Genomic DNA, 70,000 nt, shown 5'->3' on the forward strand with positions numbered 1-70,000 from the left:
GAGGTTTCGGTTCTGGTGGCATGCATTGAAACACTTGGCTTTCTCTAAGCTTTCTGTTGGTTTTCTGTTGGCTTTCTGTTGGCTTTCTGTTGGCTTTCTGTTGGCTTTCTGTTGGCTTTCTGTTGGTTTTCTGTTGGCTTTCTGTTGGCTTTCTGTTGGTTTTCTGTTGGCTTTCTGTTGGTTTTCTGTTGGCTTTCTGTTGGCTTTCTGTTAGCTTTCTGTTGGTTTTCTGTTGGCTTTCTGTTGGTTTTCTGTTGGCTTTCTGTTGGCTTTCTGTTGGCTTTCTGTTGGTTTTCTGTTGGCTTTCTGTTGGTTTTCTGTTGGCTTTCTGTTGGCTTTCTGTTGGCTTTCTGTTGGTTTTCTGTTGGCTTTCTGTTGGTTTTCTGTTGGCTTTCTGTTGGCTTTCTGTTGGTTTTCTGTTGGTTTTCTCTTGGCTTTCTGTTGGCTTTCTGTTGGCCTTCTGTTGGTTTTCTGTTGGCTTTCTGTTGGCTTTCTGTTGGCTTTCTGTTGGTTTTCTGTTGGCTTTCTGTTGGCTTTCTGTTGGCTTTCTGTTGGCTTTCTGTTAGCTTTCTGTTGGTTTTCTGTTGGCTTTCTGTTGGTTTTCTGTTGGCTTTCTGTTGGCTTTCTGTTGGTTTTCTGTTGGCTTTCTGTTGGCTTTCTGTTGGCTTTCTGTTGGTTTTCTGTTGACTTTCTGTTGGTTTTCTGTTGGTTTTCTGTTGGTTTTCTGTTGGCTTTCTGTTGGCTTTCTCTAAGCTTTCTCTTGCAAAATAACTTTGAATTAACTTATTTAAAAAATAATTGTCAACATATTAAATCACATTAAGCTGGGACGTTCACTATATTAAAAGGAACAATATCAGGTATATTTCACACCAGTAGCTGGGAGTGTCACGTCCTGACCAGTATTAGGGGTTATTTGTTATTTGAGTTTGGTCAGGACGTGGCAGGGGGTATTTGTTTTATATGGTTCGGGGTGGTTGTGTATGTAGAGGGGTGTTAGATTTATGTATTCCGGGGGTTTTTGGTTATTGTTCTATGTTAGTTTATTTCTATGTTCTGTCTAGTCGTTTGTATTTCTATGTTTTGCTAATTGGTGTTGGGGCCTTCAGTTGGAGGCAGCTGTCTATCGTTGCCTCTGATTGAAGGTCCTATAATTAGGAGTATGTTTGTTTTTGGGGTTTGTGGAAGATTGTTTCTTGTATTGTTGTGTGTTGCCTACAAGACTGTTTTGTTTATTGTTTTTTCGTGTTTGTTTTGGATTAATAAAAATGAGCATTCACGTACCCGCTGCGCCTTGGTCCAATACCTACAAAAGTCGTGGCACTCCCAGAATAGGTTATGTTGCGTTCAAGTTTAGCTAAAAGCAGCCAACTAAAGTAATGTAGTTAATGTAAGTACAATCACAAATGCTGGTCTGAGTTAATCTCCTCACAGTTTCATTCAGTAGTACAACACAATTCACATTGCATTTTACCATAGGCACAGTGGGAATTTATATCTGTGATGTTTAAATTGTTTGTTTTTTTACCACCCTTCGTTGTATTGGAGCTTCCTTTTTTCTGGTAAATGCAGGGCCGTTTTTCTTTCCCAATGGAAAATGGCAGCTGCCTGAGCATTTGCAATAATGCAATGAGTAAAGCAGTTAGATGTTTCCATTTAGCTAATTTTGCTGTTATACCAGGCCATTTAATTTCATGGCAGACCCAACCCTGCAACAGCAGCAGCCATACCAAGACCTCCTGTGCACACCCCAGAATGGTGCATTGGCAGCCACTCCTGTCCCCTGCAGCAGCTCCACTTTGCAAATCAATTTATAACATTTTTGACATTCGCTCCACTTTGTTTTGGCGGGAGCTTCATCCGGGTGGACTGAGCTCTGCCAACACCACTCTCCCAGTTCTCTCCGCAGTGTATCCAGCGACTTGAGGGAGGTCTGTCAAATGTTCAGTCTGTTCTCATATGGTGGTTCAGGGACCTTGGCAAAGTCTCAGTTCACTCAACAAACAACTGCAGATGATCTTATGCCTGTTAGCTCCCATGGGAATGATCTTAATACCCCCCCTCTGACTTTAAATCTCGTAAGGTGCTTGAGATAATGCATCTACATGTGCTCACATCCTGACATTCTGGTTCTCTCTGAAACATGGTTAAATTGTTCTGTCTCTGATAAAGACATTGAAGTAAATTATTATAACGTAATTAAAATGTGACAGATTACAGAAAGAGGAAGGAGTGGCCATAGACGTCAAATCTAATTTCATGGCGTACCAATCTTTAAATATTTCTGTTCCCATAAATTCGAGCTCCTGGTTGTAGATGTGTCCATATACACATTTATTTGTTGCTGGGATTTACCGCCCAGTAATTTTCTGACAGGAAATGTATTCAGCCTACTAGTCACGACTATCGACTGAAGAAAGAGGTTATTTTGAAAGTAAAATCAACCCTAACATCACAGATATAACCAGAAGGTCACTGCAGCATCACTTGAGCCAAAATACCAAATATTGAGAGGAAGTAGCCTAACAGAAAGAGCATTGGATTTTAAGGAAAAATAAAGAAATGTACATCTTAATATCAAAGACGGGAAGTCGAATTTTAGACACGTAGAACTTCATTGTGAAGAGATGGAGAGTCTCTTTGATCTGCTTCATCCCAGGAGAAGAAGAAAAGCAGTTCCTTTACTTCTAGAAAATTCTAGATTGAGATTTCAGAACAAAAGAAGGTGCAAGGTGGCAATCACCTCATCTTGGAAATAAAGAAGATAAAACGACCTGCTGATTAAAAAAAAAGGAGTCTGCCGAGGAGTCTGATTTCTCTGTCAAAATGCTTTGTAGTTGAGACTGGTTGTGGGCAGAAATTCAAAACAAATCCTTGCTATATAGCCTCAAAACATGGTTAAAACTACGATTTTGATATCATGGATGGTTAGTCGTTGCATCCATAGCTCTGTCTATGAATTTGAGAGTGTTTCTCCAGCTCCATCCTTCAGCTTTTTACAGAAACGGGCAGGGAAAATGCTTTGCTATTGTTTCATCTGCTGAGTGCAACTTTAAAGGCCCTGTGCGGTCAAAAACGTGTTTTTTCCTGTGTTTTATATATATATATATTTCCACACAGGCTGTATTGATCCTTTAACTCTGGACAGGATGTAGCCCAACTGAAAAAATTACTGAAACTGACTGATACACACATTAAAATGACAAATCAATGACCAGATTTGCAACAAGCTCCAGTTACTCTGCATCACTTTGCCTATTTGTGCTGGTTGGCCTCTCTCTCAGCTGTAGAGAGGACATTGTGTTTTAAAGTATTTTTCTGTATGGAAGTAGACCTATACCTGCTAATACACACAGACTTTCATATAGGTAAAGCAAAGTCATACTATGACATTACTCTACCTTCATATATTGGGCTGCCTTTATCACAATAGTGGGGAAGAGTCTTGGTGGTTCCAAACGTCTTCCATTTAAGAATGATGGAGGACACTGTGTTCTTGGGGACCTTTAATGCTGCAGAAATGTTTTGGTATCCTTCCCCTCGACACAATCCTGTCTCGGCGCTCTACGGACAATTCCTTTGACCTCATGGCTTGTTTTTTGCTCTGACATGCACTGTCAACTGTGGGAACTTATATAGACAGGTGTGTGCCTTTCCAAATCAAATCAAACTTTATTTGTCACACGCACCAAATACAACAAGTGTAGAGCTTACCGTGACTTAACTATCGTAACTGGCAACAGCTCGGCCTCCGACCTCAATGCACTACAGAGGGAAGTGCGTACGGCCCAGTACCCCACTGGGGCCAAGCTTCCTGCTATCCAGGACCTCTATACCAGGCGGTGTCAGAGGAAGGCCCCAAAAATTGTCAAAAACTCCACTCACCCTAGTCATAGGCTGTTCTCTCTGCTACCGCACAGCAAGCAGTACCGGAGCGCCAAGTCTAGGTGCAAAAGGCTTAACAGCTTCCACCCCTAAGCCGTAAGACTCCTGAACAGCTAACCAAAGGGCTACGTAGACCCAGGGGCGAAAATCTGATATCAACTTTGGGGGGGACAATTACATGACATTTTCTCAAGAGCAATTCCTGAGGGGGACACCAAAAGTAGTGCTGTAACACATAGCCTACATTGTAATATGGTAAATGTATATTGAGGAACCAAAGAAATAAGGTGTTTGCCGTACTCCTAACTACCGGTACCCAAAACTACACAACTAATCACAACAGCAATACCATTGCCTTTAACAAATCTTAGTTCAGTCACCAGTTTAAGTTGAGAGTGGGGGTATCCATGGCATTTTCCAATTATGTTCCTATTTTACAAGTTAAAAAAAATGGAGAACCTTTCATAATGTTGCCAAACAAAGACTCAACAAACTTACCTGAGACTCCCTGTCTCTGCCAGTCTGTCCCTGCATATCTGTCCCCAACTCTGCTGTCTGTGTGCCATCTGTTGCCTGCTCTGCCTAATGACATCATTGTGAAACATTTCCATTAGAATATCATTTCTTTCTTATGAACATTTTATCAACTAGTCTTTGAGATATTAGGCTACTAGGGTTCTTACTTTGCGTTTTGGTGTACTGAAAAATACTCTGATGTCCGTCTTTTATTTTTCTGCCATTTTTCTACCTGGCTGGCTGGCTACACACACACACAGTGTGTAGGTTATTTACAGTAGGAGATGGGCTTCTATCATCTTATCTTTTATCATTCTATTTGGGCTTCGATCTAAAAGGTAGCTAGCAAATGTGAAACGGATTAAAATGACAAGAGTTGACAGCTGTATGAGTTCACCATTTACACAACATATGCTGCAACCTTTTGTAATTTTAATAGTTTGTTTCATATTGGCTGGCTTCCAACAATAGCTGAATTTGCAAAGCTAGCGAGCACCAATTCAGTTTCAGTGGTGTTTGCTATAATCTTTGCTACCTGGGTTAAATAAAATAAATAAATAAAAGTTCCCTTGCGACAATTTAGCTTTTGCAACGAGACCATTAAATATATTTAAGACAATGGTAGAAGAGAGTGTAGTTCTGTTCAGTTTGGACTTCAGTTTATCGCTAACCTTATCACAGGGACTTTGAAGCACTAACTTACATCATCTGCATGCTGATCTCGGAATAAATTGACGATAGCAAAGATTCCATCTTTGACGAGGCCACATAAATGGAATAGGTACTAGCTAGCTTAATAGTTAATATTTGCGCGCTAGCTCTGCATATTCAGCTAGTGTGTGTGCGCGCGATTGACTGGATTAACCTCACGTCAGTTACGTTCATTGAGTGCCTTTCAGACAGTAGACACGACCCCTCTGTTACCTTGCCAGTGGATCAAACCATTGTGAGGAAAAGGGTGGGGGGGTCGCAATCTTTTGAAACTTAAAAACGCGCTATTAAGTGTCTATAATCAGCACAGTTGCTTTCATTGCGTATTATTAATATTATTTAAATTACATAGTTATGTTTCAGTGATATATTGGGGGGGACAAATCATATTTTTCCCAGGATGGGGGGGTCCCCCCCCCCGCCCCCCCCCCCCCCGCGATTTCCGCCCCTGCGTAGACCCCCCTTTTATGCTGCTGCTACTCTCTGTTTATTATCTATGCATAGTCACTTTAACTCTACCTACATGTACATTTTACCTCAATTACCTCAACTAACCGGTGCCCCCGCACATTGACTCTGTACCGGTAGCCCCTGTATATAGCCTCCACATTGACTCTGTAACGGTACCCCCTGTATATAGCCTCCACATTGACTCTGTACCGGTACCCCTTGTATATAGCCTCCACATTGACTCTGTACCGGTACCCCCTGTATATAGCCTCCACATTGACTCTGTACCGGTACCCCCTGTATATAGCCTCCACATTGACTCTGTACCGGTACCCCCTGTATATAGCCTCCACATTGACTCTTTACCGGTACCCCCTGTATATAGCCTCCACATTGACTCTGTACCGGTACCCCCCTGTATATAGCCTCCACACTGACTCTGTACCGGTACCCCCTGTATATAGCCTCCACATTGGCTCTTTACCGGTACCCCCTGTATATAGCCTCCACATTGACTCTGTACCGGTACCCCCTGTATATAGCCTCCACATTGACTCTGTACCGGTACCCCCTGTATATAGTCTCGCTATTGTTATTTTACTGCTGCTGTTACTTTTATTTTCTATTTTTTTACTTATCTATTTTTTACTTAACACTTATTTTTCTTAAAACTTCTTAAAGCATTGTTGGTTAAGGGCTTGTAAGTAAGCATTTCACTGTAAGGTCTACACGTGTTGTATTCGGCGCATGCGATTTGATTTCCTGTCAGACTGGTCATTTTGAACTCTATTCCACGGGCTGACTGACCTATGTTGTGTCTTGTTTTTATTTATTCATTATTATAATTCATAATTTTTGTAATAATTTGTTCTGTAAAGTGTGTTGAGACATGGTGAAATACACTTGACATAAATTGTGATTTGATTTAAGTTATTAAGAGTTCAGGTAGTGGCCATCAGGATCATGCCCTGCGTGTCTGGTCGGTAACCAGCCCTGCTGCTATGTCAGGGGTCCCTAAACGTTTTCTGTAAATGACCCCAAATTGATACTAGAAAATGCAAGGGACCCCATTTGGAAAAAATGGTGTGAATCCCTTGTTAATGCAGGTAGTTTAGCGGTTCAGAGCGTTGGGCCAGTAACCGAATCCCCTGGCCTACTAGGTAAAACATCTGCAGATGTACATTTGAGCAAGGCACTTAACCCTAATTACTCCTGTAAATCGCTCTGGATAAGAGTGTCTGCAAAATGACTAAAAAGTAAATGTCAACGCTGTGAGTTCATATTATTATTATTATTATTAACTCAATTGTAGGTGCCGCAGCCTGTCCCAACACACACAATGACGTGAACGTGCATTCTAATAGTGTAAAAAGCCCTTACTTGACACTAAAAGGTTGTATTCTATACCAATTTGTTTGATAAAAATAAATATAAATATCAACTTCTATCCGCAGCTGTACCCCTTCTAGCCAAGACCAAATCGCATGACGACAGGATAACGAATTTGACATCACTTCCGTCTGTACTTCGTCGAGCAACAACCCTCTGACGTCGACTTCAAAACACTTCCGTAAATATTCCACTCCGTTTTTTGTGTACTAGCTAGCATACGAAGTGTTTGGAAATATTTATTTTTTGCAAAATTTATCTAAATAGAATGAAGGCCAAGGGATTTGCAGTAGCCCATCACCAGTAAAGGTAAAGCGTTAGTTAGCCTAGCAGGTAAACGGACAACTAACCTCTTTTTCTCAACCACTTCGATAGAGCTACGACCGGAAATGATTTTAATAGCAGGTTAGGAGGGCAGTTTTGCTAACCCTAATTCTTTTCATAACCTTATTAACAAAATTGTCCTAACCTGCTACGTTGATTCTCATAGCCCGTTGCGTAATAATTTGTCTTAATCTGCTACGAAAAAAAGTAACTTCCGGGTCGTAGCTGTATCGAAGTGGCGTGAAGAGTGTTTCTCATAGTTAGATAGCTACATGTAGGCATTTGCAGGCACTTGGCTAGCTCATTTATATAGGGGAAATTACATTATCTGTCTAGCTCATTTAGAGATTAATGTCATCGGGGGGGTTTTGATTAGTTTGTCTTTTGTAGAGATATTGGTGCAAAATGGATGTTGACGTTAAACTAGAGGAAGATGGGAGGGAGATATCCCAAACAATAATTTGGTCTGATTCGATTAATGCCTGGATAGATTACCCAAATTCAACATTGTCAGGAAACACAGAAACAGGTTACCATGTGGGTTTACTGAAAGATAATTCACATGTACATCCCATCAGTCCCCAAACAACAAGCCAAGGGCAGATTTTACGTATTTTTCCAGAAATGACCGGAGCAAGTGATGTGGAGAACAGGGCTGTCAAAGTGGTTTATTTCTGTAAAGATCAAGATACCATCGGCACATCTGAAGTTAATTCAATCAAAGAGCGATCGTGGCATTTAGCACCATCCAGTGATATTCTGACAGGACATGCATCCGCCTTCAGTGGTTATTTTGAAGCTGAAATCAACCCAACTTCACAGGTTTCTAGCCAAACACAGACCCAGATCAATAATGAATTGCCCTCTGACAATGTTAATATCCCAAGCCATAGTACTGCCATTCATTCTGTGCTAACCTCTCCTGCTACAGAAAGCGGCTGTAATTTAGCTGTATCTACTAGGTCTATTCTTCCAGAATATTGTGAGCCATTGAACTTTCCCTCTGATGAAGAGGAAAACTACAATGCCAATTTAAGACAAAGACTACAATGCCAGAAAACGTTAGAGGATAAATATATACGTCAGTGTCGTGGCAGTTACTCAAGACCAAACCTAAGAAAGTTTGGGAAATATTGGAAAGATCCATACGCCAAGTGCAAGGAGATAGGTGTAGATTTCAATGTTGGATCAGGAGCGAAACAGAAACTTGATTTGCATTTACTGACATTTGGTGTTATGCTTGAGGTGTCAGAATATGCTAGAAACATTAATAGATCTCGTCCTCATGTTATCTTTGATATTCTAGATTACAACTTTGGTCTTGGTGTACAAAATGAACAACAATATGACTTTTCAAACAAGATAGAAAAGAAATTAAAAGAAATGCTGAAGATGCATTCCAAGAGAACACCTGCGTGGTTAACAGAAGTGTTTGAACTTCCTGATCCAAAGACAGTTAAAGTTTTGGAATACTCCCTTAAATGGGCACAGTTCTATTTACAAAACAGCTGGTCAAATCCTACACCGTTTGACATTTGCATAAAGGAGGAGCCTGTTGTTGGCCTGATCTCTCCTCTGCATGTGACGACAGAGAGCTTATCTACCGAGACAGATGTAACACGATGTGCTGATGAGACTACAATCCTTGACCCTGAAAATGGGCGTAATGATATCTGCACAAGGTATGAGCCTGATATGGGCATCGTGTATCCTCAACATGTCCAGGCGGACACCTTCACATCTCAGACAGATATAACAATGCACCAATCCTTAATAATGCCCACTGTAGAAGAAGCATTGAGGGACCTCTACCCCATCTGTAAGGAAAAAGGACTTGACATTATTGTGAAATCAAAATATGGGAAAGCTGAGAAACTTGACTTGCATCTATTGACCAGAGATGTAATGTTTGAATTGGCTGATTTTGCCTCACAAGTGTGTGGAAATTGGAAGCAGATTGTGTGTGAGGTTCTCGAGCATAATTTTGATTTGGATTTAAAAAGTGGTAAAACTGAGCTGGCTGAAGATATTATGGGAAGGTTAAGAGCAGTTTTGCAGCGTAAGACGGGTAAAAACGGTACATGGAGATGGGAACTTGAAAATGAAGCTTTCTTCTTAAAGAAGTCACGCAAACGAAAGAATCCTGCAGATATGTCCAGTAACCAGAAGGTCACTACAGCATCACTTGAGCCGAAATACCAAATGAAAGAAGTATCAAAAAGGAGAAGATTGAATTTAATGAGGAAGAAGAAAGACATGGACATGTTAGTAACCGAGGAGACTGAGGGAGGACATTTCTTTGAAGTCATACAAATAGAACCTCATTGTGTCAAAATAGAGAGAATCTCTGATGAGACTGACCTTGCACTTTGTACTGATGAAACAAAGCAAATTGTTGTTACCAACGTAGACCAATCAAATGTGACGTCTCACACCAAAAAAATGGTGAAAGCCGACGCGTGCTACCCACTCTGTGAGGAAATAGGTCTGGACCTTGATGTTGCATCCAAACCTTCTAAAAAGAAACTGGAATTTCACTTACTGACAAACGGTGTAATATTTGAGGTGTATAAATATGCTAAGATAAAATCCTACCATAAAAAAGAAAAAAGATTTGGCTATATTCTCTTTGATATTCTAAAATACAATTTTGATCTTAGTTTGCAAAATCAGAGACGTAATCTATTTCAACTGCGTATTAACTGTAAAGTGAAAAGAATGGTTCAGAAACACAAACCTGAGCTCTTGGGAAAAGGAGAAATCTCTAAAGAAGTGTTCATACTACCGAGTGTGATTAAAAGCCAAGCAAAAAAAAAAACTGTGCTTTCAGATTATTTTCCTGAAAAAAATATAGAACAAGATGCAAGGCTGGTTTATCCTCATCATTGTAAAGACACTATCGCTGTGGAGACAGTTGAAACAATCTCCACTGATGAAGCAGCAATGCTTGGCCAGGATAATGAACCTGCTGACATCTGCATAAAGGAGGAGTCTGATCTTCACTCTGAGGTCAAACTGGTTTATTTCTGCAAAGACCAAGAAACTGTCAGAACATCTGAAGAGCATTTTTGATCAAAGATGGATCAACACCCAGTAATATTCTGACTGGAAATGTATTCAGCCTTCCACAGTCACCACTACCAGCTGCAGAAAGTGGTCCTTTCGGAAGTAAAATCAAGCCAACTTCACAGATATAACCAGAAGGTCCCTGCATCATCACTTGAGACAAAATACCATAGGCTCACAGAAGTAACAGGGGGAAAAAAGGGATTTAATGAGGATAAATAAATGTTTATAGCCAAGAAGGAAAAGAAAGTTGTCAGACAAGTAGAACCTCATTGAGATGAGATGGAGAGCATCTGCCAGGGAAAAGAAAAGCACTTCCTGACAGATCTCAGGGGGAAAAAAAGATGCAAGATGGAAAGAAAAGTCTGATCTGCTCGCTGTGAAAAGCCAGTTTCTTATTTGCCTGGGGGGGAAAAAGATTGATATTGTTAAATGTGATGAAGTGCAACACGAGGTGGATTCTTACTGAACTTTCAAAATGCTTTGTAGTTGAGACTGGTTCTGAGAAGAAATGCTAACAAATCCTTGCTGAATACAGATCAGACATCCTAGGATTTGGGGGCTATTGAAAATCTGCAAAAGGCTAAGTCAAATTCCGTCAGTTCAAGAAGACGACTCGCACTTGGGAATGGCTCCGGGCTAATAAAAAAAAAAACTGTCAGTGTTAAAATCACTGCAGAAAGACAACAAGAGTTTTGCCAAAAGGAAGAAGGGTTCTTGGATCACTTGTGTGGTAGAGAAACACCCAGAAACTGTCTGGACAGGACGGAGCTCCAGTCTGGACAGGACGGAGCTCCAGTCTGGACAGGATGGAGCCTAACTGTGGAAAAACAGAAACTGGCTGATGCACACATTAAAATGACAAATCAATGACCAGATTGGCAACAAGCTCCAGTTACTCTGCATCACTTTGCCTATTTGTGCTGGTTGGCCTCTCTCTCAGCTGTAGAGAGGACATTGTGTTTTAAAGTATTTTTCTGTACGGAAGTAGACCTACCTGCTAATACACACAGACTTTCATATAGGTAAAGCAAAGTCATACTATGACATACTCTACTTTCATATATTGGGCTACCTTTATCACAATAGTTTCACAGTTTTAAAAAAAGTGTGTTTTCAAATGACTGAATTCTATATTGGTCTTTGGATCATACTTGGAATGTGAAAGGTTCCTAATGTAAGACTAGTTTTAGGTCTCCCTGAAGTCCGTAGACTTCCATTCTATTACTCACCCTAGAACAGTCAACAAGCCTAACACCATGTGTATTCATTAGGCATACTGTAGCTAAATGTTTAATGGGGAGTCAACAAGCCTAACAGAGATGTGTATTCATTAGGCATACTGTAGCTAAATGTTTAATGGGGAGTCAACAAACCTAACAGAGATGTGTATTCATTAGGCATACTGTAGGTAAATGTTTAATGGGGAGTCAACAAGCCTAACAGAGATGTGTATTCATTAGGCATACTGTAGCTAAATGTTTAATGGGGAGTCAACAAGCCTAACAGAGATGTGTATTCATTAGGCATACTGTAGCTAAACGTTTAATGGGGAGTCAACAAGCCTAACACCATGTGTATTCATTAGGCATACCATAGCTAAATGTTTAATGGGGAGTCAACAAGCCTAACAGAGATGTGTATTCATTAGGCATACTGTAGCTAAATGTTTAATGGGGAGTCAACAAGCCTAACAGAGATGTGTATTCATTAGGCATACTGTAGCTAAACGTTTAATGGGGAGTCAACAAGCCTAACACCATGTGTATTCATTAGGCATACTGTAGCTAAATGTTTAATGGGGAGTCAACAAGCCTAACACCATGTGTATTCATTAGGCATACTGTAGCTAAATGTTTAATGGGGAGTCAACAAGCCTAACAGAGATGTGTATTCATTAGGCATACTGTAGCTAAATGTTTAATGGGGAGTCAACAAGCCTAACACCATGTGTATTCATTAGGCATACCATAGCTAAATGTTTAATGGGGAGTCAACAAGCCTAACAGAGATGTGTATTCATTAGGCATACTGTAGCTAAATGTTTAATGGGGAGTCAACAAGCCTAACAGAGATGTGTATTCATTAGGCATACTGTAGCTAAACGTTTAATGGGGAGTCAACAAGCCTAACACCATGTGTATTCATTAGGCATACTGTAGCTAAATGTTTAATGGGGAGTCAACAAGCCTAACACCATGTGTATTCATTAGGCATACTGTAGCTAAATGTTTAATGGGGAGTCAACAAGCCTAACAGAGATGTGTATTCATTAGGCATACTGTAGCTAAATGTTTAATGGGGAGTCAACAAGCCTAACACAGATGTGTATTCATTAGGCATACTGTAGCTAAATGTTTAATGGGGAGTCAACAAGCCTAACACAGATGTGTATTCATTAGGCATACTGTAGCTAAATGTTTAATGGGGAGTCAACAAGCCTAACAGAGATGTGTATTCATTAGGCATACTGTAGCTAAATGTTTAATGGGGAGGCTACACTAACGCTTCTTGGACCAATTCAGAAATTGGTACACAAGAAGGAGTAGCCTAGTCTTTTTAGGATTAAGTGAAAATAAGGAGACAATATATTTTAAATGTATCCGTATTAAGGGTTTAGTCTTTTGAATAGTGGATTTTTGCAGATTCCCTTGGCCTTCCTTCCTGTTTAACTGTTGATGTCTGGTCTTGCTGTAGAGACTGAATACAGCAGGATTATTGCGAGACTTATTTTTTTTCTCTTAACTATTTTACAACGTATTCATTGACGAGACAAACTCGACTACTTTTACAAGCCTCTATAGAAGAAAACTTCTGATCTTTTTTTTGTTAGAATTAAAAAGACAAACAAATATATTTTATTTTCTAAAAGTATGCATTAGTGAAATAACCTACTATGATGGATCATGTTTTTATCCTTTTTTTTTCATCAGTGGGCTATTTTTTTTTTTTTTTTTCCCTTTTTTTAGTGGAAAGGTTAAGAGACTGCATCAAGACCTGCCTTACTGTTACCCACATGTTTCTGTTTTGAACATGGAGCTATTCTACCGTAAACTAAGATCTATTTATTTAATTTTTTTTTTTTAAGGATACTTCCACTGACATTCTTAGAGGTGTCATTTTATTGTGAGGAACTGCAGTTCGATCAGAAGTGTTTTTCTGTTTTGTCCTCTGTTTTTTTGAGTGACCCACTCACTCAGTCACTCGTCTCAGTGCACAAGTCTCCCCTTTCTCCAGACATCGCGTATGAATCAGAATCCGTAGCTAGTTATGACACGTGAGCCTCTGGATGAAAAGGTATGTTAAATTATGTTAACATTTTAAGAATTCATAGAATCTGACTGGTGCTAATAGCATTCATGTCAACACTTAAATGAATGGGAATTAGCTGTAATTGCTTGGTCTGATAACTTTATACATGCGTTTGTGTTTCCAGCAGAGTATCCCTAAAGCAGCGTGCTCGTATCGTCCTTTCTCCATGTTGGACTAAACACTTTCAACGCTACACAAGTGAAAACCCCAAATCCCTAAAGGTGTGTTAAATCCCTAAATATTATTTTTAAGAATCTGATTTTTTTTTTACAATTTTGCTGCCTTTAGACAGGCAGCCCAATTCTGAATTTGTTTTCTTCACTAATTGGTCTTTTGACCAATCAGCTTTGAAAAAGATCTGATGTGATTGGTCAAAATGTAGATTAATGGAAAATGATCAGAATTGGGCTGCCTGTCTCAGACATTGTGGCTTAGAAGAAGAGCTTATTGGGGATGTCAATGTTAACCAATTATTATACTGTATGTGGAGTGGACACCACTTTGATTAACACTGGCACTAAACACTGTGATTAACACTGGCACTAAACACTGTGATTAACACTGGCACTAAACACTGTGATTAACACTGGCACTAAACACTGTGATTAACACTGGTACTAAACACTGTGATTAAAACTGGCACTAAACACTGTGATTAACACTGGCACTAAACACTGTGATTAACACTGGCACTAAGCACTGTGATTAACACTGGCACTAAACACTGTGATTAACACTGGCACTAAGCACTGTGATTTACACTGGCACTAAGCACTGTGATTAACACTGGTACTAAACACTGTGATTAACACTGGCACTAAACACTGTGATTAACACTGGCACTAAACACTGTGATTAACACTGGCACTAAACACTTTGATTAACACTGGCACTAAACACTGTGATTAACACTGGCACTAAACACTGTGATTAACACTGGCACTAAGCACTGTGATTAACACTGGCACTAAACACTGTGATTAACACTGGTACTAAACACTGTGATTAACACTGGCACTAAACACTGTGATTAACACTGGCACTAAACACTGTGATTAACACTGGCACTAAACACTGTGATTAACACTGGTACTAAACACTTTGATTAACACTGGCACTAAACACTGTGATTAACACTGGTACTAAACACTTTGATTAACACTGGCACTAAACACTGTGATTAACACTGGTACTAAACACTGTGATTAACACTGGCACTAAACACTGTGATTAACACTGGTACTAAACACTTTGATTAACACTGGCACTAAACACTGTGATTAACACTGGTACTAAACACTTTGATTAACACTGGTACTAAACACTGTGATTAACACTGGCACTAAACACTGTGATTAACACTGGCACTAAACACTTTGATTAACACTGGCACTAAACACTGTGATTAACACTGGTACTAAACACTTTGATTAACACTGGCACTAAGCACTGTGATTAACACTGGCACTAAACACTGTGATTAACACTGGCACTAAACACTGTGATTAACACTGGCACTAAACACTGTGATTAACACTGGTACTAAACACTGTGATTAACACTGGCACTAAACACTGTGATTAACACTGGTACTAAACACTGTGATTAACACTGGCACTAAACACTTTGATTAACACTGGTACTAAACACTGTGATTAACACTGGTACTAAACACTGTGATTAACACTGGCACTAAACACTGTGATTAACACTGGCACTAAACACTGTGATTAACACTGGCACTAAACACTGTGATTAACACTGGTACTAAACACTTTGATTAACACTGGCTCTAAACACTGTGATTTCTAGTGGTGGAGAAGGAGGCCACCTACAGAATGTTAGGAGCAGTGGCTTGTTCCCAGGAGACCAACACTTGAGGACGCAACTTCTGTCATGATGACGAGGTGGCATCTTCGCTGGTGAGTTCCAGACATTTTGTGGATGGGTGCATAAGGCCCCGCACAATTGTCCCAGCATCGCCCGGGTTTGGCCGGGGTAGGCCGTCATTGTAAATAATAATTTGTTTTTAACTGACTTGCCTAGTTACAGAAAGGTTACATTTTCATTTGGGGAAAAAATTGGCTATAGCCTGGGCAGTAGACTGATCCAGCATATATTTTAACCCAGATTTACCAGATATTCAGGCTAACTACCAAACCAGACACAGAACATATTTCATTGTCTCCCTTCTGTGTCCCAACATAGGATAACATACAATAGGGCAAAATGTTCTGTTGTCATTCAGGTGCCTACGGTACCTGAAGGTATTTACAATCCCCAAACACATCAGAACCCATCTCAGTAGACATGGAGCACTTCTCATCGAGGTGACGGCGTCGTCGGTAGAGGCGGCCGCGTCGTCGGTAGAGGCGGCCGCGTCGTCGGTAGAGGCGGCCGCGTCGTCGGTAGAGGCGGCGGCGTCGTCGGTAGAGGCGGCGTCGGTAGAGGCGGCGTCGGTAGAGGCGGCGGCGTCGGTAGAGGCGGCCGCGTCGTCGGCGGCGTCGGTAGGGGCGGCGGCGTCGTCGGTAGGGGCGGCGGCGTCGTCAGTAGGGGCGACGGCGTCATCAAGATTGGAGTCTTATTCCAATGAAACCCGGCCATGGTGTAGGTCCCTCAGGGTTGGGCTGAATTCGAATTGAAGGCAGTCAATTCAAGAAGTAATCACAAATTACTATTATGATATTAATTGGAAAAAAAGACTCCAATCTTGACGACGCGGTCATCTCTACGACGACGCGGTCATCTCTACGACGACGCGGTCAGCTCTACGACGACGCGGTCATCTCTACGACGACGCCGTCATCTCTACGAGAAGTTTTCACACGTTGTGGATTTGTACCAGAACAATTCATTCCATATATCCCTACTTCGGGTTTAACCACACCCAGAAACTTGACTGCCACTGTGAATGCATAATTTTTCTCTTCATTTTATTCACAGATCCTCTATTTGCTATACTAGAGGGACATGAAGTCTGACTCCATCCTCAACATGTGGACCTGCCCTGAGGATGTTGGACACCACTGTTACACCTTCAGCCATGTTGATTTCCTGTCAGACTGGTTGTTTTTTTGAACTCCGTTCCATGGACGGACTAACCTTTTACCAGAACAGGAATACAATGTTTATCAGACTCTCCTCACCAGTGGACTAACTACTCAGACTGGTCGTGAAGTCACAGGAAATAGACTGATCTGTTAGGAGGGATGCCGTATTCCAATCCTGGTTAGATTATGTTTATAAGGAGAGTTCAGGTAGTAACCAGTACATTGAGATAAATGTAGATGTCCACACTCTGGACAATATAAAAGGCTTTGGAGAGGGACCACGTTTTCAGGAGAAGGATAACAGGGCCTTGTCCAGAAACAACCCCCAGCTCTTACCTCCAAGGCACTTGTAACTTAACTGTATGCAAAATTCCCTGATTGTATTAAATAATGTATTACATTCCCTTTATTACATTTCCTGTACACATCACATTTTAGAAATTCAATGGTTATGAAAATGTTGTTGTTTTTTCCGCATTTACACTGTTTGGCCTTTTGTCGTGGAATTTTTTTGTGCATCTTAAGAGTGGAAACCCTGTGTATAGATCTGAAATGATTCGCTCTTTAAACATTTCATCTAGCCTATCAGTGGGTACGTTTTGTCACTTTTGCTTTGTTATACCACAATCTTTGAGTTTTACATTAATTCTAGTCTGGCAACAGGTTCTCCGGGTTTAAATAAAATGAGGTCTCCTAGGGCCATTGACTCAGATGTAGATAAATCATGTTCAATGGAGATTCACCGTTGTAAGTGTTTTTACAGGCCTGCTACACTGGACACGTATTGTTGCAGGGCATTAGAGGCTCTTACTTAAACCCGGCCATGGTGTAGGTCCCTCAGAGGCTCTTACTAAACCCGGCCATGGTGTAGGTCCCTCAGAGGCTCTTACTAAACCCAGCCATGGTGTAGGTCCCTCAGAGGCTCTAACTAAACCCAGCCATGGTGTAGGGCCCTCAGAGGCTCTTACTAAACCCGGCCATGGTGTAGGTCCCTCAGAGGCTCTTACTAAACCCAGCCATGGTGTAGGTCCCTCAGAGGCTCTTACTAAACCCAGCCATGGTGTAGGTCCCTCAGAGGCTCTTATTAAACCCGGCCATGGTGTAGGGCCCTCAGAGGCTCTTACTAAACCCAGCCATGGTGTAGGTCCCTCAGAGGCTCTTACTAAACCCGGCCATGGTGTAGGTCCCTCAGAGGCTCTTACTAAACCTGGCCATGGTGTAGGTCCCTCAGAGGCTCTTACTAAACCCGGCCATGGTGTAGGGCCCTCAGAGGCTCTTACTAAACCCGGCCATGGTGTAGGTCCCTCAGAGGCTCTTACTAAACCCGGCCATGGTGTAGGTCCCTCAGAGGCTCTTACTAAACCCAGCCATGGTGTAGGGCCCTCAGGGTTGGGCTGAATTCGAATTGAAGGCAGTCAATTCAGGAAGTAATCACAAATTACTATATTAATTGGGGGGAAAAATGCATTTTCAATACTTAATAATAAACTGAAAAGTAGAAGCTATTTATTAAAAAAAAAAAAAGATTTGTTTTATTCAAATCATTTCCTGAATTGACTGCTTTTAATTTGAATTGGGGCCAAACCTGGTGACCAGTGTGAAATAACTGGTTGTATTTCCAAGGATTTCCAAGGATTCGATTTACAATCTTATACCACCATCGTGTGGCCAAAAGATAGTGTAATGAAACAGCAGGGAGCAGGCCTCGAACCCTCGACCTTCTTGCCCGAAGTACAACACTGCAAACGAGGTCCTTGGTTAATTACGAACCGCCAGCTAGTCTGATAATTGTGTTTTTGCCAGAGGACTCAAACGTTGCCTAACTCTCTGGCTTGCAAACGTCATTTCAAGACTGATATAGCTAGTCTTGCAACAAGCAAGCAGCAATATAAAAGTAGCATAACTAGCTAGGTCAACAGACCACGGCATTATTAAAGATGAATGGCATATGTATGAAGATAGAGGGGACACAGAGGTTCGCTAGCCCGGGTTAGGGCAGGGGACTGCGGGCTGTGGTACGTGCTGCTGACAGTAAACGAGAGAGGTGCCCCACTGTGAATACTTGCTTCACCAGGTATTCAACTCTCAGAACATGACTGCGTTGGGTTGTAGAAAATAAATCACATCAAAGTTATATTTGTGGTTCTATCCAGCTACCTGACCAACCTCATTGTGCATGAAGGTGATATTTCTCTCACTGTGTGTCACTTGAATGAAGGGCTGGTTGTAGATTTTTCTTAAGGTATTAGCAAACCATAATAACATTGTAGCAATAATTTTTTTACATCCTTCAAGGCATTGTGACTGGAAGTGGACATCACACTCACCCCCTACCATGTGGGTTCAGCATGTCTTTCAGAAGCTGACAGCCCAATTTAATCAGATCAGGTCCATTCAGTATCTGGCTCTGCTTGTTGTTCAATAATGAATGAAGTTGCTTTGACACACACACACACACACACTCACAACAACCCTTCCCTTTTTAGATCATAATGAATATGATTAAATGTACAGGGTTGACCTGGTCAGCACTCGTAGTCTGAGAAGTTTTATGAGACTGCTAGGTGTGGAGAGGAGACTACTACTAGAGAACAGCTAGGAGAGGAGAGGAGACTACTACTAGAGACCAGCTAGGAGAGGAGACTACTACTAGAGACCAGCTAGGAGAGGAGACTACTACTAGAGAACAGCTAGGTGTGGAGAGGAGACTACTACTAGAGAACAGCTAGGAGAGGAGAGGAGACTACTACTAGAGAACAGCTAGGAGAGGAGAGGAGACTACTACTAGAGAACAGCTAGGAGAGGAGAGGAGACTACTAGAGACCAGCTAGGAGAGGAGAGGAGACTACTACTAGAGACCAGCTAGGAGAGGAGACTAATAGAGAACAGCTAGGAGAGGAGAGGAGACTACTACTAGAGACCAGCTAGGAGAGGAGAGGAGACTACTACTAGAGAACAGCTAGGAGAGGAGACTACTACTAGAGAACAGCTAGGAGTGGAGACTACTACTAGAGAACAGCTAGGAGAGGAGAGGAGACTACTAGAGACCAGCTAGGAGAGGAGACTACTACTAGAGAACAGCTAGGAGAGGAGACTACTACTAGAGAACAGCTAGGAGAGGAGACTACTAGAGAACAGCTAGGAGAGGAGAGGAGACTACTACTAGAGAACAGCTAGGAGAGGAGACTACTACTAGAGAACAGCTAGGAGAGGAGAGGAGACTACTAGAGACCAGCTAGGAGAGGAGAGGAGACTACTACTAGAGACCAGCTAGGAGAGGAGACTACTACTAGAGAACAGCTAGGAGAGGAGAGGAGACTACTAGAGACCAGCTAGGAGTGGAGAGGAGACTACTACTAGAGACCAGCTAGGAGAGGAGACTACTACTAGAGAACAGCTAGGAGAGGAGAGGAGACTACTACTAGAGAACAGCTAGGAGAGGAGAGGAGACTACTACTAGAGAACAGCTAGGAGAGGAGAGGAGACTACTAGAGACCAGCTAGGAGAGGAGAGGAGACTACTACTAGAGACCAGCTAGGAGAGGAGACTAATAGAGAACAGCTAGGAGAGGAGAGGAGACTACTACTAGAGACCAGCTAGGAGAGGAGAGGAGACTACTACTAGAGAACAGCTAGGAGAGGAGACTACTACTAGAGAACAGCTAGGAGTGGAGACTACTACTAGAGAACAGCTAGGAGAGGAGAGGAGACTACTAGAGACCAGCTAGGAGAGGAGACTACTACTAGAGAACAGCTAGGAGAGGAGACTACTACTAGAGAACAGCTAGGAGAGGAGACTACTAGAGAACAGCTAGGAGAGGAGAGGAGACTACTACTAGAGAACAGCTAGGAGAGGAGACTACTACTAGAGAACAGCTAGGAGAGGAGAGGAGACTACTAGAGACCAGCTAGGAGAGGAGAGGAGACTACTACTAGAGACCAGCTAGGAGAGGAGACTACTACTAGAGAACAGCTAGGAGAGGAGAGGAGACTACTAGAGACCAGCTAGGAGTGGAGAGGAGACTACTACTAGAGACCAGCTAGGAGAGGAGACTACTACTAGAGAACAGCTAGGAGAGGAGAGGAGACTACTAGAGACCAGCTAGGAGAGGAGAGGAGACTACTACTAGAGAACAGCTAGGAGAGGAGACTACTACTAGAGACCAGCTAGGAGAGGAGACTACTACTAGAGACCAGCTAGGAGAGGAGACTACTACTAGAGAACAGCTAGGAGAGGAGAGGAGACTCCTAGAGACCAGCTAGGAGAGGAGAGGAGACTACTACTAGAGAACAGCTAGGAGAGGAGACTACTAGAGACCAGCTAGGAGAGGAGAGGAGACTACTACTAGAGAACAGCTAGGAGAGGAGACTACTACTAGAGACCAGCTAGGAGAGGAGACTACTACTAGAGAACAGCTAGGAGAGGAGACTACTACTAGAGACCAGCTAGGAGAGGAGACTACTACTAGAGAACAGCTAGGAGAGGAGAGGAGACTACTACTAGAGAACAGCTAGGAGTGGAGACTACTAGAGAACAGCTAGGAGAGGAGACTACTACTAGAGACCAGCTAGGAGAGGAGACTACTACTAGAGAACAGCTAGGAGAGGAGACTACTACTAGAGACCAGCTAGGAGAGGAGACTACTACTAGAGACCAGCTAGGAGAGGAGAGGAGACTACTACTAGAGAATAGCTAGGAGAGGAGAGGAGACTACTACTAGAGACCAGCTAGGAGAGGAGAGGAGACTACTACTAGAGAACAGCTAGGAGAGGAGAGGAGACTACTACTAGAGAACAGCTAGGAGAGGAGACTACTACTAGAGAACAGCTAGGAGAGGAGAGGAGACTACTACTAGAGACCAGCTAGGAGTGGAGACTACTACTAGAGAACAGCTAGGAGAGGAGACTACTACTAGAGACCAGCTAGGAGAGGAGACTACTAGAGACCAGCTAGGAGAGGAGACTACTAGAGACCAGCTAGGAGAGGAGAGGAGACTACTACTAGAGACCAGCTAGGAGTGGAGACTACTACTAGAGAACAGCTAGGATAGGAGACTACTAGAGACCAGCTAGGAGAGGAGACTACTAGAGACCAGCTAGGAGAGGAGAGGAGACTACTACTAGAGAACAGCTAGGAGAGGAGACTACTACTAGAGACCAGCTAGGAGAGGAGACTACTACTAGAGAACAGCTAGGAGAGGAGAGGAGACTACTAGAGACCAGCTTGAAGCTGTTCTCTTGTCTGAGAGCCCTCCTCCATGGATTTCTATCCCAGTAAGATCTAGAAGGAAAACGCTTGTTAGTTTGATAGTGATTTCTATGTGCCAGGTTTTCAACTGTGTAATACACCCCCTGTACTGATGGCATTTACATTTGATTGAACATACCTTGAGTTCAGAACGTCAAACAACTTGTTCATAGTTTTCCAGGAAGTGGGCTGTGCATTTTACCTCCTTAGGCAGTTAGCCTAGCTGCATCATAGTTTGCTCTCCTTAGGCAGTTAGCCTAACGGCATCATAGTTTGCCCTCCTTATGCAGTTAGCCTAGCTGCATCATAGTTTGCCCTCCTTAGGCAGTTAGCCTAGCTGCATCATAGTTTGCCCTCCTTAGGCAGTTAGCCTAGCTGCATCATAGTTTGCCCTACTTAGGCAGTTAGCCTAGCAGCATCATAGTTTGCCTTCCTTAGGCAGTTAGCCTAGCTGCATCAGTTTGCCCTCCTTAGGCAGTTAGCCTAGCGGCATCAGTTTGCCCTCCTTAGGCAGTTAGTCTAGCGGCATCAGTTTGCCCTCCTTAGGCAGTTAGCCTAGCTGCATCAGTTTGCCCTCCTTGGGCAGTTAGCCCAGCGGCATCATAGTTTGCCCTCCTTGGGCAGTTAGCCTAGCTGCATCAGTTTGCCCTCCTTAGGCAGTTAGCCTAGCTGCATCATAGTTTGCCCTCCTTAGGCAGTTAGCCTAGCTGCATCATAGTTAGCCCTCCTTAGGCAGTTAGCCTAGCTGCATCATAGTTAGCCCTCCTTAGGCAGTTAGCCTAGTGGCATCATAGTTTGCCCTCCTTAGGCAGTTAGCCTAGCGGCATCATAGTTAGCCCTCCTTAGGCAGTTAGCCTAGCTGCATCATAGTTTGCCCTCCTTAGGCAGTTAGCCTAGCTGCATCATAGTTTGCCCTCCTTAGGCAGTTAGCCTAGCTGCATCATAGTTTGCCCTCCTTAGGCAGTTAGCCTAGCTGCATCATAGTTTGCCCTCCTTAGGCAGTTAGCCTAGCTGCATCAGTTTGCCCTCCTTAGGCAGTTAGCCTAGCGGCATCATAGTTTGCATCCCTTGAGTAAGTAAAGCATCCATTAGTACTAATACATCATTTTTACTACATGATGTTTTATGATGTTCCATCTTAATTTATTAATATTTGTATAGTAATGTGGTAGTACAGTATTTTCAAGCATTAACAAGTTAGTGTCTTGAACGTATGAATTTGTAAATTTCTTGTCGATATTTGCTGATATTTATGTTAATGTGCTTCTTTACCTGCAGAGACAGTGTATCTAATAAACACCTGTGTTGCCAGCTTCACTCCCATGTTTGTGAAGGGTGACAAATGAATGTGTTTGTCCGTCAGCTTTGGTACCATCCTGATTGGGTGCCTTTTGTCCATCTTGTAAAACAACACCAGGATTTCATCTCTGATTTGGTGAATTTAAAGGAATGACATTAGTCCATTTTTATTATTATTTTTTATTTTTTTCAATTTAATTGTAATTATATCATCTTTGAATCTACATTCAGCCCATGACTCTTGAAGAGTTATTCCACTCTAATTTGACGTAGTGAGGAGCAACAAAGATGAAGGGGATCAGCCCCGTCAGTGTGGTCTTCAACTGTGATGCAGTGGGCCCCGTCAGTGTGGTCTTCAACTGTGATGCAGTGGGCCCCGTCAGTGTGGTCTTCAACTGTGATGCAGTGGGCCCCGTCAGTGTGGTTTTCAACTGTGATGCAGTGGGCCCCGTCAGTGTGGTCTTCAACTGTGATGCAGTGGGCCCCGTCAGTGTGGTCTTCAACTGTGATGCAGTGGGCCCCGTCAGTGTGGTCTTCAACTGTGATGCAGTGGGCCCCGTCAGTGTGGTCTTCAACTGTGATGCAGTGGGCCCCGTCAGTGTGGTCTTCAACTGTGATGCAGTGGGCCCCGTCAGTGTGGTCTTCAACTGTGATGCAGTGGGCCCCGTCAGTGTGGTCTTCAACTGTGATACAGTGGGCCCCGTCAGTGTGGTCTTCAACTGTGATGCAGTGAGAGGACATTTTAGTCATTTAGCAGACGCGCTTATCCAGAGCGACTTACAGTAGTGAATGCATACATTTCAATTCATTTCATACATTTTTTTTTTCTCGTACTGGCCCCCCGTGGGAATCGAACCCACAACCCTGGCGTTGCAAACACCATTGCAAACACCATGCTCTACCAACTGAGCCACAGGGAGGCGTGACGTAGACTCCAGAAGGCAGCCTTTCTTGCTACTCCTGTGACCAGTACCCAAAGGAGGACCTTACATTCTTACTGATCGTGTCCTGCTATAGTTAGTGTATATGGACTCCATCCCTGTAGACAGCAGACTTTTGGGGTCTACGTCACACTCCTTCGCTTCAATCGAAACCGACACATTCCTCTCTGTGAGACACCACCATAACAACCATCGCCTGATTAGCAACACCCCCAATATCAGAGAACATATAGAATGAAGACCCACACTTTATCCTGTCCTATGAAACATCAGAATAAAGACCCACACTTTATCCTATGAAACATCACAATAAAGACCCACACTTTATCCTGTCCAATGAAACATCACAATAAAGACCCACACTTTATCCTGTCCTATGAAACATCACAATAAAGACCCACACTTTATCCTGTCCTATGAAACATCACAATAAAGTCCCACACTTTATCCTCTGAAACATCACAATAAAGACCCACATTTTATCCTCTGAAACATCACAATAAAGACCCACACTTTATCCTCTGAAACATCCCAATAAAGACCCACACTTTATCCTCTGAAACATCACAATAAAGACCCACATTTTATGCTAGGAAACATCACAATAAAGACCCACATTTTATCCTCTGAAACATCACAATAAAGACCCACACTTTTTCCTATGAAACATCACAATAAAGACCCACACTTTATCCTCTGAAACATCCCAATAAAGACCCACACTTTATCCTCTGAAACATCACAATAAAGACCCACACTTTATCCTATGAAACATCACAATAAAGACCCATACTTTATCCTATGAAACATCACAATGAAGACCCACACTTTATCCTGTCCTATGAAACATCACAATAAAGACCCACCACACTTTATCCTATGAAACATCACAATAAAGACCCACACTTTATCCTATGAAACATCACAATAAAGACCCATACTTTATCCTATGAAACATCACAATGAAGACCCACACTTTATCCTGTCCTATGAAACATCACAATAAAGACCCACACTTGATCCTATGAAACATCAGAATAAAGACCCACACTTTATCCTGTCCTATGAAACATCAGAATAAAGACCCACACTTTATCCTGTCCTATGAAACATCAGAATAAAGACCCGCACTTTATCCTGTCCTATGAAACATCAGAATAAAGACCCGCACTTCATCCTGTCCTATGAAACATCAGAATAAAGACCCGCACTTTATCCTGTCCTATGAAACATCAGAATAAAGACCCACACTTTATCCTATGAAACATCAGAATAAAGACCCACACTTTATCCTGTCCAATGAAACATCACAATAAAGACCCACACTTTATCCTATGAAACATCACAATAAAGACCCACACTTTATCCTGTCCTATGAAACATCAGAATAAAGACCCACACTTTATCCTGTCCTATGAAACATCAGAATAAAGACCCACACTTTATCCTGCCCTATGAAACATCAGAATAAAGACCCACACTTTATCCTGTCCTATGAAACATCAGAATAAAGACCCACACTTTATCCTATGAAACATCAGAATAAAGACCCACACTTTATCCTGTCCTATGAAACATCAGAATAAAGACCCACACTTTATCCTGTCCTATGAAACATCAGAATAAAGACCCACACTTGATCCTATGAAACATCACAATAAAGACCCACACTTTATCCTGTCCTATGAAACATCAGAATAAAGACCCACACTTTATCCTGTCCTATGAAACATCAGAATAAAGACCCACACTTGATCCTATGAAACATGTTCAGTTGCTGCCCTCTGAAACCTGATGTGTTGAAGCTGTGCTCTAATGCTACACCTGGTGTATATCTTTCTGTTTAGTTCCATTATCCTATTTTTTTATTTTTATTTTTATTTCACCTTTATTTAATCAGGTAGGCAAGTTGAGAACAAGTTCTCATTTACAATTGCGACCTGGCCAAGATAAAGCAAAGCAGTTCGACAACATACAACAACACAGAGTTACACGTGGAGTAAACAACATACAGTCAATAATACAGTAGAACAAAAAAAAATAAGACTATATACAATGTGAGCAAATGATGTGAGATAAGGGAGGTAAAGGCAAAAAAATGCCATGGTGGCAAAGTAAATAAAGTATAGCAAGAAAAACACTGGAATGGTAGATTTGTAGTTTGAAGAAAGTTCAAAGTTCAAATCTAAATAATATGGTGCAAAGGAGCAAAATAAATAAATAAATACAGTAGGGGAAGAGGTAGTTGTTTGGGCTAAATTATAGATGGGCTATGTACAGGTGCAGTGATCTGTGAGCTGCTCTGACAGCTGGTGCTTAAAGCTAGTGAGGGAGATAAGTGTTTCCAGTTTCAGAGATTTTTGTAGTTCGTTCCAGTCATTGGCAGCAGAGAACTGGAAGGAGAGACGACCAAAGGAGGAGTTGGCTTTAGGGGTGACCAGAGAGATATACCTGCTGGAGCGCGTGCTACAGGTGGGTGCTGCTATGGTGACCAGTGAGCGGAGATAAGGGGGGACTTTACCTAGCAGGGTCTTGTAGATGACCTGGAGCCAATGTGTTTGGCGACAATTATGAAGCGAAGGCCAGCCAACGAGAGCGTACAGGTCGCAGTGGTGGGTAGTATATGGGGCTTTGGTGACAAAACGGATGGCACTGTGATAGACTGCATCCAGCTTGTTGAGTAGGGTATTGGAGGCTATTTTGTAAATGACATCGCTGAAGTCGAGGATTGGTAGGATGGTCAGTTTTACGAGGGTATGTTTGGCAGCATGAGTGAAGGATGCTTTGTTGCGAAATAGGAAGCCAATTCTAGATTTCACTTTGGATTGGAGATGATTGATGTGAGTGAGGGGATACATGCACAATGTAATCAAACGCTCTACTTTCATGGTTTTGATATGTTCTACATTTTTCACCATGTTAAACAGGCAATTAATAAATGTACAACCTTTTGAGTTTGGTCTATTTTCTGAAGATGCATATGATTATAGTAGACTATATTTTGTGGTATTCTGACTTCATCTGATCATAGGGCAACAGAACACAGGTCGTTTCCTATACAATGTTTTACAGACATCTACCATCATTTATTAAGAGTTACAGCTCGATAAATTACCTTGAAATGACCCAGCGTCACAAATGATTGGCTTCTATTGATTGAGCAGCACATACCCTGGGATGTATTATGGCTGGACACATTGGCAAACTAACGTTAACTAGCCATGCTGCTTCATGCCAGTTGTGTTAAACCCAGCTATAGATTTGTTTCATTGCTGGTAGCTAGCATGTTTGTTACATCATGCTAGTGGTCATCCCGTGTGGCTCAGTTGGTAGAGCATGGTGTTTGCAACGCCAGGGTTGTGGGTTCGATTCCCACGGGGGGACCAGTACGGAGAAGAAAAAAAAATGTATGAAATGTATGTATTCACTACTGTAAGTCGCTCTGGATAAGAGCGTCTGCTAAATGACTAAAATGTCATTGCTTTGGTGATTGATTGCATGGGTAGTCATGGATACAGCCCACTACTGATAACACAACCAACGACGTGTACCTCACCCTGTCTTAATTACTCCCAATGCATCGTCTCATTATGTATTACATACCTGCTGGAACAAGGATTTTACTCCCTTCCTCCGGACAGTATTGCAGCACATAGCCTCCTCATCTTTGTAATAATGGCAGTCGTTATCAGTATCTTTGACAACAAACACGTGAGATTCCAGCTCAACAATTTCATAATCAAGCGAGAAATTACCTTTGCATAATCATCATAATATATATAGCTTCTCCTGCTCCTAAACAAAATAACAAGAGAACATTTTACAGTAAACAAGGTATTTATTGATGACATATGTTTCTTATCGTGAAAAAAAGTTGATTCACAGAAGTACTAGTAGTTGGAAAACTTGCAAAGAAATCAATTTGTAGCTTTTTAAACCATTTGTTTTGTAAGTTGTGAATTAGCCAGACAGCTAGATGTCTACTTGGGACAAGCTAGTTAGCTACCGTCAAAAAGAGGATGAAGACCATTTGTGCCTTACTGAATAACGTTCATTAGGAAAACACCCACTATCTAGTGCACTCGTCCTAAATAAAGTAATATCCATAAACAATTAGGTAAGTCTACCAAATGTTGTGCACTCTGTTACAGATTTTAGTTTTGGAAACAGAAAATTGTATGGAGATCAAATGTTTTCATTGATGAGAAAATGAGTTGAATATCGGCCAAAATCCATCTCGTTCAATTTTCTCCCACTGTTGACCACTGGGCTTCCTCTCACTACCAAATATGCCAACCGGACGCTTCACATTTATACACCCAGTTAATTATCTGTCTCATTGTTCTATCTGTGGTACAATGGTAGAACAATCTAGGTGATGAGTTCATCTCTTAAATCAACATCTAGCAAGATTGAGTCGGTTTTACCTTGATTCACAGAACAGTAGCTAGGTTTCCATCCAATTGAAGACAGATTTTCATGCGAATATTCTAAAATCCCCAAAACTATATGCTCATTTTCCCTCCAGAGATTTGTTTCCATCAAATTGACTCGTTGCAGATACAAGGCTGCGTGTGATGACGTAGTGCACATGCCTTTTGCAGTTACATTTCCATGTACCGAATAAAAATACTTCAATAAATGTGGCACATTTTCAACTCAAATTATGGTTTCGAACATCTTTGATGGACAGGCTAATAATCTTTGTTCATTTAGAGAACTTGATGGTCAGAAATGCTCAACTATGGCTATTTTATGTGTGTGTGTGTGTGTGTCAGTGGAGGCTGGTGGGATGAGCTATAGGAGGACGGGCTCATTGTAATGGCCGGAATGGAATAAATGGAACGGTATCAAAAACACATCCAACAGATGGAAACCACGTTTGACTCCGTTCCATTTATATATAGCCTCTTCTGGTGTGTGTGTGTTGTTGTTTGGTTTGCGAATGAGTAGAATTCAATATTGCACAATTATTATATCGTGCCTGTGATTCACACTCCCGCACAACAGGTGGCGGACGTCTACATTTGTGTAGCTTGACAACAGGCCTAGTCTGTCGAAGAAGAAAATGCGGAAGTTGACATTGCGTTTGTTTTGAATCTTTTTTTTTTTGGAAGCGATGTCAAGGCATAAATAACACTACTCATCAAACAATGAACAAATAACTTCACAAAAATAATTTATGATTTCGCTTTAGCTACCAAAACAAGGCTTTCAGGTAAGAATCCCCCCTCATTTGAAGGGGTCTGTTGTAAAGGCAAATGGCCAGGCATAGCCTAGCTAGCCTAGCGGTAGCTAATGATACTCAACTCTTAGCTAGCTAAAGTAAACAATGCCATAACATACTTTTTGTAGCTCACAAGTAAGTAAAACATGTAAATATGTAGCTAGGTAACGAGCTAAATCAAATATTTTGTAGTTAAACCAGCGAAATCTATTGGCTAAAACATAACCCATTCATATTGACGCTAACTACCTTTAGCGCCTATTGACGACAGTATCTTCTCAGTAAACGCGTTTCCATCCACTGTTTTTAATATAAAGTCGTAACTGTATAAAATAAAATCACTAACGCTACAGCTGTTATCGAAACCGAACGTTTCGGTACAATTTTATAAATGGCAATAGATAATTATTTCGTTCGACATGGTGGGGATATTTCTGTGCCAGTAAAATGTAATTATGTGGGAAGTATCATATCAGAGTGAACTTGGAGTCCCGTGATGACGTGTGGGTCCCTACCACTAGATCCGCAGACCATCCAGTTTATTAGGCTACAAATGAAATCAATGATGATGAATTTCACAGGGTGGTGAAAGTCCACGGTATGAACTTGATGCACCTTTCCAATAAACGTCAAGGGTCTTATTCTGGTGACACGGTGATTTGATGGTTTACTGCCTTTTGACAACAATAAAAAATATTCCTGCTCTTATCCATAATAAACTCATGTAGACAAAAAATATATATATATATACTTTTGGCTGCCACTGTGTTAAAACCGATACGGTAAGTAAGTGTATATTTTGCATTTGTGAAATTATTTTGATGTGATATGAAAGTAGAGGGCCTTGTGTTTCTAAAACCGTACCGCAATTGGGAATTTATTCAAGTTTAGATGGAGTATTTGGCTGTTTTGGCTGCCAGTGCCATTTCACCTCTAAAGAGAGCATGTAAGGTCATTGGACATGAAGGTGTCCGCATACAGGTTCAGTTTTCTCCTGGCAGAACTCGGCTAAGAGAAGTGACCGTCTGCTCACATGCTCTCTAATGACCTTTGCTTGAAAAACTTGAAAAAAGCGGCAATATTACGGTTTGTCCCTGTTGAGCCACCGTAGCAACAGCATAGCCAGAAACACTTCCTCAAAATAGTCTGAATTAATCAACGATAAATCAAGGAATCTGTCATTAATTTTGACAGCTTTGCCGAAGAGGTATTAGTCACGCAATTTTACATCTACCTAAGATGTTTGGTGCAGTTTTTCTCAAGTGAAAAAAAATTGCATGGAAACTAGTCCTCTCTCCTTGAATGACAACCAACACTTAATTTTCCCACTCCTACTAGGAGTAGTACTGTTGACCAATCACTGACAAAGGGGTGTATCCATCAGCTACTGAACTTTGACTTGCCTCAACAACAAACAAACAAAATGTGTGGGCACGAACAGCCGAAGACCAAAACGAACAAAAACATCACCAAATCTTGTATATGTGCCAATTGTTTCGCCTGGGAAGCATACAGCTTAAAGAGTAAAGTTAGGCTCCTTTAGTCCATTACTGGGCTAGATAAAAACCCAAATATCTAACGTTAGCCAGCTACATGCACCTTACAATTTTAGACTTTATTTAGTAGCTTATCCAGCCAAAGGCCTGGGATAGGGAACTATGTTTCCGTAGCAACAATTGAATACATCGGAAAATAAGGGATTTATTTTTTTAAGCAAGGGACAGTTTAAAGTTTTATTGGTCGTATGTATAGGATACACATGGTATACACCACCCAAGGCTTGCTTGCTTACTTGTAGGTTCCTTCTGGACAATGTAACAAGAAATACATAATTAAAGATCAGAATAACAACATAAACGGCTCAGTAGAATAAACATTTTAGCATCAGCATAATACAGGAAGACACAATTTATAGTACAATTTTTACACATGTTTTGGGGAAGGGGGGGATTGGGGGGGGAGAAGCCATCAAATTACATAACAGTCCTGCATTTCATACAGACTTTTTATTTTTATTTTACAGGTTGTGTGCATCACAGGAGAGATGGCATCAGTGAAAGACAGCAGTCAAACACTCCTGCTCAATGTCATCACGAAAGATAAAGAGGAGGAAGTGAAGATTTGGGAATGTGATGATTACCCAGGTAGGAGAGCAGGTTTTCTAGTCCGAGAGCAACAGTGTCTGTTGGTTTTCATACTTAACTTTTAGTCGGACAGATTGATTACATTATTATTTTTAAGACACAATCCTATTTTTCATTTGCTGTTGTGGCTTGAGCACGGCAGATGAAAGGACATACTTGGGTTATTTAGTTGTTTGCCTGCCACTTTATGACATGATTTTTGTATATATATTTTTTTTTATCCCCTGCAAGTTGACTAGTTTCAATACTATAGTTTTGATGGTATGTCTATTGCAGCTTTTGACATGGTCTTCTGTTCTCGTTCACACAGAAGAGAGTCCAGAGATGGCGTCAGTGAAGACGGCAGACAGCAGTCAAACACTGGGGCTGAATGTCATCATTAACAAAGAGGAGAAGGAAGACATTAGTGAATCTGTTGATCATGGTAAAAGCAGGTTTTAAAGTAGTATTTTTAGGCCTGTCCGAGTATTAAGAAAAAAAAAAAATGAGTTGATTCATCTCTGTTTTAAAGGCGCTCACCAGTGGTAGTAGAACTCGTACACATTGTAAATAGAATACATAATTTCAGAACGTGACCTACCGCTTGCATGTCCATATCAGACTGGGAATACCTTCGTGATCTCCCCCTATCTTCAAGTATGGTCAATGACATTACACCTTATTGACATCTAACTTTCACCAACCAGTTATAATAGATAGCCATTAAATACACATTTCTGCAGTGGCAAGTGGAAACATAATTAACCCTGTTACATATGCACGCATGACTAAGTGGCTTTGGATAAAAGCGTCTGCAAAAAAATTCTTATTTTATTTAACTAGGCAAGTCAGTTAAAAACACATTCTTATTTACAATGACGGCCTACCCCGGTAAAACCCGGACAACGCTGGGGTCAATTGTGCGCTGCCCTATGGGACTCCCGATCACGGCCGGTTGTGATACAGCCCGGAATCGAACCAGGGTCTGTAGTGACGCAAATGGCATGTATCATATACTGTGTCATAGTGTCATTATCCTTAAAAAAGAAGAAAAAGAAATGTAGCATTATAGTTCCAAGCAGAGAAACCTACCATGAATCTCAATAAACTTAAAGCAGAGAAACCTACCATGAATCTCCATACACTTAAAGCAGAGAAACCTACCATGAATCTCAATACACTTAAAGCAGAGAAACCTAGGTAGCTCCACCATGGATCTCCATACTGGGCAGCAGGTAGTCTTGTGGTTAGAGTGTTGGGCCAGTAACCGAAAGGTTGCTGGATCGAATCCCTGAGCTGACAAGGTAAAAAATCTGTCGTTCTGCCCCTGAACAAGGCAGTTAACCCACTGTTCCTAGGTAGGCTGTCATTGTAAATAAGAATTTGTTCTTAACTGACTTACCTAGTTAAATAAAGGATACATTTTTAAAAAATAAAGCAGATGAACCTAGGTAGAATAAAATAAAAAGGTAAAAAGATCTCCATACACTTAAAGCAGAGTTTTCTATATCCATTTTCAGTACTGCTTAATTGGGCACATCTTTTATTTTAATTTGATGCAATGATTGTGTTACACCTGTTCACCTGTTGTTCTGCTGTCATTCACACAGGAAAGACCCCTATCTCCTTTGACCAAGTTGAGACATTGCCTGCTTCAGTCAAGCAACATCGGAAAGTGAGCAAAGCTAAGAGGTCTCACCACTGTCCTCACTGTAAGAAGAGTTTCCCGTTCTTATCGTATCTTGAAAGACACCTGCGTAAACATTCTGGAGAGAAGCCTTATTCCTGCTCTGACTGTGGGATGAGTTTCTCTCAACTGAGTGGCTTGAATGTGCACCATCGAACGCACACTGGAGAAAAGCCTCACCGCTGTCCTCACTGTGAGGAGAGTTTCCCATTTCCATCATATCTTGAAAGACACCTACGTAAACATTCTGGAGAGAAGCCTTATTCCTGCTCTGACTGTGGGATGAGTTTCTCTCAACTGAGTGGCTTGAACGTGCACCATCGAACGCACACTGGAGAAAAGCCTCACCACTGTCCTCACTGTGAGAAGAGTTTCCCATTCCCATCATATCTTGAAATACACTTGCGGAAACATTCTGGAGAGAAACCGTACTCCTGCTCTGACTGTGGGAAATGCTTCACAACATCAAGTCATCTAACCTCTCATCGGAGAACTCACACAGGGGAGAAGCCTTACTCCTGCTCTGACTGTGGGAAGAGTTTCCCATTCCCATCATATCTTGAAAGACACCTGCGGAAACATTCTGGAGAGAAGCCTTACTGCTGCTCTGACTGTGGGAAATGCTTCACCACATCAAGCAATCTAACGCTACATCAGAATGCACACAGGGGAGAAGTCTTGGAGCCAATTTGAGTTAAAAAGAATTGGCCCAAGAGAAAAAGAACAGAAATGGGAGAAAAAAAGAATTGTGAAGTAATGCATGGTGAAACTGAAATGTTAAAAAAAATATATGTAAACAAAAAAGTGAATTGTTTGAAAAATATGTAGAATTCAAACACATTGAAAATGATTTTCAAAGCATTCAGTTGATGTTTGCATTCAATCTTAAAGTTGATTTGATCAAATAACTTGTTTTCGCTTTTGTCCTTGCAATGACAATCGTATTCCACCTTCAAGTCATCTTTTCTCTCCTCCATGTTTTGGTACTCTTGACATGGAGGTGGGGTTAGTAGGGATGGGCGTGTCCAACGAGCCACAGAGTGGCAGCATTCCTCAAGTACCCCCCCAACAGTACACATTCTTATTGTAACCCTGGATAAGCACACCTGATTCAACTAATCATCAAGTCCTCAATTTAAATTGTTTAATTTAACCTTTATTTAACTAGGCAAGTCAGTTAAGAACAAATTCTTATTTACAATGACGGCCTAGGAACAGTGGGTTAACTGCCTTGTTCAGGGGCAGAATGACAGATTTTTACCTTGTCAGCTCAGGGATTCAATCTTGCAACCTTTTGGTTACTAGTCCAACGCTCTAACCACTAGACTACCTGCTGGTTACTGCTCTAACCACTAGGCTACCTGCTGGTTACTAGTCCAACGCTCTAACCACTAGGCTACCTGCTGGTTACTAGTCCAACACTCTAACCACTAGGCTACCTGCTGGTTACTAGTCCAACGCTCTAACCACTAGGCTACCTGCTGGTTACTAGTCCAACACTCTAACCACTAGGCTACCTGCTGGTTACTAGTCCAACACTCTAACCACTAGGCTACCTGCTGGTTACTAGTCCAACGCTCTAACCACTAGGCTACCTGCTGGTTACTAGTCCAACGCTCTAACCACTAGGCTCTAACCACTAGGCTACCTGCTGGTTACTAGTCCAACGCTCTAACCACTAGGCTCTAACCACTAGGCTACCTGCTGGTTACTAGTCCAACGCTCTAACCACTAGGCTCTAACCACTAGGCTACCTGCTGGTTACTAGTCCAACGCTCTAACCACTAGGCTCTAACCACTAGGCTACCTGCTGGTTACTGCTCTAACCACCAGGCTACCTGCTGGTTACTAGTCCAACACTCTAACCACTAGGCTACCTGCTGGTTACTGGCCCCAACGCTCTAACCACTAGGCTACCTGCTGGTTACTAGTCCAACACTCTAACCACTAGGCTACCTGCTGGTTACTAGTCCAACGCTCTAACCACTAGGCTACCTGCTGGTTACTAGTCCAACACTCTAACCACTAGGCTACCTGCTGGTTACTAGTCCAACACTCTAACCACTAGGCTACCTGCTGGTTACTAGTCCAACGCTCTAACCACTAGGCTACCTGCTGGTTACTAGTCCAACGCTCTAACCACTAGGCTCTAACCACTAGGCTACCTGCTGGTTACTAGTCCAACGCTCTAACCACTAGGCTCTAACCACTAGGCTACCTGCTGGTTACTAGTCCAACGCTCTAACCACTAGGCTCTAACCACTAGGCTACCTGCTGGTTACTAGTCCAACGCTCTAACCACTAGGCTCTAACCACTAGGCTACCTGCTGGTTACTGCTCTAACCACCAGGCTACCTGCTGGTTACTAGTCCAACACTCTAACCACTAGGCTACCTGCTGGTTACTGGCCCCAACGCTCTAACCACTAGGCTACCTGCTGGTTACTGCTCTAACCACCAGGCTACCTTGCCTCAATGAGCTGAATGAGGTGTAGGGCATCTAGAACAACAATGTGTAGTGTTGGAGGACCAGGGTTGGGAAACACTGTCCTGACCAATAGGTTGCTTGCACAATGTCATAAAACAACTTCCTGTTAATAAAGGTCATGGAAATCTGCTTCCTGGCGAGCAACTTCCTTTTTAACTGAGGTTACCTGTATTAGCTTGCAATTTCTCTCTCAAGACCTAGACCTTCTCCTATTTGTATCGTGTATATGCAGTGCATTCGGAAAGTATTCAGACCCCTTGACTTTTTCCCACATTTTGTTACGTTACAAACTTATTTTAAAATTGATGAAATTGTTTTTTACCCTCATCAATCTACACACAATACCCCATAATGACATCACAATACCCCATAATGCCATCACAATACCCAATAATGACATCACAATACCCCATAATGACATCACAATACCCCATAATGACATCACAATACTCCATAATGACATCACAATACCCCATAATGACAAAGCGAAAACAGATTTTTAGATACACTCCTGTCCTGTGTTTCTTGCGTGTGGTCTGATTTCTATACAGCTGGCCTCCACATCATCCAACTGGAGCTCAGGTCTCCTGTGAGAAGGTATGGTATGCTTGATGTACATCCCTACACCTCCCCCTTATCTGTTTCTGTGTCTATTATAGAGAACATATTCCTTTCAATGTCCACCACAGAGCTGGGAATAGTGACTGATAGCTAAGGCCAAGGATGGGAATGGAATAAAAAGGTTGAATGGAAACCTGGTTACAGATGCAGAAAGAACATTAGGACAAAGATATTTTCTCAGAAGATGGAACATTAGGACAAAGATATTTTCTCAGAAGATGGAACATTAGGACAAAGATATTTTCTCAGAAGATGGAACATTAGGACAAAGATATTTTCTCAAAAGATGGAACATTAGGACAAATATAATTTCTCAGAAGATGGAACATTAGGACAAAGATCTTTTCTCAGAAGATGGAACAGTAGGACAAAGATAATTTCTCAGAAGATGGAACATTAGGACAAAGATCTTTTCTCAGAAGATGGAACATTAGGACAAAGATCTTTTCTCAGAAGATGGAACATTAGGACAAATATCTTTTCTCAGAAGATGGAACATTAGGACAAAGATATTTTCTCAGAAGATGGAACATTAGGACAAAGATATTTTCTCAGAAGATGGAACAGTAGGACAAAGATATTTTCTCAAAAGATGGAACATTAGGACAAAGATATTTTCTCAGAAGATGGAACATTAGGACAAAGATATTTTCTCAGAAGATGGGAATAAAAAGGCAAAATGTGGACAACACTTAGGAAAGTAAAGCAACTCTGGATCATTCATACTGTGGGTTTCAAAAACTATATAGATATGTCAAAAATGTACTTTTGTATAGTGTTATACAGTTGAAGTCGGAAGTTTACATACACTTAGGTTGGAGTCATTAAAGCTCATTTTTCAACCACTCCACCAATTTCTTGTTAACAAACTATAGATTTCGCAAGTTGGTTAGGACATCTACTTTGTGCATGACACAAGTAATTTGTCCAACAATTGTTTACAGACAGATAATTTCACTTATAATTCACTGTATCACAATTCCAGTGGGTCAGAAGTTTACATACATTAAGTTGACTGTGCCTTTAAACGGCTTGGAAAATTCCAGAAAATTATGTCATGGCTTTAGAAGCTTCTGATAGGCTAATTGACATCATTTGAGTCAATTGGAGGTGTACCTGTGGATGTATTTCAAGGTCTACCTTCAAACTCAGTGCCTCTTTGCTTGACATCATGAGAAAATCAAAAGAAAAAAGCCAATACCTCAGAAAAGAAATTGTAGACCTCCACAAGTCTGGTTCATCCTTGGGAGCAAATGCCTGAAGGTACCACGTTCATCTGTACAAACAATAGTACGCAAGTATAAATACCATGGGATCACGCAGCTGTCATACCGCTCAGGAAGGAGACACATTCTGTCTCCTAGAGATGAACGTACATTTGTGCAAAAAGTGAAAATGAATCCCAGAACAACAGCAAAGGACCTTGTGAAGATGCTGGAGGAAACAGGAACAAAAGTATCTATATCCACAGTAAAACAAGTCCTATATCGACATAACCTGAAAGGCTGCTCAGCAAGGAAGAAGCCACTGCTCCAAAACCGCCATGAAAAAAGCCAGACTACGATTTGCAACAGCACATGGGGACAAAGATCATACTTTTTGGCAAAATATCCTCTGGTCTGATGAAACAAAAATAGAACTGTTTGGCCATAATGACCATCGTTATGTTTGGAGGAAAAAAGGGGAGGCTTGCAAGCCGAAGAACACCATCCCAACCGTGAAGCACGAGGGTGGCAGCATCATACTGCGGGGGTGCTTTGCTGCAGGAGGGACTGGTGCACTTCACAAAATAGATGGCATCATGAGGTAGGAAAATTATGTGGATATATTGAAGAAGCATCTCAAGACATCAGTCAGGAAGTTAAAGCTTGGTCGGAAATGGGTCTTCCAAATGGACAATGACCCCAAGCATACTTCCAAAGTTGTGGCAAAATGGCTTAAGGACAACAAAGTCAAGGTATTGGAGTGGCCATCACAAAGACCTGACCTCAATCCTATAGAAAATTTGTGGACAGAACTGAAAAAGCATGTGCGAGCAAGGAGGCCTACAAACCTGACTCAGTTACACCAGCTCTGTCAGGAGGAATGGGCCAAAATTCACCCAACTTATTGTGGGAAGCTTGTGGAAGGCTACCCGAAACGTTTGACCCAAGTTAAACAATTTAAAGGTAACCAAATACTAATTGAGTGTATGTAAACTTCTGACCCACTGGGAATGTGATGAAAGAAGTAAAAGCTGAAATAAATCATTCTCTCTACTATTCTGACATTTCACATTCTTAAAATTAAGTGGTGATCCTAACTGACCTAAGACAGGGAATTTTTTACGAGGATTAAATGTCAGGAATTGTGAAAAACTGAGTTTAAATGTATTTGGCTAAGGTGTATATAAACTTCTGACTTCAACTGTATGTAAATAAAGCCTGATTTTATTTGAATGATGGGGAAATGATTCAACCGTACAAAGTATCGTAGGAAAATCACGTTTGTTGATGTATGCATCTGTTGGTAGGGGCATGGATCCGAAAACCAGTCAGTATCTGGTGTGACCACCATTTGCCTCATGCAGCACGACACATCTCCTTTGCATAGAGTTGATCAGGCTGTTGATTGTGGCCTGTGAAATGTGGTCCCACTTCTTCAATGGGTGTGTGAAGTTGTTGGATATTGAAACACGACGTCGTACACGTTGATCTAGAGCATCCCAAACTGGGGTACGCCAAATAAAAATGTAGTTCACATTTAAAAATATATATTTTTAAGTTTCTATTCTTCACGTTTTCAAACAGTCCATTTATATTGTCCAACGGGGCTATACATTTGGGTGAGGTTTTTTTCACAGCTGAGTAGCCTCAGTACGGGGAGAATTTTTTTTTAATGAAATGTATGCATTCACTACTGTAAGTTGCTCTGGATAAGAGCGTCTGCTAAATGACTAAAATGTAAATGTAAATTTCATTGCCACAAATTAAATTCAATCATCTAGTGTTCAGTGAAATAACAACGCAATGTGAAAATACAGGAAGCCTAGTCAAATAATTAACATCCAATCACATTAACCGTTACTCTCTCGTGGTCTGTATGTAGCCAAACGTAGCTGCTGCTCATGTTGGTATCTGTACTAATGGTGCAAAAGCCATGACAGGGAGACATAGTGGAGTGGTAACGCACATGCAAGCAGTTCAACCCGACACCACTTGAGTTCACTGCAGCATCCACCAAGAGGCTCTTGCTGCCAAGGGAATGGCTGACAGCTTGAAAGACGTTTTGGACACTACAGTGAAAATGGTTAACTTTGTTAAAGCAAGACCCCTGAACTCTCGTGTATTTTCTGCACTATGCAATGATATGGACAGCAACCATGTAAAGCTTTTACAACATATAGAAGTGCGCTGGTTATCAAGGGGCAAAGTATTGACACGTTTTTTTAAATTGAGAGATGAGCTTAAAGTTTTCTTTACTGACCATAATTTTCTGATCACTTGCATGATGACAAGTTTCTCACACAACTGGCCTATCTGGGTGATGTTTTTTATCGCCTGAATGATCTGAATCTAGGATTACAGGGACTCTCTGCAACTATATTCAATGTGCGGGACAAAATTAAGGCTATGATTAAGAAGTTGGAGCTCTTCTCTGTCTGTATTAACAAGGACAACACACAGGTCTTTCCATCATTGTATGATTTTTTGTTTGCAAATGAACTCAAGCTTACGGACGATGTCAAATGTGATATAGCGAAGCACCTGAGTGAGTTGGGTGCGCAATTACGCAGGTACTTTCCCGAAACGGATGACACAAAAAACTGGATTCGTTATCCCTTTCATGCCCAGCCTCCAGTCCACTTACCGATATCTGAACAAGAGAGCCTCACGGAAATTGAATTTAATCAGAAGCCACTGCCAGATTTCTGGATTGGGCTGCGCTCAGAGTATCCTGCCTTGGCAAATCGCACTGTTAAGACACTGATGCCCTTTGCAACCACGTACCTATGTGAGAGTGGACTCTCAGCTCTCACTAGCATGAAAACTAAATACAGGCACTGAGACTCTTTCCAAAACCACATTTATTTCTAGATTTTTATTTGACCTTTATTTAACTAGGCAAGTCATTTAAGAACAAATTCTTATTTTCAATAACAGTGGGTTAACTGCCTTGTTCAGGGCTAGAACGACAGATATTTACCTTGTCATCTCGAGGATTTGATGTTGCAACCTTTCGGTTACTAGTCCAACGCTCTAACCACTAGGCGACTTGCCGCCACATTGCAGAGTTATGTGCATCCTTTCAAGAACACCCTTCTCATTAAGCTGTGGTGAGTTATTCACCATGTTTGATGAACAAATAAGGTTTTATATGTAAGATGGTTAAATAAAGAGCAAAATGATTGATTATAATTATATTATTATTTGTGCCCTGGTCCTATAAGAGCTCTTTGTCACTTCCCACGAGCCGGGTTGTGACAAAAACTCACTCTCATTCTTATGTTTAATAAATGTATCGTATAGTGTGTGTGTGGAAGGCTTACAATGATGGCAAAAAACAACATTTGAGAGTGTGCTGATCCTGGTGCTAGAGGGGGTACCGCAGCTAGAGGTTGAATGTTTGAAGGGGTACGGGACTATAAAAACTTTGAGAACCGCATCAAAGCTGGGACCGAGAGACTGAAAAACAGCTTCTATCTCAAGGCCATCAGACTGTTAAACAGCCATCACTAACATTGAGTGGCTGCTGCCAACATACTGACTCAACTCAAGCCACTTTAATAATGGGAAAATTGATGTAATTAAATGTATCACTAGCCACTTTAAACAATGCCACGTTATATAATGTTTTCATAACCTACATTACTCATCTCATATGTATATACTGTACTCTATACCATCTACTGCATCTTGCCTATGCCGTTCGGCCATCACTCATCCATATATTTGTATGTACATATTCTTATTCATTCCTTTACACTTGTGTGTATAAGGTAGATGTTGTGAAATTGTTAGGTTAGGTTACTTGTTAGATATTACTGCATGGTCGGAACTAGAAGCACAAGCATTTCGCTACACTCGCATTAACATCTGCTAACCATGTGTATGTGACCAATAACATCTGCTAACCATGTGTATGTGACCAATAACATCTGCTAACCATGTGTATGTAACCAATAACATCTGCTAACCATGTGACCAATAACATCTGCTAACCATGTGTATGTGACCAATAACATCTGCTAACCATGTGACCAATAACATCTGCTAACCATGTGTATGTGACCAATAACATCTGCTAACCATGTGTATGTGACAAATAGAATTTCATTTGATTATCACTGTTGTTTCACAACCACATATCACTGTTGTATCAATGGCAGTTTGGTTTAAATGTGTTGGACATCAAACATGAACACAAACACAGTGGAAAGCTCCATTTAAACGTGAAATAACTCATTTTATTCAGTTTTGATAATCTGTTATGATTTCTATGAAGATCCTCAGATCACACTTCACAGTGAAATAGATCTTTATGCTTTAATATGTTTCTATATTCGATACTTTTAGATGTATGTAACTGTAACTCTCAGGCTGAAGGAATACCTGGGATAGGACAAAGTAATCCTTCTAACCCCCCCCCCCCCCCCTAAAAGATTTAGATGCACTATTGTAAAGTGGTTGTTCCACTGGATATCATAAGGTGAATGCACCAATTTGTAAGTCGCTCTGGATAAGAGCGTCTGCTAAATGACTTAAATGTAAATGTAAATGTCTAGTTTTAGTTATCTAATAAATGTCACCAATCAATCAACTACTTACTGGGGGAAATGGAAGCTGAAGTGGCACACCTGATACCCTTGGCTGCAGGATTCAGAGAGGTGCCCGTGAAAGCCTGTCGCAGAGCCTAGCATTTACAACAAAAAAGCAACTGCATGCACATTAAACACTAAATGAATCATGTTCAATTGTAATTAGTTAGCTTTTTTTTTTTTCAAGACTGCAACATTTGGCTAAAGTTAAATCTAGACTTGGTTTCCCCTATCGTAATCGCTCCTCTTTCACCCCAGCTGCCTAACTAACCCTGATTCAGATGACCATCCTTCCCATGCTAGATTACGGAGACATCATTTATAGATTGGCAGGTAAGGGTGCTCTCGAGCGGCTAGATGTTCTTTACCATTCAGCCATCAGATATGCCAAAAATGCTCCTTACAGGACACATCACAACACTCTATACTCCTCTGTAAACTGGTCATCTCTGTACACCCGTTGGTGGTTGATGCATATTTCTAAAACTCTGTTAGGCCTCACTCCCCCTTATCTGAGATATCTACTGCAGCCCTCATCCTCCACATACAACACCTGTTCTGCCAGTCACATTCTGTTAAAGGTCCCAAAAGCACACACATCCCTGGGTCGCTCGTCTTTTCAGTTCGCTGTAGCTAGCGACTGGAACGAGCCGCAACAAACACTCAAACTGGACAGTTTTATCTCCATCTCTTCATTCAAAGACTCAATCATGGACACTCTTACTGACAGTTGTGGCTGCTTTGTGTGATGTATTGTTGTCTCTACCTTCTTGCCCTTTGTGCTGTTGTCTGTGCCCAATGTTTGTACCCTGTTTTGTTCCGCTACCATGTTGTGCTGCTACCATGCTGTGTTGTCATGTGTTGCTGCCTTGCTATGTTGTCATCTTAGGTCTCTCTTTATGTAGTGTTGCGTTGTCTGTCTTGTCATGATGTGTGTTTTGTCCTATATTTGTATTTCATTTATTTTTATTTTTAATCCCAGGCCCCCGTCCCCGCAGGAGGCCTTTTGTCTTTTGGTAGGCCTTCATTGTAAATAAGAATTTGTTCTTAACTGAATTGCCTAGTTAAAACAAGGTTAAATAAAATATATATAAATAAAAACGTCCTAAAATCATCCGTTCCTGCTTTATATATAGCACCAGGAAGTGGCACTGTTGCCTTAAAAAAGCGTGTGTGTGTGTGTGTGTGTGTGTTGTTGTTGTGAGTGTGTGTGTGTTTGTGTGTGTTGTTGTGTGTGTATGTGTGTGTGTGCGAAAACATTCCGGAGAGAAGCCTTATTCCTGCTCTGACTGTGGGATGAGTTTCTCTCAACTGAGTGGCTTGAACGTGCACCATCGAACGCACACTGGAGAAAAGCCTCACCGCTGTCCTCACTGTGAGGAGAGTTTCCCATTCCCATCATATCTTGAAATACACTTGCGGAAACATTCTGGAGAGAAGCCTTATTCTCAACACTCAACACTGTCTGCCTGTCTGCTTGTCTGGCTGCCTGTCTGTTGCTCTCTCTGTCTGTCTGTCTGTCTGTCTGTCTGTCTGTCTGTCTGTCTGTCTGTCTGTCTGTCTGTCTGTCTGTCTGTCTGTCTGTCTGTCTGTCTGTCTGCCTGCCTGCCTGCCTGCCTGCCTGCCTGCCTGCCTGCCTGCCTGCCTGCCTGTCTGTCTGTCTGTCTGTCTGTCTGTCTGTCTGTCTGTCTCTGCTTGTATGTGTGTCTGTCTGCCTGTCTATCTCTCTGCCTTTCTGTCTTTCTGTCTCTGTCTGCCTGTCTGTCTGTCTGCCTGCCTGCCTGCCTTTGCTGTCTGTCTGTCCATCTGCCTGTCTTTGTCTACTTGTCCGTCTGTCTATCTGTCACTATATAGGCTGAGAACCCCAAGGCAGATCAGCAATTATCTGCACACCTCATGTTCCAAAAATAAACTGTAGATGCCATTCCTTTGTGTCCCTGTGATGGCCCATTTCTCCTGTCATCATGTATGTTCCAATTAAAGAACAGAATGAAACACGTTGCTTCCCCTTCTCTCCCTCCTTCTACATGATTATATTGCCTTCCTTTGGCTTTCTAACCCAGAAACACAGAACACAGAGCATTTTGTATGGGTCATCATCCCCACAGAATCTAAGTCAGTGCCTGTGATGTTCTCTAGCGAACTCCCATGTCACTGAGGCTGCCACAGCCGTAGAGATATAACGATTACAACAAATGAAGAAATGGACTTTAATGGGAATGTCTATTCTAGTAACTCTATTTCTATGGCCACAGTACCGTTTTTGATCGTAAATGGAGTTTGTCCAGGGATTCAGAGGTTTCTCATGCCATCCCTCTGTCTCTCTCCATCTCATCCCTTTCTCTCTCTACATGCCATCTTTCTCTTCATCACTCTCTTTGGCTCTCTGTCTTTCTCCCTCTCTTTCTCTACATCACTCTCTTTGGCTCTCTCTCTCTATTTTCTCTCCCTCTCTCTGTCTCTCTCTCTCTCTCCAACCATCCACCCATCCATCTTTCTCTCAATGTATTTGTAAATTGAGCCGGGCCTACACAGTTTCCTGCTATTATGATGTGTTCGAAACAGCGGGTTGGATGTGGACTTTACATCTGCATATCTCAGGTTGACCAGCGGGTATGTGTAGTGTCTGGAGAGATATACTGGTCCCACCTGAGCTGTTGCCATGTTAATTACAGCTGAACTGCAGCAGCTGGTGCTGTAGCTATATCTGGGGCCTGCTGCCTAATGTCTTAATGAGCATTAGAGATCTAGGGTGCATCCCAAACGGTACCCTATTCCCCATTGAGTGCACTAGTCTAAAGTAGTGCACATTATAAGGAAAAGGTTGTCATTTGGGTCCTGGTCTAAAGTAGTGCACTACATAGGGAATAGGGTTCCATTTGAAAATGTAGGCCTAGTATGCTGCTGTCCTTACATACATCAAATGAAGTCTTCCTGGCTGCACACCTGCATCTGGTTTCAGAGGTTATTATAACCCGACTGTTGTAGTGAAAACATCATAGATCTCATAATTTCGCTGTAAAAACCAGAGTAACCGAGTACGGCTCCTAACTGCAAATATTTCCATTCTGACATCACGACTAAACTAGTAAAAATGGGGACATCATTTAGGGCTCTGTTCAATCAGTTTTGCTGAAGCGTTACAGACTGTAGACAGAAATTTAAAGGTCATTTTCCGATTGAGCCGACATATGCAGCATTTACCGTGAATGCTGTCTTTGCTAAAAATGAAAACATTGCCTTTAAATGTAAATCACGCTGTAAAACTGAACTTCCACAATATGGATTGAATAGAGCCCTTAGTAAACTAGCACAGATCTGATGGGGAATCCATCCCACATTTTACTGTAGCAAAACAACTAGTTAAGAAGCTGACATGAAGAAATGGGGCAGATTATGACCTATAATGTGTTGCTCACCTGGCTGGGGAAGTCTTTGCTGCCGCCATTTTGTGGGAGGTAGCTACTAGCTAGCCCCTCCTCCTTCATTGCATGTGATGTCACTGAATTCAAATTTGAAAGTTCCCAAGTACCTAAAACCTCCAGGAAAGATGAGGCGGTAAAAGCAAGAAAAAATATCCCCTTTACCAAAAATATTGGTAGAATGGAGAAGATACTGATTTAATGCAGCATACAATGTTTCCAGAAAATGTTGGCCTTGTATTTAGCAACATAGGCATTGAAATGGATACCCAGCAGGCTAAGCAAGCTAGCTAGCTAGCCCATGGTCTTTTAGTTAGCAACATAAGCATTAAGACGGATACCCAGTAGGCTAAGCAAGCTAGCTAGCGAGCTCATGGCCTTTTCTCATTTTGATATGCTCAACTCCTCCATCCTCTCTCCTCCATCCTCTCTCCTCCATCCTCGCTTGCCTCCTTTTGAAAAATTAAAAGGTAATCCTTCCTAATCGAGGAAAACTGATTCAAAAGGGGGCGTAGCAGATTTCAAAACTATTCCACAAAGGACTCAGGCAGAATACACATGACTATCCTTGATGAAAGGAGGCTATCGAGGAGGGACGACACTCTTCTGTTTCGCCTACTAACGAATTGGCATCTCCTCGACCAGTCAACCACTTATCGGTTTCCCGGTCATGGATGGAGAAGAGTGAACGGAGGAGAGTGAACGGAGGAGAGTGAACGGAGGAGAGTGAACGGAGGACAGAGGACGGAGGAGAGTGGACGGAGGACAGAGGACGGAGGAGAGAGGACGGAGGAGAGAGGAAGGAGGAGGGAGGACAGAGGAGAGAGGGTGGAGGTCAGACTTTTGCCCAAATTAAAAAAGCTTAATGCCAGGCGATAGCTAGAATAGGACACGCATATTGTGTAATGGATGAAGTATACTATATATACTAAAGTATGTGAACACCTCTTCAAATTAGTGGATTCGGTTATTTCAGCCACACCCGTTGTTGACAGGTGTATAAAATTGAGCACACAGCCATGCAATATTCATAGACAAACTTGGGGCGGCGGAGTTAGGCTGAGAGTAATGGTTGGGGCTGAGGAGAGAAACTGGGACTAACGGTTGGGGCTGCGGTCGTGCGTGGGTTGCAGGCTGAGGCTGAGGAGGGACCTGGGGGTGAGATTGCTCTGCTCTGCTCTGCTCGCTGCCAAAACATAGGATGTGTTTTATTGCTTTCTATAATCTGTCCTCATTTTACATTTTAATCCCGTTACTGATGTTCTGTACAGGATCTAAGATGAGTTACTGTTTTAATGACCCGGGTGGCAGGGAATTACATCTCCTGTTCTGTCTCCAAAGTTGTACATTTCCACCACACACACGCACACACACACACGCACGCACGCACACACACACACACACACACACACACACACACACACACACACACACATTTCCCTCTGATCTAAGGAGTCAGGTGGTGTAAGAAAGGGTATTCAGTTTGGTGCTTGGTTCTGTCTTCAGCCAGCTGAGGTGTCAGTGTGTCAAGTGTTTTGATGCCTTTGGCTGTCCATTGATATTGATTACTGTCTCTGTCCATTGATATTGATTACTGTCTCTGTCCATTGATATTGATTACTGTCTCTGTCCATTGATATTGATTACTGTCTCTATCCATTGATATTGATTACTGTCTCTGTCCATTGATATTGATTACTGTCTCTATCCATTGATATTGATTACTGTCTCTATCCATTGATATTGATTAGTGTCTCTATCCATTGATATTGATTACTGTCTCTGTCCATTGATATTGATTACTGTCTCTGTCCATTGATATTGATTACTGTCTCTGTCCATTGATATTGATTACTGTCTCTGTCCATTGATATTGATTACTGTCTCTATCCATTGATATTGATTACAGTCCATTGATGAATGCCTCTTCCTCCTCCCACCAACCACAACCCCATCTCTAGGTACCAGGTTTACTCTGCTGTCATTATCCCTGCTGTCATTATCCCTGCTGTCATTATCCCTGCTGTCATTTACCCTGCTGTCATTATCCCTGCTGTCATTATCCCTGCTGTCATTTACCCTGCTGTCATTTACCCTGCTGTCATTATCCCTGCTGTCATTTACTCTGCTGTAATTATCCCTGCTGTCATTATCCCTGCTGTCATTTACCCTGCTGTCATTATCCCTGCTGTCATTATCCCTGCTGTCATTTACTCTGCTGTCATTTACCCTGCTGTCATTTACCCTGCTGTCATTATCCCTGCTGTCATTTACCCTGCTGTCATTATCCCTGCTGTCATTATCCCTGCTGTCATTATCCCTGCTGTCATTATCCCTGCTGTCATTTACCCTGCTGTCATTTACCCTGCTGTCATTATCCCTGCTGTCATTATCCCTGCTGTCATTTACCCTGCTGTCATTTACCCTGCTGTCATTATCCCTGCTGTCATTATCCCTGCTGTCATTATCCCTGCTGTCATTTACCCTGCTGTCATTATCCCTGCTGTCATTTACCCTGCAGTCATTATCCCTGCTGTCATTTACTCTGCTGTCATTATCCCTGCTGTCATTTACCCTGCTGTCATTATCCCTGCTGTCATTTATCCTGCTGTCATTTACCTGCTGTCATTATCCCTGCTGTCATTTACCCTGCTGTCATTTACCCTGCTGTCATTTACCCTGCTGTCATTTACCCTGCTGTCATTATCCCTGCTGTCATTATCCCTGCTGTCATTTACCCTGCTGTCATTATCCCTGCTGTCATTTACTCTGCTGTCATTTACCATGCTGTCATTTACCCTGCTGTCATTTACCCTGCTGTCATTATCCCTGCTGTCATTATCCCTGCTGTCATTATCCCTGCTGTCATTTACCCTGCTGTCATTTACCCTGCTGTCATTATCCCTGCTGTCATTATCCCTGCTGTCATTATCCCTGCTGTCATTTACCCTGCTGTCATTTACCCTGCTGTCATTACCCTGCTGTCATTATCCCTGCTGTCAGTATCCCTGCTGTCATTTACTCTGCTGTCATTTACCCTGCTGTCATTACCCGTGCTGTCATTATCCCTGCTGTCATTTACCCCTGCTGCATTATCCCTGCTGTCATATCCCTGCTGTCAATTATCCCTGCTGTCATTTACCCTGCTGTCATTATCCCTGCTGTCATTATCCTATGTGTCTTACCCTGCTGTCATTATCCCTTGCTGTCATTACCCTGCTGTCATTTATCCCTGCTGTCATTATCCTGCTGTCATTTGACCTGACTGTCATTATCCCTGCTGTCATTACCCTGCTGTCATTTACCCTGCTGTCATTATCCCTGCTGTCATTACCCTGCTGTCATTATCCTGCTGTCATTATCCTGCTGTCATTATCCCTTGCTGTCATTTACCCTGCTGTCATTATCCCCTGCTGTCATTTACCCTGCTGTCATTATCCCTGCTGTCATTAGCCCTGCTTGTCATTTACCCTGCTGTCATTTACCCTGCTGTCATTTACCCTGCTGTCATTATCCCTGCTGTCATGATCCCTGCTGTCATTATCCCTGCTGTCATTTACCATGCTGTCATTATCCCTGCTGTCATTTACCCTGCTGTCATTATCCCTGCTGTCATTATCCCTGCTGTCATTTACCCTGCTGCCATTATCCCTGCTGTCATTATCCTTGCTGTCATTATCCCTGCTGTCATTTACCCTGCTGTCATTTACCCTGCTGTCATTATCCCTGCTGTCATTATCCCTGCTGTCATTTACCCTGCTGTCATTATCCCTGCTGTCATTATCCCTGCTGTCATTATCCCTGCTGTCATTATCCCTGCTGTCATTATCCCTACTGTCATTTACCCTACTGTCATTTACCCTGCTGTCATTATCCCTGCTGTCATTATCCCTACTGTCATTTACCCTGCTGTCATTATCCCTATGTCATTTACTCTGCTGTCATTTACCCTGCTGCCATTATCCCTGCTGTTATTATCCCTGCTGTCAGTTACCCTGCTGTCATTATCCCTGCTGTCATTATCCCAGCTGTCATTATTCCTGCTGTCATTATCCCTGCTGTCATTTACCCTGCTGTCATTTACTCCGCTGTCATTATCCCTGCTGTCATTATCCCTGCTGTCATTATCCCTGCTGTCATTTACCCTGCTGTCATTTACCCTGCTGTCATTATCCCTGCTGTCATTATCCCTGCTGTCATTATCCCTGCTGTCATTTACTCTGCTGTCATTTACCCTGCTGTCATTATCCCTGCTGTCATTTACCCTGATGCCATTATCCCTGCTGTCATTATCCCTGCTGTCATTATCCCTGCTGTCATTTACCCTGCTGCCATTATCCCTGCTGTCATTATCCTTGCTGTCATTTACCCTGCTGTCATTATCCCTGCTGTCATTATCCCTGCTGTCATTTACCCTGCTGTCATTATCCCTGCTGTCATTATCCCTGCTGTCATTTACCCTGCTGTCATTATCCCTGCTGTCATTTACCCTGCTGTCATTATCCCTGCTGTCATTATCCCTGCTGTCATTATCCCTGCTGTCATTTACCCTGCTGTCATTATCCCTGCTGTCATTTACCCTGCTGTCATTATCCCTGCTGTCATTATCCCTGCTGTCATTTACCCTGCTGTCATTTACCCTGCTGTCATTTACCCTGCTGTCATTATCCCTGCTGTCATGATCCCTGCTGTCATTATCCCTGCTGTCATTTACCATGCTGTCATTATCCCTGCTGTCATTTACCCTGCTGTCATTATCCCTGCTGTCATTATCCCTGCTGTCATTTACCCTGCTGCCATTATCCCTGCTGTCATTATCCTTGCTGTCATTATCCCTGCTGTCATTTACCCTGCTGTCATTTACCCTGCTGTCATTATCCCTGCTGTCATTATCCCTGCTGTCATTTACCCTGCTGTCATTATCCCTGCTGTCATTATCCCTGCTGTCATTATCCCTGCTGTCATTATCCCTGCTGTCATTATCCCTACTGTCATTTACCCTACTGTCATTTACCCTGCTGTCATTATCCCTGCTGTCATTATCCCTGCTGTCATTTACCCTGCTGTCATTATCCCTATGTCATTTACTCTGCTGTCATTTACCCTGCTGCCATTATCCCTGCTGTTATTATCCCTGCTGTCAGTTACCCTGCTGTCATTATCCCTGCTGTCATTATCCCAGCTGTCATTATTCCTGCTGTCATTATCCCTGCTGTCATTTACCCTGCTGTCATTTACTCCGCTGTCATTATCCCTGCTGTCATTTACCCTGCTGTCATTATCCCTGCTGTCATTATCCCTGCTGTCATTATCCCTGCTGTCATTTACCCTGCTGTCATTATCCCTGCTGTCATTATCCCTGCTGTCATTATCCCTGCTGTCATTTACCCTGCTGTCATTTACCCTGCTGTCATTATCCCTGCTGTCATTATCCCTGCTGTCAGTTACCCTGCTGTCTATATCCCTGCTATCATTATCCCTGCTGTCATTATCCCTGCTGTCAGTTACCCTGCTGTCATTATCCCTGCTGTCAGTTACCTTGCTGTTCTTTACACTGCTGTCATTATCCCTGCTGTCATTATCCCTGCTGTCAGTTACCCTGCTGTCATTGTCCCTGCTGTCATTATCCCTGCTGTCATTGTCCCTGCTGTCATTATCCCTGCTGTCAGTTACCCTGCTGTCATTATCCCTGCTGTCATTATCCCTGCTGTCATTATCCCTGCTGTCATTTACCCTGCTGTCATTATCCCAGCTGTAATTTACCCTGCTGTCATTATCCCTGCTGTCATTATCCCTGCTGTCATTATCCCTGCTGTCATTTACCCTGCTGTCATTATCCCTGCTGTCATTATCCCTGCTGTCATTATCCCTGCTGTTATTATCCCTGCTGTCAGGAGAGGAGGGGAGAGGCGAGGTGTGGGGTACGAGTGGACAAGTGGGGAGGGGGACGAGTTGGGAGGGGGACGAGTGAGGAGGGGGACGAGTGAGGAGGGGGACGAGTGGGGAGGGGGACGAGTGAGGAGGGGGGCGAGTGAGGAGGGGGATGAATGGGGAGGGGGAAAGGAGGAGGAAAGAGGGGAGGAGGAAAGAGGGGAGGAGAGGAGGGGAGGGGGAGTGAGAAGAGAAGACAGGAGAGGGGAGAAATGGGGTAGCGGGGAGGGTTGCTGAGTCGAGTCATTATGCAAAAGGTGGAGTCTGGTAGTGGGTTACTGGGTCTGAGGAGAGCCCACCAGCAGTTCTGCTGATGCAGGGAATGAGATACATTAGCCTGGCTACGAGTCTGTTTAGCTAACATTCCACTCCTACATTCCATTGCTAAACAAGGACAGAGAGAACAGGAAGTGGAATGTTAGCGGAATGTTAGTAGAATGTTAGCAGAATGTTAGTAGAATGTTAGCAGAATGTTAGAATGTTAGCGGAATGTTAGCGGAATGTTAGCGGAATGTTAGCGGAATGTTAGCGGAATGTTAGAATGTTAGCAGAATCTTAGAATGTTAGCGGAATGTTAGCAGAATGTTAGCGGAATGTTAGCGGAATGTTAGAATGTTAGCGGAATGTTAGCGGAATGTTAGTGGAATGTTAGCGGAATGTTAGCGGAATGTTAGTAGAATGTTAGCGGAATGTTAGTAGAATGTTAGCGGAATGTTAGTAGAATGTTAGCAGAATGTTAGCGAATGTTAGCAAAACAGGTTCTGTACTTCAGGCTGGGGGATAAACGTATCTCAGCTCTCTCTGAGACAGATACACACAAAAAAGACACACACACATGATGATACACACATACACGATGACACACACACACACCCACTGAACCCCCCCCCACCCCACACAGTCTCTCTAACACACACACACACACACACACACACACACACACTGAAACAGAGTGTATTGTATCAGTCAGCACAGCAGGTGAAAGACAACTCCTGTAGTGTTTTAATTGGATGTTCATCAGGTGTGGAAAGTGAAAGGGCCTTTCTATTGTTCAGAGTGAATCCCAGGGTCCAAGTGGCATCACATTCACTATGTAGTGCATTACCGTACTGACTGAGGTCTATAGGGGTCTGGTTATTACTGTACTGACTGAGGCCCATAGGGGTCTGGTTATTACTGTACTGACTGAGGCCTATAGAGGTCTGGTTATTACTGTACTGACCGAGGCCTATAGGGGTCTGGTTATTACTGTACTGACTGAGGTCTATAGGGGTCTGGTTATTACCGTACTGACTGAGGTCTATAGGGGTCTGGTTATTACCGTACTGACTGAGGCCTATAGGGGTCTGGTTATTACCGTACTGACTGAGGTCTATAGGGGTCTGGTTATTACTGTACTGACTGAGGCCTATAGGGGTCTGGTTATTACTGTACTGACTGAGGCCTATAGAGGTCTGGTTATTACTGTACTGACTGAGGCCTATAGGGGTCTGGTTATTACTGTACTGACTGAGGTCTATAGGGGTCTGGTTATTACTGTACTGACTGAGGCCTATAGGGGTCTGGTTATTACTGTACTGACTGAGGTCTATAGGGGTCTGGTTATTACTGTACTGACTGAGGTCTATAGGGGTCTGGTCATTACTGTACTGACTGAGGCCTATAGAGGTCTGGTTATTACTGTACTGACTGAGGTCTATAGGAGTCTGGTTATTACTGTACTGACTGAGGTCTATAGGGGTCTGGTTATTACTGTACTGACCGAGGCCTATAGGGGTCTGGTTATTACTGTACTGACTGAGGTCTATAGGAGTCTGGTTATTACTGTACTGACTGAGGTCTATAGGGGTCTGGTTATTACTGTACTGACCGAGGCCTATAGGGGTCTGGTTATTACTGTACTGACTGAGGTCTATAGGGGTCTGGTTATTACTGTACTGACTGAGGCCTATAGAGGTCTGGTCATTACTGTACTGACTGAGGTCTATAGGGGTCTGGTCATTACTGTACTTTAGACCGAGGCCTACAGGGGTCTGGTCAGAAGTAATGCACTGTATAAGGAATAGGATGCCATTTGGAACCCTGGGATTCGCTCTGAACAATAGATATCTCATCTTCCTCTTTCTCTACCCGGCTCTTCGTCCAACTCTTCCTGTTCTCACTACGTCCCCTGTGACATCATACACAGAGAAGAAGGGGGGTTGAGATAGTGACAGTGTAATACTCTGCTGTCGTGGAAACAGGAAAGATGTTTATTCTGTGCAGTAAGACTATTGGAAGTTATACACAGAGAGTAGTTCATTATGACAGGTGGTTTAAAGACATTGACTTTGGATTTAACAGTTGTTGGGAGATTGTGGGAAAAAGACGCACTTGACCTTCGAGCTTGAATCATTCCCCTGGTGAATCACTAGGTCCACTACACTATGAAACAACACACTATTGAATCATTCCCCTGGTGAATCACTAGGTCCACCAACACTATGAAACTACACACTATTGAATCATTGCAGAGACTTTGATATTACTGGCCGCAATTGATATGGTGAAAACAATGAGTGGGGAGGCAGAGGCACATAAACTCACATCAATACGTTTGTCAGATAAACACTGTTAAACTAATCATTTATGCTATTGCTAGTGATCAAGAGGAAACTGACTGAACGACTCAAAAGCTACCCGGCTTATGGTCTCCAAATGGACGTTAGCTTTGATGCGTCGACGTTTGTTAGCTACATGTCAGAGAATGCTAATCATGAGGAAGAATTGTTCTGTCTCATGATTCCTGAGCATTAAACGACACAGGGGATGTTCAGTGTGCCGCGTGGCGATATTGACGAAAAACAGATTCCAGGGGATCGAATGCTGGGGCTTTTGCACAGATGGGACTCCATCTACAGCGGGACGGCGGACAGGCCTCTGCACTCTAGTTATGAATGAGTCTCCCTCTGCCATATGGACGCATTGTATGATACACCGAGAGCAACTGGTGGCAAAAGAGCTGAGCACAGAACTCAGAGATACTGTATACTGCAGCAGGTAACTTCAATTGTTAAAATACATCAAACCACATCCACTGCGTGCCTGTTCACTAAACTATGTGGAGATATGGGATCAGAGCATGACAATGTTCTATTTCATACCGAGGCTTGGGGGTTATCGAGGGGGAGTGTTGGGAGAGAAAATAAATTCAATTGAGAAAAGAACTGTTGTTGTAAAAATAAAAAACAGACTTGTTTGACGTTCTGTGTAATGAAAAGAAAATGTTTCTCCTTGCCTATGTAAACAGACGTATTTGGGAAACTGAACGAACTGAACGCAAAGCATGCAGGGAAAATACAAAAAAAAACATTCTACAGATGAGTGAACGAATCAGTGGATTTGAGTCTTTCATAAGTGATCCGTACCCACTTCCTTCGGCCGTTTCTAACAGAAAACTGCATCAGTAAGTGTCCCACACCAGTAATGACTGCTCACCTCCAACGTTTTGGAAAAGCACTTTGAGACCTACTTCTCAATCCGTTTGACTGTGATCTTGGCTCTGTTGACATACCGGGTAAGTGAAATCAAACAGCTGATTGAGCTGTCATGTAACCAAACGCTGCAGACAACTTATTTCACAGGTTAAATTCAAAGGGAATACCCTTCCCCCCCTGAGCATTATAACTCATGGTACCCTTCACCAGCTCATATCTGTGTGGAGCTGGATTCAGTGCTCTCGTCTGTATTAAAACCCAAATATCCATCCAGGTTGGATGTGACAGCAGAGATGAGGTGCGTACTGTCGACCACACCCCCTGACTTTAAGAAGCGCCGACAGACGCAACATGCATCAAGCCACACCCATCTCATTAGTGGTGGTGAGATAAGAGAAAATGATGTCTGTCACCGAACCGGCTCGAAGTTTCATAACAAAAAGGGAGCCAACGTGGAGATAAGGAATAACAAAATATATTTATTAACTGAAGTAAACTAAATACAATTAACAATGATGTGTGTAGTCAGTAATCAGCAGTGTAAGTGAGTGGTTGCGTGGATAAATGTGATAATGAGGAGTGCTGAAAGGTGCCAACGCAAGCAAGCAAACAAACAAACAAACAAACAAACAAACAAACAAACAAACAAACAAACAGCCACAAAAATACCACAACCAAAATCTATCAGTGTGTCTGCATGGCGAGAGTCTCCTAAATGAATGGGGAAGTGGTGTATTTATCCTGGGACACACCCGGGCACAGGTGTGTCCCATTTACCTGACGACCCTGCCGCCTCCGCCCACCGACATCCTAATAAGGAAAACAAGAGCAAAGAGACAGAATACAGCAGACAGAGTGGGAGGGTCGTCACATGTCAAACTCATTTGCAATTGACTGTCACAGCTCCACATGAACAGTATGTGATGGGTTCCCTGTGGCTCAGTTGGTAGAGCATGGTGTTTGCAACGCCAGCATGGTGTTTGCAACGCCAGGGTTGTGGGTTCGATTCCCACGGGGGACCAGTACAAAAAAAAAATGTATGAAATGTATGCATTCACTACTGTAAGTCGCCCTGGATAAGAGCGTCTGCTAAATGACTAAAATGTAAATGGTGAGTTGAGAAGACAATCAGAAATACTGTTAAAATGTTTTTCAACTGACAGCCATATCCCCAAATAAAGAAGTTAACATTGGCTGTTAATTACATAACTCCCCCCCCCCCCATGGTTGGGGTCACGAGAATTTTCAAATATCAAAATGGGGTCGTGGGCCAAAGTACTTTGGGAACCCCTTGCCATAGACTGCTTTCAAAGTAAGGAAACAAATGGCTAAACTATCTCTTTAACTAACTGCGGTGTGTGAAGGGGAATGTATGACAGGAAACTGTGAAACTAATGCATGTTACAATTAACATTTCTGTTATCTCACTTGAACGGTTAATGACCCACTTAATGATTTGACCTACAAAACAGAATGGAAGACGGTTCAGAAGGAAAACACGCGACTGTATTTTTTTGGAGTGCTGTGTGACGATTACCCTGGGGGTCAGGAAGCAGGTGCAGAAGGTGAGGTGTTTAATAATACAACACGGGAGAAACATACAGAATGTCACAAAATCAATACTGCCTAATGACTCATACTACTGAGGGCTAAATAAAGGGAGAGTAATCAGGCTGATGATGAAGAAGTCCAGGTGAGTGTAATGATTGTTGCCAGGACCAAAAGGCGGCAGGTAGCCTAGTGGTTAGAATGTTAGGCCAGTAAACATCAGGTAGCCTAGTGGTTAGAGCGTTGGACTAGTAACCAGCAGGTAGCCTAGTGGTTAGAGTGTTGGACTAGTAACCAGCAGGTAGCCTAGTGGTTAGAATGTTAGGCCAGTAACCAGCAGGTAGCCTAGTGGTTAGAATGTTAGGCCAGTAACCAGCAGGTAGCCTAGTGGTTAGAATGTTAGGCCAGTAACCAGCAGGTAGCCTAGTGGTTAGAATGTTAGGCCAGTAACCAGCAGGTAGCCTAGTGGTTAGAATGTTGGGCCAGTAACCAGCAGGTAGCCTAGTGGTTAGAATGTTGGGCCAGTAACCAGCAGGTAGCCTAGTGGTTAGAGCATTGGACCAGTAACCATCAGGTAGCCTAGTGGTTAGGGTGTTGGACTAGTAACCAGCAGGTAGCCTAGTGGTTAGAGCATTGGACTAGTAACCAGCAGGTAGCCTAGTGGTTAGAGTGTTGGACTAGTAACCAGCAGGTAGCCTAGTGGTTAGAATGTTAGGCCAGTAACCAGCAGGTAGCCTAGTGGTTAGAATGTTAGGCCAGTAACCAGCAGGTAGCCTAGTGGTTAGAGTGTTGGACTAGTAACCAGCAGGTAGCCTAGTGGTTAGAATGTTAGGCCAGTAACCAGCAGGTAGCCTAGTGGTTAGAATGTTAGGCCAGTAACCAGCAGGTAGCCTAGTGGTTAGAGCGTTGGACCCGTAAGCAGCAGGTAGCCTAGTGGTTAGAGCGTTGGACAAGTAACCAGCAGGTAGCTTAGTGGTTAGAGCGTTGGACAAGTAACCAGCAGGTAGCCTAGTGGTTAGAGCGTTGGACTAGTAACCAGCAGCTAGCCTAGTGGTTAGAGCGTTGGACTAGTAACCAGCAGGTAGCCTAGTGGTTAGAATGTTGGGCCAGTAACCAGCAGGTAGCCTAGTGGTTAGAATGTTGGGCCAGTAACCAGCAGGTAGCCTAGTGGTTAGAATGTTAGGCCAGTAATCAGCAGGTAGCCTAGTGGTTAGAGCGTTGGACTAGTAGCCAGCAGGTAGCCTAGTGGTTAGAGCGTTGGACTAGTAACCAGCAGGTAGTCTAGTGGTTAGAGCGTTGGACTAGTAACCAGCAGGTAGTCTAGTGGTTAGAGCGTTGGACTAGTAGCCAGCAGGTAGCCTAGTGGTTAGAGCGTTGGACTAGTAACCAGCAGGTAGCCTAGTGGTTAGAATGTTGGGCCAGTAACCAGCAGGTAGCCTAGTGGTTAGAATGTTAGGCCAGTAACCAGCAGGTAGCCTAGTGGTTAGAATGTTAGGCCAGTAACCAGCAGGTAGCCTAGTGGTTAGAATGTTGGGCCAGTAACCAGCAGGTAGCCTAGTGGTTAGAGCGTTGGACCAGTAACCAGCAGGTAGCCTAGTGGTTAGAGCGTTGGACTAGTAACCAGCAGGTAGCCTAGTGGTTAGAGCGTTGGACTAGTAACCAGCAGGTAGCCTAGTGGTTAGAGCGTTGGACCAGTAACCAGCAGGTAGCCTAGTGGTTAGTGCGTTGGACCAGTAACCAGCAGGTAGCCTAGTGGTTAGAGCGTTGGACTAGTAACTAGCAGGTAGCCTAGTGGTTAGGGTGTTGGACTAGTAACCAGCAGGTAGCCTAGTGGTTAGAACGTTGGACTAGTAACCAGCAGGTAGCCTAGTGGTTAGAGCATTGGACTAGTAACCAGCAGGTAGCCTAGTGGTTAGAGTGTTGGACTAGTAACCAGCAGGTAGCCTAGTGGTTAGAACGTTGAGCCAGTAACCAAAAGGTTGCTAGATTGAATCCCTGAGCTGATCAAACCTAGTGCACTATGTAGGGAATAGGGCTCTGATCAAACATAGTGCACTATATAGGGAATAGGGCTCTGATGAAACCTAGTGCACTATATAGGGAATAGGGCTCTGATGAAACCTAGTGCACTATATAGGGAATGGGGCTCTAATCAAACCTAGTGCACTATATAGGGAATAGGGCTCTGATCAAACCTAGTGCACTATATAGGGAATAGGGCTCTGATGAAACCTAGTGCACTATATAGGGAATAGGGCTCTGATCAAACCTAGTGCACTATATAGGGAATAGGACTCTGATCAAACCGAGTGCACTATATAGGGAATAGGGCTCTAATCAAACCTTGTGCACTATATAGGGAATAGGACTCTGATCAAACCTAGTGCACTATATAGGGAATGGGGCTCTAATCAAACCTAGTGCACTATATAGGGAATAGGGCTCTGATCAAACCTAGTGCACTATATAGGGAATAGGGCTCTGATCAAACCTAGTGCACTATATAGGGAATAGGGCTCTAATCAAACCTAGTGCACTATATAGGGAATAGGACTCTGATCAAACCTAGTGCACTATATAGGGAATAGGGCTCTGATCAAACCTTGTGTACTATATAGTGAATAGGGCTCTGATCAAACCTAGTGCACTATATAGGGAATAGGGCTCTGATCAAACATAGTGCACAATATAGGGAATAGGGCTCTAATCAAACCTAGTGCACTATATAGGGAATAGGGCTCTGATCAAACCTAGTGCACTATATAGGGAATAGGACTCTAATCAAACCTAGTGCACTATATAGGGAATAGGGCTCTGATCAAACCTAGTGCACTATATAGGGAATAGGACTCTGATCAAACCTAGTGCACTATATAGGGAATAGGGCTCTGATCAAACATAGTGCACAATATAGGGAATAGGGTGCCATTTGTGACGCAGTCCTAAGGCTTGTGTCAAGAGTTTCTAGTTTCAAGTTGTATTAGTCGCATGTACCAGATACACACGGTATACTTCCTCTGCTTACTTGATGTTCCTTCTGGACAATGCAACAAGAAGAAGAAATAATTAAAGATCAGAATAACAACATAAAGTAAACGGCTCAGTAGAATAAACATTTTAGCATCAGTATAATACAGGAAGGGACAATTTATATTTACCCGTGTTGGAGAAGGGGGGGAAGGGGCAAGAGGGTGTACTGATTGGACATTGAGTCGATGTGTACTGATTGGACATTGAGTCGATGTGTACTGATTGGACATTGAGTCGATGTGTACTGATTGGACATTGAGTCGATGTGAATTGATTGGACATTGAGTCGATGTGTACTGATTGGGCATTGACCAGGGGAGGAATTAAATGAACTTACTGCAGCAGGGCCTCGATGACTTTACAGATCCATGTGATGAAAACAATGCAATCTGAAATTCTGTTTTAATAAATTAAATAAATATAATTGTTTTAAAGCCTTTATGAGCAAGAATGGTGCTTAACACAGCTTCAAACTACACAGCTTCAAACAACACAGCTTCAAACTACACAGCTTCAAACAACACAGCTTCAAACAACACAGCTTCAAACAATAACATGGGATTTCTTCTTCCAACTGCCTGCTCCACCACCTTCAGTGTTCTGGCATTTCAGTAAACAATGGACTTTTGACATCTAAAGAGGTTTATATAAGAAAGACGTCTTTAGATGTCAGATCATCTCTGAGTCTGAGCATGCCCATGTATGAATAGATGACACTTTCTCTCTCGCTCTGTCTTGCTCTGCCTCGGTCTCTGTCTCTCTATCTTGCTATCTGTCTCTGTCTCTCTCTCGCTATCTCTCTCGCTATCTCTCTCTCTCTCTGTCTCTCTTTCTCTCTTTCTCTCTCTCTCTCTCTCTCTCTTGCTCTCTTGCCCTCTCTCTCCCCCCATCTCTCTCTCTCTTTCTCTCCCTCTTTCTCTCCCACTCTCTCTCTCTCAGTATTCTTGTGTTTCGTTGATGTCTGGGAGAAGAGCGGGAATGTAGAAAGCAGTGTGTGGGAGGAGATAGAACTGACACACACACACAGACACACTCACACAGATGAACACACACACAGCCCGACACACACTAACACATTCATATCCTCACATATAGGTATTTCTGTTGTGTTATGTAAGCTGCTTCCTTCCGGCCTTACTGCTTTTAACCACTGTCTTTGATATGAGGTGGGAGATGCCTCTTCTTATAGATCACTGCTTTGACAGCAGCCCACCTTTTATGTAACCTTAAACAATAGGGCCTTCCTTCCTGAGGAAAATGTCTCCCTTTTTTTCCTCATCAATCTACACACAATACTCTATAATGACAAATCTAAACACAGGTTTTAAGACATTTTTGCTAATTTATTTAAAAAAAATAAAACGGAAATATCACATTTATTTAAGTATTCAGACACTTTACTCAGTATTTTGTAAAGCACCTTCGGCTGCGATTACAGCATCGAGTTTTCTTGTATGACGCTACAAGCTTGGCACACCTGTATTTGGGGAGTTTCTCCCATTTTTCTCTGCAGATCTTCTCAAGCTCTGTCAGGTTGGATGAGGAGTGACGCTGCACAGTTATTTTCAGGTCTCTTCAGAGATGTTCGATTGGGTTCAAGTCCGGGCTCTGGCTGGGTCACTCAAGGACATTCAGAGACTTGTCCCGAAGCCACTCCTGCGTTGTCTTGGCTGTGTGCTTAGGGTCATTGTCCTGTTGGAAGGTGAACCTTCACCCCAGCCTGAGGTCCTGAGCGCTCTGGAGCAGGTTTTCATCACGGATCTCTGTACTTTGCTCTGTTCATCTTTCCCTCAATCGTGACTAGTCTCCCAGTCCCTGCCACTGAAAAACATCCCCACATCATGATGCTGCCACCACCATGCTTCACCGTAGGGATGGTGTGAGGTTTCCACCAGATGTGACACTTGGCATTCATGCCAAAAAGTTCAATCTTGGTTTCATCAGACCAGAGAATCTTGTTTTTCATGGTCTGAGAGTCCTTAGGTGCCTTTTGGCAAACTCCAAGCTGGCTGTCATGTGCCTTTTACTGAAGAGTGGCTTCCGCCTGGCCACTCCACAATAAAGTGGAGTGCTGCAGAGATGGTTGTCCTTCTGGAAGGTTCTCCCATCTCCACAGAGGAACTCTGGAGCTCTGTCAGAGTGACCATCGGGTTCTTGGTCACCTCCCTGACCAAGGCCCTTCTCCCCTAATTGCTCAGTTTGGCCGGGCGGCCAGCTTAAGGAAGAGTCTTGGTGGTTCCAAACTTCTTACATTTAAGAATGATGGAGGCCACTGTGTTCTTGGGGACCTTCAATTCTGCAGAAAGGTTTTGTTAGTCTTCCCTAGATCTGTCTCGACACAATCCGGTCTCAGAGCTCTACCGACAATTCCTTCGACCTCATGGCTTGGTTTTTGCACTGACATGCACTGTCAACTGTGGGACCTTATATAGACAGGTGTGTGCCTTTCCAAATCATGTCCAATCAATTGAATTTACTACAGGTGGACTCCAATCAAGTTGTAGAAACATCTCAAGGATGATCAATGGAAACAGGATGCACCTGAGCTCAATTTCGAGTCCAAAGGGTCTGAGTAAGGTATTTCTGTTTCTTATTTGTAATAAATTTGCCAACATTTCTAAAAACCTTTTTTTTTTTTTTTTTGCTTTGTCATTATAGGGTTTTGTGTGTAGATTGCTGAGATTTTTATTTATTTCATCCATTTTAGAACAAGCCTGTAACGTACCAAAATGTGGAAAAAGTGAAGGGGTCTGAATACTTTCTGAAGGCACTGTATATAAACACCACATGAACATCTCATTGGAAAAATTACTTGTGCCATTGACAAAGTAGATGTCCTAACCAACTTGCCAAAACTATAGTTTGTTAACAAGAACTTTGTGGAGTGGTTGAAAAATGAGTTTTAATGACTCCAACCTAAGTGTATGTAAACTTCTGTATTCAACTGTGTGTATATATATAGTGTAGTGTAGTGTATTTGTTGTCAGAGTTACACTGTACAGCAAGAAAATACTCTCTACAGCACGCAAATACGCTGTACAGCAAGCAAATACGCTGTACAGCAAGCAAATACTCTGTACCGCAAGCAAATACTCTGTACAGCAAGCAAATACTCTGTACCGCAAGCAAATACTCTGTACCGCAAGCAAATACTCTGTACCGCAAGCAAATACTCTGTACAGCAAGCAAATACGCTGTACCGAAAGCAAATACTCTGAACCGCAAGCAAATACTCTGTACAGCAAGCAAATACTCTGTACCGCAAGCAAATACTCTGTACCACAAGCAAATACTCTGTACAGCAAGCAAATACTCTGTACCGCAAGCAAATACTCTGTACAGCAAGCAAATACGCTGTACAGCAAGCAAATACTCTGTACCGCAAGCAAATACTCTGTACAGCAAGCAAATACGCTGTACCGCAACCAAATACTCTGTACAGCAAGCAAATACTCTGTACAGCAAGCAAATACTCTGTACCGCAAGCAAATACTCTGTACCGCAAGCAAATAAGCTGTACAGCAAGCAAATACTCTGTACCGCAAGCAAATACTCTGTACCGCAAGCAAATACTCTGTACAGCAAGCAAATACTCTGTACCGCAAGCAAATACTCTGTACAGCAAGCAAATACGCTGTACCGCAACCAAATACTCTGTACCGCAAGCAAATACTCTGTACAGCAAGCAAATACTCTGTACCGCAAGCAAATACTCTGTACAGCAAGCAAATACGCTGTACAGCAAGCAAATACTCTGTACCGCAAGCAAATACTCTGTACAGCAAGCAAATACGCTGTACCGCAAGCAAATACTCTGTACCGCAAGCAAATACAGTGGTTGAGTGGCAATTAAATAATCTCAATGTTGATGACAATCTTGATCTGTATCCGTTTCCTAATGTCTCCATGACCACTGAACAGTCAGTTCTGCTTGTGGATATACATTTTTTTTTAAGGACATTGGATGTCCGATCTACCTTTTTTTAGTATGTCAATTTTATTGATTAAATAAAACTGAAACAGTGGGAAAGTGTAGAGGGGGTTAGTAGGAAGTAGAGGGCCAGAGATGGGACAGTGTAGAGGGGGTTAGTAGGAAGTAGAGGGCCAGAGATGGGACAGTGTAGAGGGGGTTAGTAGGAAGTAGAGGGCCAGAGATGGGACAGTGTAGAGGGGGTTAGTAGGAAGTAGAGGGCCAGAGATGGGACAGTGTAGAGGGGGTTAGTAGGAAGTAGAGGGCCAGAGATGGGACAGTGTAGAGGGGGTTAGTAGGAAGTAGAGGGCCAGAGATGGGACAGTGTAGAGGGGGTTAGTAGGAAGTAGAGGGCCAGAGATGGGACAGTGTAGAGGGGGTTAGTAGGAAGTAGAGGGCCAGAGATAGAGCTGAAACACGTGATCTGCAGTCAGGAAGGCTAACCGCTACTCTGGCACCCTGGTTGTGGTTCTATGTGCTGGGTAAAGACTGGTTGTGGTTCTATGTGCTGGGTAAAGACTGGTTGTGGTTCGATGTGCTGGGTAAAGACTGGTTGTGGTTCTATGTGCTGGGTAAAGACTGGTTGTGGTTCTATGTGCTGGGTAAAGACTGGTTGTGGTTCGATGTGCTGGGTAAAGACTGGTTGTGGTTCTATGTGCTGGGTAAAGACTGGTTGTGGTTCTATGTGCTGGGTAAAGACTGGTTGTGGTTCTATGTGCTGGGTAAAGACTGGTTGTGGTTCTATGTGTTGGGTAAAGACTGGTTGTGGTTCTATGTGCTGGGTAAAGACTGGTTGTGGTTCTATGTGCTGGGTAAAAAATGGTTGTGGTTCTATGTGCTGGGTAAAGACTGGTTGTGGTTCTATGTGCTGGGTAAAGACTGGTTGTGGATCTATGTGCTGGGTAAAGACTGGTTGTGGATCTATGTGCTGGGTAAAGACTGGTTGTGGTTCGATGTGCTGGGTAAAGACTGGTTGTGGTTCTATGTGCTGGGTAAAGACTGGTTGTGGTTCTATGTGCTGGGTAAAGACTGGTTGTGGTTCTATGTGCTGGGTAAAGACTGGTTGTGGTTCTATGTGCTGGGTAAAGACTGGTTGTGGTTCTATGTGCTGGGTAAAGACTGGTTGTGGTTCTATGTGCTGGGTAAAGACTGGTTGTGGTTCTATGTGCTGGGTAAAGACTGGTTGTGGTTCGATGTGCTGGGTAAAGACTGGTTGTGGTTCTATGTGCTGGGTAAAGACTGGTTGTGGTTCTATGTGCTGGGTAAAGACTGGTTGTGGTTCTATGTGCTGGGTAAAGACTGGTTGTGGTTCGATGTGCTGGGTAAAGACTGGTTGTGGTTCGATGTGCTGGGTAAAGACTGGTTGTGGTTCTATGTGCTGGGTAAAGACTGGTTGTGGATCTATGTGCTGGGTAAAGACTGGTTGTGGTTCTATGTGCTGGGTAAAGACTGGTTGTGGTTCTATGTGCTGGGTAAAGACTGGTTGTGGTTCTATGTGCTGGGTAAAGACTGGTTGTGGTTCTATGTGCTGGGTAAAGACTGGTTGTGGTTCTATGTGCTGGGTAAAGACTGGTTGTGGTTCGATGTGCTGGGTAAAAACTGGTTGTGGTTCTATGTGCTGGGTAAAGACTGGTTGTGGTTCTATGTGCTGGGTAAAGACTGGTTGTGGTTCTATGTGCTGGGTAAAGACTGGTTGTGGTTCTATGTGCTGGGTAAAGACTGGTTGTGGTTCTATGTGCTGGGTAAAGACTGGTTGTGCTTCTATGTGCTGGGTAAAGACTGGTTGTGGTTCTATGTGCTGGGTAAAGACTGGTTGTGGATCTATGTGCTGGGTAAAGACTGGTTGTGGTTCTATGTGCTGGGTAAAGACTGGTTGTGGTTCTATGTGCTGGGTAAAGACTGGTTGTGGTTCTATGTGCTGGGTAAAGACTGGTTGTGGTTCTATGTGCTGGGTAAAGACTGGTTGTGCTTCTATGTGCTGGGTAAAGACTGGTTGTGGTTCTATGTGCTGGGTAAAGACTGGTTGTGGTTCTATGTGCTGGGTAAAGACTGGTTGTGGTTCTATGTGCTGGGTAAAGACTGGTTGTGGTTCTATGTGCTGGGTAAAGACTGGTTGTGGTTCTATGTGCTGGGTAAAGACTGGTTGTGGTTCTATGTGCTGGGTAAAGACTGGGCAGTTATATATACAGGCTTAATTCATTTTAGTGAAAGACAATGTCAGGAGAGAAAATTAAGGGAAGTAACTGAAACATTTATGAGAATAGTGCTAAACCAGAATCAGCTTTGCTAACTTCCATGAGGATGTACATTAGAAGCATGTGAACCCGTAAACAGTCTGTCCGTCTCTGTGACTGCGTCCCTATTCCCTATAGTCCACTACTGTAGACCAGAGACCTTATGAATCCTAGTCTGAAGTAGTCCACTGGGAAGGGGAATAGGGTTTCATTTGGGACGCATTTGTGTCTCCCCATTGCAGGTTAATAATAGCAAGGGGGAGGCCAGTCATTAAACTTTACAATATCTCTCTCTTTCTCTTTATCTCTCCCCACCTCTCTCTCCCTCACTCTCTCTTTATCTCTCCCCACCTCTCTCTCCCTCACTCTCTCTTTATCTCTCCCCACCTCTCCCTCCCTCTCTCTTTCTCTCTCTCCTTTATTTCTTTCTTTACTAACATGCCCAGCAGAGGAATGAATCTAGAGCATGGATTTCTGCTTCAGCAATGTTCTCTGCTCCTGCACATAAGTCAACAAATACCAAGTATAGAGGGAAGAGGGGGTGATTCAAGGGTTTGTCTTTATTTTTTACTATTTTCTACATTGTAGAATAGTAGTGAAGACATCAAAACTATGAAATAACACAATAACCCTTTGCCTTGATGAAAGCTTTGTACACTCTTGGCATTCTCTCAACCAGCTTCAACTGGAATGCTTTTCCAACGGTCTTGAAGGAGTTCCCACATTATTTATATATATATATATAGTGCACTATATAGGGAATAGGGTCCCTTTTGGGACGCAGATTGAGTCTAGGCTGGCAGGGTTACAGTATCGGCATTAGACAAACACAAAGAGAAGACCATAGTAGAAATGTAACGGGATTGGTTGCTTGTTCTACACCAATACACACACAACTTTTTCCCTGACAGCCAAAAGTGTAAACATTTTCAATGCTTGGAAGGACAGGAAACTTTGTCTAATTCACACACTAAACAGAGAACATCCCTGGTCATCCGTACTGCCTCTGATCTGGAGGACTCACTAAACAGAGAACATCCCTGGTCATCCCTACTGCCTCTGATTTGACGGTCTCACTAAACACATGCTTTGTTTGTAAATGATGTCTGAGTGTTAGTGTGCCCCTGGCTATCCATCAATTTAAAAAATGTAAAAAACATTTAAATGGTGCCATCTAGTTTGCTTAATATAAGACATTTTTATATTTTAGCAATTGCATTTACTTTTGATACTTAAGTATATATAAAACCAACTACTTTTAGACTTTTACTTAAGTAGTATTTTACTGGGTGACTTTCACTTTTACTTGAGTCATTTTGTTTTTATTAAAGTATCTTTACTTTTACTCAAGTATGACAATTGGTTACTTTTCCCACCACTGTTTATTACATGATTGTTTTCTTGTTTACACTGCTCATAATAATGAAAAAAAGTGCTATGTATGACAGGTTATGTCCCAAATGGCACCCTAGTCCCTATGTACAGTAGTGCACTACTTTAGACCAGGACCCCCATAGGGAATAGGGTGCCATTTGGGATGCACAATACTCTTTACCTGGTTTGATGAGGGGAGAAGGCATGTGGGCAATAAGCTTTTAATTAGTTGTACCTTTTAGCGCATCTATTGGGGTGGCAGGTAGCCTAGTGGTTAGTGTGTTGGACTAGTAACCAGCAGGTAGTCTAGTGGTTAGAGCGTTGGACTAGTAACCCAAAGGTTGCTGGATTGAATCTCCGAGCGGACAAGGTTAAAATCTGTCATTCTGCCCCTAAACAAGGCAGTTAACCCACTGTTCCTAGGCCGTCATTGTAAATAAGAATTTATTCTTAACTGACTTGCCTAGTTAAATAAAGGATAAATAAATATATTAAAAAGCTGTAGGTATCCAGGGCCTCTTTAACAGACATCCTATTCAATAGTAGTAGGGAGGCAATCTGGGATTTGTCCTCCCCTTGTTTTTGTAAACAGAGATGGGACTGGAGAAACATAACCACACATTATGGATAGGGTAGGACAGTTGAACTAAGCTCACTAGCTCATTTACAACTTCTATTGTTGTAGAATCAACGGCTATATACCATTTTATAGACGTACCAATCTCAGATTGTCCGTTAAGCCCCTCGTCTCAAGACCCCCCCCCCCCCCCCCCTGCTCTTATAGATCCAGACTGGGTTGCCATGGAAGGCTTACAAATGGCTGTGCTATTGGAGGGGAGGGAGGGAGAGGGAGAGAGAGAGAGAGAGAGAGAGAGAGAGAGAGAGAGAGAGAGATGCGCCTCAGGCTCTGCTAAGCCTAGAGCCTTCTACAGCATTCCCTTCTACTGTGGGTATACAAGGTGTTGGTCTCCATTGTGATGTTAATTGTGTCATCAACAGAAGAGGAACTTGTTTCTTCCAGTTGTTTTTGTTTTGTTGAGACATGAATCCTCCTTGGTTCAGTAAAACACGCAGAGTAGTTGAGAGAGAGAGAGAGAAAAGAATATAATAGAATTCATGGAAAATGACTTGTTGCTTGACATGTCCTGCTAGCAATATAGAATGTGCATTATTGGTTGATGCTCATAGTCTAATAGCATATACTGTTTTAATATTGCGTGTTGTGTTTCCAATCAATATCAATTAGAGAATCGTTCGTGCAAGGCGCTATTATCGTCATATGGAAATGTTGTGGTCGTAGCTGACGTCTGATTGGACAATAACCATTACACTGACAGCTGCCTTGTCCAATAACTGCTCTGGATTCACCTGAATTTGCAATACCGTGTGTCTATTGGTCAGAAAGTGCGTTGTCTTGGATAGTTTGCAGGATATCGCTGCCTGCCTACTTCCAAGGATGCATTTTCCGTGGTAGATGCTGAAAGAGAAGTCCGCTGTCTGTGCGCAATAGCATTTTGAGTTATCACATATAGCTAATTTTCAGGAATTGAGAGATACTATTTCTCTCCGAAGAGAATTTAAAATGGATGAAATGGAGGAAGAATTAAAATGCCCTGTCTGCGGATCGTTTTTCCGGGAACCGATCATTCTCCCGTGTTCCCACAACATTTGCCTGGCTTGCGCTCGGAATATCCTAGTGCAGACCCCGGACGCTGAATCTCCGCAGAGTAGCCGTGCGTCTGGCTCGGGAGTCTCCGACTATGATTACCTGGATCTCGATAAGATGAGTTTGTACAGCGAGGCGGACAGTGGATACGGTTCGTATGGTGGCTTCGTTAGTGCCCCGACCACCCCTTGCCAGAAATCCCCAAACGGGGTGCGTGTTTTCCCACCTGCAGTCCCTCAACCCCCTCCTCAGCACCACTTGTTAGGACACCCAGGTTCCCTACCTCCAATCCCACGCAACTCCTGCCTCACATGCCCGCAGTGTCATCGCAGCCTAATCTTGGACGAGAGGGGGCTCCGCGGGTTTGCCAAGAACCGGGTGCTGGAAGGGGTCGTGGACCGGTACCAGCAGAGCAAAACAGCCGCTCTCAAGTGTCAGCTCTGCGAGAAGAGTCCCAAAGAGGCCACTGTGATGTGCGAGCAATGTGACGTGTTCTACTGTGACCCTTGTCGCTTGAGGTGCCACCCTCCCCGAGGTCCGCTCGCCAAGCATCGCCTTGTACCCCCGGCACAGGGCCGTATAAGCCGTCGGACAAGTCCCCGGAAGATCTCCACTTGTACGGAGCACGAACTGGAGAACCTAAGCATGTACTGTGTTCAGTGTAAGATGCCGGTGTGTTACCAGTGTTTAGAGGAAGGAAAACATGGGACACATGAAGTCAAGGCTCTAGGGGCTATGTGGAAACTGCACAAGGTAGGGTCACGTGTTCCATATCGTTACATTTATACCTCTGTTTTTCCAATGTCATAACGCACATAAACTCACCAATTATAGTCCTAAATGGGTCCCTAGGAATTTAAGTTCCAAGTTGAATTGATTTGTGTGTGTAAAAACAATTTTGATTAAATAAGATTAAATAATGTGAACTAATAGCCTAAACTATTAGATTTCTGTTCACACTTCACTTCAGTCTCTGTTGGGATGAGCTGCTAGCCAATCTGCTCCAAGGTTTTCAGTAAATCTACTTGGGCGAGACTGAAGCGAAATCACATTTTACACAACAGGCGCTCCCGTCCGTCTCCCGAGAATAATAAATTGTCGAGGGGCCAGACGCAGAGGGAGAGAGAGAGAGATGGGGTTCTTGTGTGAGATTCTGTTGACGAGCTGGAGAGGACCAGCAGCAGTATTGCTGCATCACGGGGAAAGCTACCATCCCC

The 70,000-nt window shown here is 42.8% G+C and overlaps 3 protein-coding genes across 9 annotated transcripts in view; all 3 read left to right on the forward strand.

Moving 5' to 3' along the window:
* Positions 1 to 7,074: 7,074 nt before the first annotated feature.
* On the forward strand, positions 7,075 to 17,415 carry LOC115172969 (uncharacterized). Of its 3 annotated transcripts, XM_029730894.1 has the most exons (5): positions 7,075 to 11,752; positions 11,941 to 13,638; positions 13,778 to 13,874; positions 15,466 to 15,575; positions 16,597 to 17,415. In XM_029730894.1, the coding sequence occupies exon 1, from the start codon at positions 7,681 to 7,683 to the stop codon at positions 10,345 to 10,347; it is 2,667 nt and encodes an 888-aa protein (XP_029586754.1). In that variant the 5' UTR covers positions 7,075 to 7,680; the 3' UTR covers positions 10,348 to 11,752; positions 11,941 to 13,638; positions 13,778 to 13,874; positions 15,466 to 15,575; positions 16,597 to 17,415. The 3 variants fall into 3 exon arrangements, with proteins under 3 accessions (XP_029586754.1, XP_029586753.1, XP_029586755.1); XM_029730893.1 differs by having other exon boundaries at positions 7,075 to 13,638; XM_029730895.1 differs by having other exon boundaries at positions 7,075 to 13,638; positions 13,781 to 13,874.
* Positions 17,416 to 29,214: 11,799 nt separating this feature from the next.
* Positions 29,215 to 34,132, forward strand: LOC115172970 (gastrula zinc finger protein XlCGF67.1). Of its 2 annotated transcripts, XM_029730897.1 has the most exons (5): positions 29,216 to 29,408; positions 31,441 to 31,561; positions 31,872 to 31,985; positions 33,151 to 33,303; positions 33,472 to 34,132. In XM_029730897.1, the coding sequence occupies exons 2-5, from the start codon at positions 31,462 to 31,464 to the stop codon at positions 33,918 to 33,920; spliced, it is 816 nt and encodes a 271-aa protein (XP_029586757.1). In that variant the 5' UTR covers positions 29,216 to 29,408; positions 31,441 to 31,461; the 3' UTR covers positions 33,921 to 34,132. The 2 variants fall into 2 exon arrangements, with proteins under 2 accessions (XP_029586756.1, XP_029586757.1); XM_029730896.1 differs by having other exon boundaries at positions 29,215 to 29,408; positions 33,151 to 34,132.
* Positions 34,133 to 68,545: 34,413 nt separating this feature from the next.
* Positions 68,546 to 70,000, forward strand: part of trim9 (tripartite motif containing 9) — a 108,876-nt gene continuing 107,421 nt past the window's right edge. For 3 of the 4 annotated variants that reach the window (XM_029730899.1, XM_029730900.1, XM_029730902.1), the window contains exon 1: positions 68,546 to 69,536. In XM_029730899.1, coding sequence (XP_029586759.1) covers positions 68,700 to 69,536 — 837 coding nt within the window. In that variant the 5' untranslated portion in view covers positions 68,546 to 68,699. The remainder of the gene's footprint in view (positions 69,537 to 70,000) is intronic. The other variant, XM_029730901.1, reaches the window with a different exon arrangement.

This window comes from Salmo trutta, chromosome 33, assembly GCF_901001165.1.
Source record: "Salmo trutta chromosome 33, fSalTru1.1, whole genome shotgun sequence".
In the NCBI taxonomy this organism is placed as follows: Eukaryota; Metazoa; Chordata; class Actinopteri; order Salmoniformes; family Salmonidae; genus Salmo; species Salmo trutta.

What these genes read in the sequence shown, in the direction of transcription:
- LOC115172970 (XM_029730896.1), top strand. Translation starts at nt 31,462, where the DNA reads ATGGCATCAGTGAAAGACAGCAGTCAAACACTCCTGCTCAATGTCATC. An exon ending in GGAATGTGATGATTACCCAG is followed by an intron (nt 31,562 to 31,871) that starts GTAGGAGAGCAG and finishes TCGTTCACACAG; the next exon opens with AAGAGAGTCCAGAGATGGCG. An exon ending in TAGTGAATCTGTTGATCATG is followed by an intron (nt 31,986 to 33,150) that starts GTAAAAGCAGGT and finishes TCATTCACACAG; the next exon opens with GAAAGACCCCTATCTCCTTT.
- LOC115172969 (XM_029730893.1), top strand. Translation starts at nt 7,681, where the DNA reads ATGGATGTTGACGTTAAACTAGAGGAAGATGGGAGGGAGATATCCCAA.